Source organism: Leucoraja erinacea, chromosome 6 (assembly GCF_028641065.1).
Source record: "Leucoraja erinacea ecotype New England chromosome 6, Leri_hhj_1, whole genome shotgun sequence".
Lineage (NCBI taxonomy): Eukaryota > Metazoa > Chordata > Chondrichthyes > Rajiformes > Rajidae > Leucoraja > Leucoraja erinaceus.
Genome location: NC_073382.1, coordinates 27,978,567 through 28,050,655, shown reverse-complemented (window position 1 = coordinate 28,050,655; position 72,089 = coordinate 27,978,567). Strand labels below are relative to the sequence as shown.

At 43.0% G+C, this 72,089-nt stretch overlaps 1 long non-coding RNA gene across 1 annotated transcript; it reads left to right on the top strand.

Annotated features, from left to right (window-relative positions):
• Window positions 1-22,023: 22,023 nt before the first annotated feature.
• On the top strand, window positions 22,024-29,405 carry LOC129697796 (uncharacterized). The gene is made up of 3 exons (XR_008723577.1): window positions 22,024-22,138; window positions 24,123-24,323; window positions 28,635-29,405. It is a non-coding gene; the product is annotated as an uncharacterized LOC129697796 (long non-coding RNA).
• The last annotated feature ends 42,684 nt before the right edge of the window (window positions 29,406-72,089 follow it).

Sequence of the window (72,089 nt, the reverse complement as noted above, 5' to 3'; positions counted from 1 at the left end):
AATTAATTGTGAAGCACCAATGCCATGGTATCATCAGTTAACATTTGTTCTTAACAATCACTAGTGAACACAGTAATGCTATATAATACTACCCAGACATACAATAAACCCCCCTCCAAAGGATTGGCATATATTTTGTGGATCTCTTGCCATAAGAAATATTTTCCAACTTTGCACTTTGTTCCACTTTAGGTCCTTTGCCCTCCTCTATGTGCCCTTGAAAGCCGTTTACTTCACTGCGATATTTGCTAATCTCCTACGTCCATTGCCCCTAACCCAAACATAGACATGATACTTTTCGATGGTTAAGACCCGCGCCTCTGCCTCTTTTGCCGGTTTAATTAACCAGCCTGATGTACTATTGTAATCTTGAGCATTTGTACATGAAGCCTACAAAACATTGCAATGCCATCTTATATATGTCCAATAAAGCCACGAGATGTCTTCTGCTTTTCCCTAAATACATTTGTTAATTTCCTCTTTTTGTATGAGAGGACATTCTTAATTATTTTTTTTTAAATTGGCCTGCGCTCAGCGGTCTAAAGATTGATTAATGCATGATGTAATTTACCTCTTTAAATTAGAAAACAGAATCGGCACGATGAGCCTAATAATTTTCATTCGACCTGATGACTGCCCTGTTATTGTATCAGGCAGTACTAAGTAAGAAGCCTCAGTTTCCCATGGGCTGATTATGAGGGGGGGCAGATCTACAGCTGACTGCAGGTTTGCAGATAATGCCCCCCTACCACGGCAGAGAACTCATGCCTATTTGCCAGTAAATCGGAAAAGTCTGACAGATGAACAAACAAGCCTTTTTCTCCTTTAAATTAGAGAAATTGGAATGTCTTGCTGGTTGTAATGGATACAGCCCATAATTTAGATATTTAGCAATACAAGTGCATCAGACATGCCCAGTCAAGCATGACGCCCTTGGCTCATTTGTCTGCCGTATGCCGCTGTCCCCCTGATCTGATTCGATACATGTTAGGTACAAGGGGCCCTAAAAAAGCCAATTCAAAAGGTAATAGCTTCCCCGTAGAATACGGTGCACATCTGTCCATTCGCACCAAAGCACAATATTATTATAAGCTAGCCCAAGAAAAAGATTCGCTGCCCTAAGTTTGTATAAATAGCCCCCCCCCCCCCCAAACCAAACAATCTTTGGGATGCCTTGCCCAAACAAGGTTAGAACACAGAACATATAATAGTGCAGCACAGGAGCAGGCCTTTGAGTCCAATATGTCAGTGCCAAATTTAACTAATCCATTCTGCCTGTACATGATGCACATCCCTCCATTTCCTGCATATCCATGTGCCCACTTAAAATACTATTAATTGTCACTATATTATATGCTCCCACTACCATCCCTGGAAGTGAATTTCAGGAAAGTAACATCTCTGTGTCAAAAATATGCTCTACACATCTCCTTTCAACTTTCCTCATCTTACCTTAAAGATATACCTGCTAGTATTTGTCATTTTTTGCCCTGGGAAAAAGATTCTAGATGTCCATCCTATCTATGCTTCTCTTAATTTTCAAATCTTCATTCAGGTCTACCCACAACCTTTGACTCTCCAAAGGAAACAATACCAATCTCAAAGTCATCTTGTTGAGTCTCTTTGCCTGTACTCGTTTTCACCACACACGGCTAACAATGGCCTGTTTCCTTTATCATCATTCCTTTTTTGCATATCTTTCATCATTTGTTCTATATCTCTCACCATCTAGTTTTCTCATTTCCCTTTCCCCTGACTCACTTTGATGAAAGGTCTCGACCCAAAACATCACCTGTTCATTTTCTCCCCAGATGCTGTCCTGTTGAGTTACTCCAGCTTTTTGTGTCTATGTCCAATTTGTCCAACCTCTCATTATAACTAATGCACTCTAATTCAATTAATATCCTAGTAAACCTCTTCTCCATCCTCTCTAAAACCTCTGCATACAATGCTCCCAATGCAGCCTAACCAAAGTTTTATAAAGCTACAACATGACTTGCTAATTCTAAACTTCCTATACTCAATAACCAATACTCAATACTCACCTGAAGAAGGCAATTATACCAAATGACTACCTTGCTATATCTACGTATGTCGACACTTTCAGGGAGTTGTGGACCTGGATCCCAATATTCCATACATATCAACGCTTGTTTTTTTGTTATGCCCTGTAATTGCAATTATACCTGACTTCGCTTTGCCATTACATTTGATCTCCCAAATTCGCAGCCAACACACTTCCCCTGATTAAATTCCATCTGGCATTTTTCCGTTTATTTCTGTAACTGATCCATATCCTGCTGTATCAGCCTTCTTCATTGTCCGCTACTCTATGGCTCGCGGTGGAGGAGGTGAGAAGACAGAAGGAGGCAGAGCGACACACCAAGGCTGTCTCAATGGCCAAGCAGGGCCAATAGACTAACTGGGAAAGCCTGGAAAAGGCAGGAAACTCAGAACCTGGTGGTGTGACATCTGGCAAATGGAAGCAGGTCAGCGGAAACCCCGAGAGACGGGGCTCAGCGAGGGGACACGTATTCCCCACGTGTCCCCCCCCCCCCCACACCCACCCCAAGTTTTTGTCTTCATCTGGATTTTTAAATCTGCACTTTCCGTGCAGGCAGTGGGAGGTCGGGAGGAATGAACTGAGCGATGGGCGCCGATTAGGACGAGAGACGAACGTCGTCAGCCAGGTAATGGGGCAGGAGGACATGAATGATGCATTCACGCGCAATGATTGCAAAGGAAGGAGCAGTGCGTGGACTTGTGGGTGGGAATTGTAGGTGGATCTGAGAGATAGCCGTGATTCGCCGGTCCGATATGGAGGAGGGAGAGCGTGACACAGACCTGCGACCTCATCCGGCAAGCCCATGATCGATCGTCCGGCCCGGACGTCTCCAGCGCATGCTCTGTCCAGCGTCCCACCCCACCGAGTGCTATCTCCCCCCCCACACCCCCCCCCACGGCGCATGGCTTCAGCAGAGGTCAGGACAGTCAAACGCGAGCATGGTGCCCCCAGACCCACAGACCCAGCCAGCGCAGAGAATCAGTGCTAAACCCAACTCACTCGGCCTGTCCCGCCAGGTTAACCTACAGCCCTTCCTGGACTTGTGGGAAATATGGCCAGCGTGGAGAAGAGCGCTGGTGATGTCCCGTCAGTCCAGTCAGGGATGTAGGTTAACCCGGCGAGACAGGCAGAGTTGAGTTGCATTTAGCGCTGGATTGAGCCTCCGAAGCCTCATGCATGTGTGTGTGAGCGTGCGCATGCACGCGTGGCTGCCAAAAGATTGTGTGTCCCCTGTCCCCCCGTCCCCTCCATATTTTGTTAGCGAGTTCCTTGCCTGAATGGAAGGATCTCGGCTAAGTTTTGTCATCAGAACCACTTATGATGTTCTACCATCACCCCCAGAACCTGAAGCAGTGTTTCAGAAAAGACCCCACTTGCTCCCTTTGCCAAGCACCTGCATCACTAAGGCACATTTTAGCAGGATGCACTATGAGCCTCGGCCAAGGGCATCACACTTGGCGGCATAACCAAGTTCTCAGACAGCTGTCAGCAATCCTTGAACAGAGGTGAACGATCACAAATTCTTCCCCACAAACATCGGCAGGAAATGTCCGCTTCACAACATTTATACCAGCAGGCCAACCTCCAGAGCACCAGATAACATCAAAGGATGCAAGCATTCTGCAGCCTGCTCGGGATAGGAAAATGGAAGTGGACTTAGAAAAAAGGCTTGCGCTTCCCCCAGAAATTATGACTACAACACTCCGGCCAGACATGGTCCTGTGGTCCACAACAGCCAAGTTGGCATATGTTGTGGAATTGGCAGTTCCATGGGAAGATGGTGTTGAAGAAGCTTATGAGAGGAAAAAGACCAAGTATTCTGAACTGGCAACTGAAGCTTCCCAGAATGGCTGGAAGACCAATATTTTCCCTGTCGAAGTGGGATGTAGCGGATTTGTTGCTACATCTACGGCCAGGCTATTAAAGAAAATGGGGGTGAGGAGTCGCTCCCTCCAACAAGCAATCAAGTCATTATCAAATTCTGCAGAAAAAAAGCAGCAATTGGATTTGGATCAAAAGGAGAGACAACAATTGGGCTACAAGATGAAAACAGGAGGGTATGGAATTGAGGGGGGTATAACTGGGACGCCAGGTATCACCGTTGAGCCCTCTGGAGATGTTGTGCGCTTCTCAATGAAACGTCAAAGAAGGAGGGTGCCCACCTGAATACCCCGATGACGTACCTACCCCACCTTTCACTACTTCAATCCCACTACAAATGGCAAGAGTACCGACTTATTACAGGGATTGAAACATCAAGTCCTGTTAGCAATGTTAGCATTCATAGCAAAAGGATTTGAGTATAGGAGCAGGGAGGTTCTACTGCAGTTATACAGAGTCTTGGTGAGACCACACCTGGAGTATTGCGTACAGTTTTGGTCTCCTAATCTGAGGAAGGACATTCTTGCCATAGAGGGAGTACAGAGAAGGTTCACCAGACTGATTCCTGGAATGTCAGGACTTTCATATGAAGAAAGACTGGATAGACTCAGCTTGTACTCGCTAGAATTTAGAAGATTGAGGGGGGATCTTATAGAAACTTACAAAATTCTTAAGGGGTTGGACAGGCTAGACGCTGGAAGATTGTTCCCGATGTTGGGGAAGTCCAGAACAAGGGGTCACAGTTTAAGGATAAAGGGGAAATCTTGTAGGACTGAGATGAGAAAAACATTTTTTACACAGTGGTGAATCTCTGGAATTCTCTGCCACAGAATGTAGTTGAGGCCAGTTCATTGGCTATATTTAAGAGGGAGTTAGATGTCGCTAAAGGGATCAGGGGATATGGAGAGAAAGCAGGTACAGGATACTGAGTTGGATGATCAGCCATGATCATATTGAATGGCGGTGCAGGCTCGAAGGGCCGAATGCCCTACTCCTGCACTTATTTTCTATGTTTCTATGTTTCCAGCTCTACCGAATTCTTGTATTATCTGCAAACTTACCAAGAATCCTATTTACATTTTTGTATATACAAAATACACAAAAATATGCATTTATATATATTTTGTATATAAATATAAATGCAACACGCACGGCAAGTGCGATTGGATTTTTTTTTAAATCAGCACTGCTGAGGGTGGCAAGGGGAGTGCTGGAATCGTACTTTTGGGAACAGCTTGAGTTAGAGGACCATGCCTCCCGTGGGGTCTATGGGTAGGGAACGGGTGCATCGGGGAGCAGACCCAGTGTGTGTGTGTGTGTGTGTGTGTGTGTGTGTGTGTGTGTGTGTGTGTGTGTGTGTGTGTGTGTGTGTGTGTGTGTGTGTGTGTGTGTGTGTGTGTGTGTGTGTGTGTGTGTGTGTGTGTGGTGTGTGTGTGCGTGTGTGTATAGATAGATAGATCCTTTATTGTCATTCAGACCTTTCGATCTGAACAAAATTATACTGCCTGCAGTCATACACAGAATCAATAATAACAAAACATGCAATAAACACAAATTAAACATCCACGACAGTGAGTTCACCAAGCACATCCTCACTGTGATGGAGGCAAAGCCTTAGTCTCCGTCTCTTCCCTCCTTGTTCTCCCTCTGCGCTGAGGCGATCGATCCAGGCCGAAGATTCCGCTCTCCAGTCCAGCGGACCTCCGTAGTGATGTCGCCGCCGCCGAAAGCTGGAACGCCGTCTCCGCTCCATATATGTATGTGTGTGTATATATATATATGTGTATGTCTGTATAATAATAAACTTTATTTCGGACTCAAGGTCCAGACAAGGGGCAACATTACATAAAAATGCATTACATATTTAAAAATATCATAAAGTACATATAAAATCTTAGTATATCACTTATAAAAGTATCATAAATTATATATTTAAAAAAACACAATACATGAATTAAAATCCAGAATAAAAGAATGATCAATGTCCTACAACAAAACAACAATACCAGTGTCTCCACAACTGGGATTCGTAGCGTGTGGTGCTAAACCTTAGGGCAATTTTTAGAGTCATTTATCCTGCAAATGAATTTATACATATGATTTCTTAGGATAGCCTCTAAAGTACTGACTCCTGCAGCCACAAACATGTTACTAGCACTACACCATCTAAGTGTAGTGAGACTAATAGTATATATATGTGTGTGTGTATATATATATAATATATATATACACTAGACCAAGTGCAGAGCCATTGGGTCTGTTCCCCCAACGTGGGGGGGGGGCGGCATGCAGCGTCACACACACTAACTATACACCCCCCCCCCCGCACACGCTAATTACCCCCCTTGATATTATATGAATATTATTAATTTGCTCCTTTTATCCCATAACCACCCTATCTACTGACACATAGCCCCCAACTTGCTGTCACATCTAGGGAGGGGGGTAGAGAGTGAGGGCAGAGAGAGAAGGGGCAGGGACACAGAGAGAGGGGCAAGAGGGGAGAGGGGGTGGCGGGGCGGAGAAGAGGGAGGGTGGGTGAGAGGGGAAAAGGTGGGGGTGGAGGGGAGGAGAGAGAGAGGGTGAGAGTGAGGGGTAGAGGGGAGGGGGGAGAGGTGAGGAGCAGGGAGGTGGAGGGAAGGGGGTAGGTAATGGGGGAGGGGAGGGGAGTTTAGGCGAGGGATGGTGGGGAGGGGATGGATGGGGGGAGGAGTGGGAGAGAAAAAGAGGGGAGAAAGAGAGAGGGGGAGAGGAGAGGGGGAGAGGAGAGGGGGGAGAGGAGAGGGGGGAGAGGAGAGGAGAGGAGGGAGAGAGGAGGGGGGAGAGGAGAGGGGGAGAGGAGAGAGGGGGGGAGGAGAGAGGAGGGAGGAGAGAGTGGGGTGAGGGGAGAGGTGGGGAGAAAGGAGGGGGGAGAGAGGAGAGGGGGGGGAGAGAGTGCCTTTTTATTTCAACCTAAACCCCCCAAACAACCATTTGCAGGCAGTGCTTTTTTACTTTAACCATATTTTCATTTTCAAACCACATTAAGGTTACATACTCACAGTTGTGTGACATGTGTTCAGTGTTACTCACAGCTCAGAGAAACGTGACCCTCTGCCTTCCTCCAGTTTGCAGACTAATTGAGGCACACCACTTCCTGGTTTTATAGTCCATCCCCCCTGCCGCCATCAGGGGCAGCAGAGAGAATGGGGAATTTTGTAAGATCATTAATATCTCTGTCATTTTTCATCAACTGGAAAAATCCTCGACACACATATAGCGGAGGGGGGCTCTGAGCGAGGTGGCCAAAAATGACGGCCGTAGGTGGCGGCGGTCTCTCGGAAATCGCAGCACAGAAAGCCAAAACCAGTCAAGAACAAAGTTTTAGTAATATATATATATTACTAAATATATATTATATGTATATGTGTGTGTGTATATATACATATATGTGTGTATAAAGATATATATGTGTATATATATATATATATATATGTGTATATATGTATATATATGTATATGCATGTGTGTATATATATGTATGTGTATATACACATATATATACATAGCGCTATCATGTACCGTTTTTGTGCAAATGTAAAAACAATGCAAACCAGAAGATAACAAGATGAGAATATTAGTTATGTACTAGACCAAGTGCAGACCCATTGGGTCTGCTCCCCTGTACGCACCCGTTCCCTACCCATAGCCCCCACAGGTGACTAAAATTAGAGCACATGATATCTGGTGACTAAAATTAGAGCACATGGTATCTGGTGACTAAAATTAGAGCACATGGTGTTGGGGGCAGGGTGTTGACATTGATAGAAAATTGGTTGGCAGACTGGAAGCAAAGAGTAGGAGTGAACGGGTCTTTTTCAGAATGGCAGGCAGTGGCGAGTGGAGGACCTCAAGGTTCGGCGTTGGGGCCACAACTGTTTACCATATATATTAATGATTTGGAAGAGGGAACTAGGAGCAACACTAGCAAGTTTGCGGATGATACAAAGCTGGTTGGCAGTGTGAACTGTGAAGAGGATGTTAGGAGGTTGCAGGGTGACCTGGACAGATTGAGTGAGTGGGCAGGTGCGTGGCAGATGGAGTATAATATAGATAAATGTGAGGTTATCCACTTTGGCGGCAAAAACAAGGGGGCAGATTATTATCACAATGGGGTTAAGATAGGTAAGGGGGAGGTGCAGTGAGACCTGGGCGTCCTTGTACACCGGTCACTGTAAGTTGGCTTACAGGTACAGCAGGTAGTGAAGAACGCTAATGGAATGTTGGCCTTCATGACAAGAAGATTTCAGTATAGGAGTAAAGAGGTTCTTCTGCAGTTGTATAGGGCTCTGGTGAGACCACATCTGGAGTAGTGTGTACAGTTTTAGTCTTCTAATTTGAGGAAGGACATCCTTGTGATTGAGGCAGTGCAGCGTAGGTTCACGAGATTGATCCCTGGGATGGCGGGACTGTCATATGAGGAACGATTGAAAAGACTAGGCTAATATTCACTGGAGTTTAGAAAGGTGAGGGGGGGATCTTATAGAAACATATAAAATTATAAAAGGTCTGGACAAGGTAGATGCAGGAAAAATGTTCCCAATGTTGGGAGAGTCCAGAACCAGGGGCCACAGTCTTAGAATAAAGGGGAGGTTATTTAAGACTGAGGTGAGAAAAAACGTTTTCACCCAGAGAGTTGTGAATTTATGGAATTCCCTGCCACAGAGGGCAGTGGATGTCAAATCACTGGATGGATATAAGAGAGAGTTAGATAGAGCTCTAGGGGCTAGTGGAGTCAAGGGATATGGGGAGAAGGCAGGCACGGGTTATTGATAGGGGACGATCAGCCATGATTACAATGAATGGCGGTGCTGGCTCAAAGGGCCGAATGGCCTCCTCCTGCACCTATTTTCTATGTTTCTATGAGGCGTGGTCCTCAAACTCAAGCCGTTGTCGAATTTAAGATTCCAGATCTCCCCTTGCCTTCCTCAGTAGTGATCTTTAAAAAAGATTCCAATTGCACTTGCCCTGCGTGTTGCAATAGCAGTTCGCCCTCCCCCTTGCTAGTCTTGCCATTTTGACGTCATCATTTGAAGCTAGTTGGTTTTAAATTAAAGGTATTTTGGGTTTATTAAACTTTAATCAGTAATGTCGAGAAATATATCCTAAAATGTTCAGTGTAAGTGATTCGAGGGGGATAAATGTGAATCAGAAGGTAAAAATCTTGTGAAAGTTGGCATTTTTATAGCTTTAATCGCAAATAACGTGTCAAATATAGGATGAAATCTTCATTCAGGTTGATCTCTGCTGGCTGAGCTATTGCGATGTCATAATTTGAAGCAGGTAGTTTTAATTTTAGTCTTTTGATGATTTTAAACTTTAATCAGTAATAAGTCGAGAAATAAAGCATGAAATGGTCAGATAAGGTGTTCCGGCCTCGACGGGAAAAATGTTAACAGGAATATGGGTAAGCCAGTACTAAATCTAAACTACCACGTCTTTGTGCTTAAATGGATCTTAATCTTCTGAATCATTGCACTAACAAATCCACCATATGACCATCCAATTCGACAGGTTTTTTCAGTTCAGTTCAGTTCAGTTTAGTTCAGAGATACTGCATGCAAACAGTCTTGTTGACCCACCGAGTCCGCACTGACCAGCGATCACCCGTACACTATTTATTTTCTCCCAATCAACTCCACAGATTCTCAACCAACCTTTTAAAATGTCAATCATCAATGGTGCCCCACTCCACAACTTATTGAAGTCTGTTGGCCCCATCAACATTCCACTAAAATCCTGTCATGTCCCATTGTATCCCATTCCATCCCATCCCGTTCCCTGCCACCATCACCGTATCCACTCCTGCTGCTACATCTTATGCTTGATTGGTGTCAAACATTTCACCTGTGAAAACGTGGTCTCCATCCTGACACCCTCTCCACCCTCATTTCCTCCTCTGCCACTTAAAACTTGATTTTCTCATTTTTCCAGTTCTAATGAAAGCTAATTGAATGAACCATTAATTATTTCACTCGCCACAGATGCTACCTGACCTGCTGAGTATTTCCAGCAGTTTCTCGATTTATTCCCGATTTACATCATATGCAGATTATTGACTTTTCAATTAAACTTCTTGCTATATGAGAATATCTATCTCCTATCTATATATATCTATATCTATATCTTCTATCTCTATCTATCTTCTGTATTCCATTCTATATATCTATTCTATATCTATGCTATTACTAAAACTCTCATCTTGACCACATCCGGTCAAGTCAAGTCAAGTCAAGTTTATTTGTCACATACACATACGAGATGTGCAGTGAAATGAAAGTGGCAATGCTCGCGGACTTTTGTGCAAAAGACAAACAACAAAACAACCAAACAAATTATAAACACAATCATAACACACCTATTCTTTTACATAATAAATAATGGAAGGAAAAATAATGGAAGGAAAAAACGTTCTGTAGAGTTAGTCCCTGGTGAGATAGGCGTTTACAGTCCGAATTGCCTCTGGGAAGAAACTCCTTCTCAACCTCTCCGTTCTCACCGCATGGCAACGGAGGCGTTTGCCTGACCGTAGCAGCTGGAACAGTCCGTTGCAGGGGTGGAAGGGGTCTCTCATGATTTGTTTGCTCTGGAGTTGCACCTCTTGGTGTATAGTTCCTGCAGGGGGGTGAGTGAAGTTCCCATAGTGCGTTCGGCCGAACGCACTACTCTCTGCAGAGCCTTCTTGTCCTTGGCAGAGCAATTCCCAAACCAGATGGTAAAGTTCCCGGACAAGATGCTTTCCACCGCCGCTGCGTAGAAGCACTGGAGGATCCTCGGAAACACTCTGAATTTCCTCAATTGCCTGAGGTGGTAAAGGCGCTGCCTTGCCTTACTCACGAATGCTGAGGCGTGTGATGCCCATGTCATATCCTCAGAGATGTGAACTCCCAGATATTTAAAACAGTTCACCCTATCCACAGGATCCCCATTTATCCTCAATGGTTTGCGTTGTATTTAAATTAGCGCAAAAACGCTACCCTATGTAGCTAGCATTACTCGCCAACTTACTCACCGTTCTCCTTTGCTGCAAGCCACCAAGTTTTGTTCCGATCAGTGGAAGATTACAAAAGTTATGAAGGGTTAAAAAATCGTGAGATCAGCAGATTGGTCTTCTTGCCTGTCAGTCACCAGGAAGGTAACGCCCCTTCCGGCACCAGCTGGAGAATAAAATCCCAGTGGCCGGGCTGAGTCTGTGGGCACGTCCAGATGCCAGCTGCCCGTCCAGATGCCAGCCGCCCATCCCGAAGCCAGCTGCCCGTCCAGACGCTGCCGAGAATAAAGCTGAAGCAGAGGAGTGTGCGCTTCCCGACTGCAGGACGTTCCCACCGGCCCCTGCTAGAAGCCGTCACATGCCCAGCTGCAGAAGGCTCACACCCCCCACCGGTCTCCGCCTGAAGCCGTCCCTGTCCCCAGCCGCATGATTCTCCCCACTGGTCCCCGCCTGAAGTCGGTGGGGTGTGGCAGCAGCAGGGGTAGGCAGTGGCAGGGGTAAGCACGAGTGAGTGGTGTTATATTACATTGGGGGACCAGGCCTCCCATGTGAGAATGGGACCCAATGGGTCCCACTTAGTCTAGTAGATTATAGAACTCTGGATGTGAGAATCTGGTGATTGGCAAAAAGTACTAAAAGTTACCTGAAAACGTGCCTCTTAACTCAGCAATGGTAAAAGACTGGAATGGGCTGTCAGGACATAAGTGGAGACTTATCCAAATGTAACATTTACAAAGGATTTGGATAGTAAATGAAGGAAATAAAGATTACGGGAGGGTTGTGGAGAAGGTGAAGAGGCGAGGGGGAATAGCTGTGTTGCTGTTGCACAGGTCCAAAAATGAATTGGGAGACCATCCAAATATTCGAATGGTCTCCTTGTGCAATCATTCAGCGATTATGTGATTTCAAAGCAAATTAAAGAATGATACTGAGACAGGTGTCAGATGTGCTGTTGATGAAACAGAAATCTACACTGTGCATGAATCCAAATAGCATATGCCAGAAGAGATCCCTTCTACTTGAGATGGCTCATGGATGTCTGCCAAGAGACAATGAGCTGTGTGATTGAATTGAGACAGTACACAATAAAGATGTCTTAGCCATTGGATTTCCAAGCAAGCAATCTAGCCGAATAATGGAGAGGGGGAAAGAAAACTTTAACAACGTATCAATGTAAAAAAACCAGAATAACTGAAAATTATGATATTATTCTATCTCATTGATCATAAGGAGAGAGAATTGTACGTTATCACAATAACTCTGATGAGACCGTGGAGAATGCATTATATGGATCTCAAGTATGTTGTGATTCAACTGGAAATGAAACAGTTAATCATTATGTTCTTAATTGGCAAGCACCATGGTAAATCTGTTGAACCATTCTTGAGAGATTTAACATTGTAAGCAGATCAGTGTAGTTTTGCAGATCTGAAAGACCCACTCATCATATATAGGATTGGTTGAGGAATTTGTTGGTCCAACCAGTGGGAATAGCCATTGTGTGAGACAGAGTTAACTCCAGAAAAGTGTCTATGTATTAACAAAGGCTTTACCTTGCACTAAATGTTATTCTCATATCACGTATCTATACATTGTAAATGGCTCAATTGTAATTGCGTATTGTCTTTCAAGAGACAAAATACATAACAGTAACTTGCAAGTTCAAGGGTAGCACGAGTCTTCCCAGCAGATTAGCTGATGGCATAAACATGCAGATTTCTGAAGGACATAGAGAAGTGGTATATACAAATTACAAATAAGTTAACCTCAATCATTATTATCTGCTGATTTGCAGTCCACAGATCAAAGTACTCCCAAAGTCAGCACCAAGCACCAACTTGAAACTTTTTGAACAAATCTATATCTATGTCCAGGAATGAAGAGTTGAGGAATGAATTATTATATAAACCTATGCTAGGCATTGTTTAATGGGAGAGGGGGAAAGTTTACAAGGGATTTGCAAGTCAGGCTTTTTACACAGAGAGTGGTAGGTGCCTGGGATGCACTGCCTGAGGAAGTGGTAAAAAACAGATGTAATAACAATGTTCAAGAGGCATTTAGACAGAAACATAGAAACATAGAAACATAGAAAATAGGTGCAGGAGTAGGCCATTCAGCCCTTCGAGCCTGCACCGCCATTCGATATGATCATGGATGATCATCCAACTCAGTATTCCATCCCTGCCTTCTCTCCATACCCCCTGATCCCTTTAGCCACAAGGGCCACTTCTAACTCCCTCTTAAATATAGCCAATGAACTGACCTCAACTACCTTCTGTGGCAGGGAATTCCACATATTCACTACACTCTGTGTAAAAAATGATTTTCTCATCTCGGTCCTAAAAGACTTCCCTCTTATCCTTAAACTGTGACCCCCTAGTTCTGGACTTCCCCAACATCGGGAATAATCTTCCTGCATCTAGCCTGTCCAACCCCTTAAGAATTTTGAAAGTTTCTATAAGATCCCCCTCAATCTTCTAAATTCTAGCGAGTACAAGCCAAGCCTATCCAGTCTTTCTTCATATGAAAGTCCAGCCATCCCAGGAATCAGTTTGTTGAACCTTCTCTGTACTCCCTCTATGGCAAGAATGTCTTTCCTCAGATTAGGAGACCAAAACTGTACGCAATACTCCAGGTGTGGTCTCACCAAGACCCTGTACAACTGCAGTAGAACCTCCCTGCTCTTATACTCAAATCCTTTTGCTATGAAACATGAACATACTAAGAAAGGATGGATACGAACCACGTGCAGGCAGATGGGATTGATTAGAATTACGTCATTGTTGTCGCAGACATGGTAGGCCGAAGGGCCTATTCCTATCCAGTACTGCTCTATGTTTAAGTGGTTTATGTAATACTGGGTCTGTACCCATTTAAGAATTATTGATCAATTACTCTACATATGTCGCTACAAATATTTCAGTGTAAAACTGGCAGAACTAATTTCCTGTGTGCAAGTAGGCAAAGATGCCGTCCCTCACTGAAACCTTCTGTTGCATTTAATAAAGTACCTTTACTGCTGATCTGAATCACTATTTTCTCTTGTTCCCAGCAACTCCCCAGCATCTCAGCAACTGATTAGTTCAGTTTAGAGCAAGTGAGGTGGGAGAAAACAGTTTCCAGCAAGATTTGTTTTTGATCCAGTGCAAAAGATTGCAGTAATGTGAATTACACTGATGTGATTAAGATGTAGATCTCCACAATCTTGTACTATTGGTATTGTCTATTTGGGATGTTGAGCTTTAAAATTTAAATGCAATTAAGTGTAAACTTTGACTTTTACATGCGTGTACCAGCGAAATAATGGAAGTTAGTTTCCATAAGACCAACTTGTCTTTTATAAATAACTTTTCAGATAATAAAGCTGCAAAGGCTGTTTCAATACGAGGACAGAAAAGGATGCTAAATACATGATGAAAAAGTTGAGATAGAGGACTGTTTTATTTTTGTTAAAACACAGTGCTTGAAGAAGGTTTCACACGTGGGGAAAATAGCCCTGGTATGGAGGTTTTGCAAGAAATCTCCGATATGGCGAAGTAAGGTACTGTCACCAGAAGAACAATGTTGAAAATTATAGGAAAAATAGCAATTTTAAATGTTATATAATTGTACCTCTGTCTTGTGGCTTCAAGCATAATTATGCTATTTTGTACACGTAATTTTCATCGTTGCCACGCACTGGTGCCACACCCACACGTGGACACTGCACACATGAACGCATGTATGCACATGCACATACATGCACGCATACACAAACCCAATTTAAATATAATGCGCATTGTGCATTTTTAAAATCAAGTTATGTTTATTGTCATATGCATGTATGGCAAGATACAAATACAATCAATCTTGCTTGCAGCAGCATCACAGGTACATAAACTCAGATAAATTCACAAAAAAAATTGTACATAAATCATATTTAAAGCATACATAACATTTGTAAAAGATAAAAAGACAAAAAATAAACCCCAAGAAACAAGACATTAAACAAGTAAGACAAGGTGAGCCAGTGAAGAAAGTTTATCGAACATTTATTTGCAACTAAAATGCATGGTCTTAAGTGCTTTCTCAAAATGCAGTCTTTTGATCAGTATAATTAAATATTTAAGAGTTCTGTAGAGTATCAGTAGAATAAGACTCGTTAGCTATTAATTTAGGTTTCATTATGTTTATGGGTAAAGAAAATTAGATATTCGGTAGCTGTGGCGGGGCTTGAATGCAATCACCTCCTACAAGGTGAGATCAGGAGGCAGCTCGAGTGTCGGCGAAACATCACTCCCTGACGAGCTCAATGCATTTGACGCATGCTTTGATAGGGAGAACACTGATGTGCCTTCTCGAGCCCCCATTCGCTGTGATGGTATTTCAGTCACAGTCACAGAGGCCGATGTCAGAAAATCCTTCAGAGGGGCGAACCCTCGAAAAGCGCCTGGACCTGATGGTATACCCTGATGGTATACCTCGTGTTCTAAAAACCTGTGCGGACCAACTAGCTGGAGTTTTTACGGATATTTTCAACCTCTCACTTCTGAGGTCTGAGGTTCTCACCTGCTTTAAATGGGCATCAATTATACCGGTGCCCAAGAAGAGCAAGGTGACGTGCCTCAATGACTATCGACCAGTGGCACTAACGTCTGTGGTCATGAGGTTCTTTGAGAGGTTGATCATGGTGCAAATCAACTCCTACATTGACAAAAACCTGGACCCTCTGTGGTTCGCTTACCGCCACAACAGATCAACGGTGGATGCGATCTCACTGGATCTCCACTCCTCTCTGGACCACTTGGACAACAAAAACTCATATGGCAGGCCGTTATTCATTGATTACAGCTCGGCATTTAACACAATCATCCCATCCAAGCTGGTTTCCAAACTCGCAGAACTGGGTCTCTGCGCATCCCTCTGCAATTGGATCCTCGACTTCCTCATTCACAGGCCACAGTCAATTCGTAGTCACCACAATATCAGCACGGGAGCACCTCAAGGCCACGTGCTTAGCTCCCTGCTGTACTCACTCTATACTCATGACTGCGTAGCCGGTCATAGTGCAAGCCCCATCATCAAGTTCGCTGATGATACCACTCTTGTGGGACGTATCACTGATGGGGACGAGTCAGAGTACAGAAGTGAGATCGACTGACTGACCAAATGGTGCCAGCACAATAACCTGGCCATCAACACCAGCAAAACTAAGGAACTGATTGTGGACTTTGGAAGGGGTAGGATGGAAGGGTTAGGATGGGGACCCACAGTCCCGTTTATATCAACGGGTCGATGGAGGAAAGCTTCAAGGGCTTCAAATTCCTGGGCGTGCATATCTTTGAAGATCTTTCCTCGTCCGAGAACGCTGAAGAAATCATAAAGAAAGCACATCAGCGCCTATACTTCCTGAGAAGACTACGGAGAGTCGGTATGTCAAGGAGGACTCTCTCCAACTTTGACAGGTGCACAGTAGAGAGCATGCTGACTGGTTGCATCGTGGCTTGGTTCAGAAACTTGAGCGCCCTGGAGCAGAAAAGACTACAAAAAGTAGTAAACACTGCCCAGTCCATCATCGGCTCTGACCTCCCTTCCATCAAGGGGATCTATCACAGTCGCTGCATCAAAAAGGCTGGCAGCATCATCAAGGGCCCACACCTTCCGGGCCATACACTCATCTCCCCACTACCTTCAGGTAGAAGGTACAGGAGCTGAAGACTGCAATGACCAGGCTCAGGAACAGCTGCTTCCCCACAACCATCAGGCTATTAAACTCGGCACGGACGAAGCACTGAACATTAATAGCCCATTATCTGTTTATTTGCACTTTATCAGTTTACTTATTCATGTGTGTATATATTTATACAATGGTATATGGACTCACTGATCTGTTCTGTATTCGTGCCTACTATGTTCTGTTGTGTTAAAGCAAAGCAAGAATGTTATTGTCCTATCAGGGACACATGACAATAAACTCTCTTGAACTTGAACTTGAATTTGAACAAACTTGGGCAAAGTTTAGTTAGGTTCAATCCTCACTTTATAATATGAAATGACTGGTGGAAAAAAAAAACCCATTTGAAATGAGAAGGGGACTTCAATAACATTTCAAATTGAGGATTATTTGGTGGGACATAAATATCCCTTAATTTATGTAAACAAAACCATTTGAGATCCCATCTTGTGCTATTCATGGAGGCTCTTCCACACATGGAGTATACATGATTCTCCTGTTGCCACAGTGGAATCCTCCGGACGTTCCATTCTCTTCCACACTGCAAATATATAGAGATTTGTATATAAATTGGGCCATTGCAAACTGCCCCATATGAGATGAGTGATAGAATCTGAGGGGGGGGGGGGAGGGGGAAGGGGGGGAGGGGGGGGGGGGGGGGGGGACGGGGGACGGGGGACGGAATGAGGATATTAATAGGACAGTGGGAGAATAAGAGTGAGTGTCAGAGGCAATGAAGAGATGGCAGGAGAATAGGGTTAGGGGGGAGAGATAGATTAGCCATGATTGAATGGTGGGGGAGAGGGTGGGCTGAATGGCCTAATTCTGCTCCTATCGCTTATGATCTTATGATCTTATGAACATGATAACTCACTCTCTGTATACTGTACGCAAATGTCTGAAATGACTGGAACTGCTAGATTAAACTGGCAACATCTTCAAATATCATTTCTCTTCCTGGAGATATTACCACAATGAGGGAAGGTTGCCCCAAGTGCAAGAGAGCTCCTAGAGGTATAAGGCCAATATTTATTACTCAGCCAACATTAATCAAACTGATTACCTAATAAATATCAAATTTCCTATTGGTGCTAGGGTGTCAACTCTAAAACAGCATTAAACCTTTAAGAAGTAACCAACTGCTGCCAGGGGCTACAAAAACATTATATTTTATTCAATTATTTTAAGAATAGATACTGTGCTATCAATTCATTGATTGATGGCTGTAGTTAGCATTTGGAGGAAAAGTTCCATATTATTATCGTCTACTGGAAAGGCAAATTTTCCCATTCCGAAACGACTAGGGAAATTTTTCATCAAGCATGCAATTTATCAATGTGGACATGCAAACTATGTTGTTTTGTTATTTAAATCCAGGAACAGAAAGTCACAAGCAATACATTCACAACTTTTTCAATAGTCCATGTTATGCAAAATCTAGCAAATGACAGACAATTGTGCATCACATTCTTTCACAATCCACAGCTAATACAAAACAGTATAGTTAGACCACAAACTAGACAGCAGGAATATCACCTCAACATTAATAGAATTGTTCTAATTTTATTAAGCTCTCAAAACAGTGGTTAAACACAAAATATCTGTCCATGCTGCCGCTTTCCAGGTCAAACTCCATTCTAACATGCAACATAATATTTCATGAGGTTTGAGTTTCTGAGCTGAATGATAGATCAGTCTAGTATCTGAACTGTCACTAATTTACTACTTAATTACACTTTCACTGAATAAAACTATTTGAGTTCACGTTGGGATGATTTAACAAACTATTGATAAGAAAATGTTTACGTTGCACCCATGTCTGAATATTGATACTGATTATTTAGGGCAGTTTTCTTTAATTTGCAGATAGTTTTGACTTTAAAAAATGTCATTCAAGCTAATTGCATTTGATCAATGGGATGATCATGCTGAAAAGAATGTGTTGTTTTTGTTTATTTAAATCCATCTGATTATTTTAGGCAGGTTGCTTTAGTCACATTTGGCAGATAGTTTGTGACATACATGCATCAAAACTGTTTTGGAAATACAGTCCATAAGGTGTTAGGTGCGTCCAAAATCTAGCAATGTAATACCCACAAATGATCAGTATTTAACTAAATACGTGCATGTTGCACATATAGTTAGAAGTTATGAGAGAAGCAAACCCCAGTCTAAGTTGTCAACTACTTTCGGGTACAGTAATGATTAACGTAGAGGTTGTGTTCAGAATAAAAGCAGAACCACTGAAACTAAGTTACAGCAGGTAGAATATCTACCTCAACATTATTTATGAAAAGAAGCAATGATTTGCTCATTAAGTGTTTTGGTATTGTGGCTCATAATAAATGATATTTTCGTATTTTGACTGAAAGGGTTATAGATCATCAGGAGACAATGAATAGGAATATCTGTTTCTTGTTGCACACTGAGAAGAACTAAAATGAAAGCAAGCTTTCCAAACAGTGTCAAACTTGTCCATTCAGTTTGAACATGTAAATAAATTACCAAATCTATTTCATACTTGACCTGAAAGGAGTATAATACATACTGCTCCACCTTTGATCTGAGTCAGTCCAATGAATAGATCCCTTTAATTATTGAGCTTCCTTGTCTGATAGTTTAACTCTGCGGTTTGAGATTAATAAATGATGAACATGTGTGCACTATTTGTTTCCTTTACTACTATAATTACACTTTCCTTCACTGACATTTCCATTTTACCTTAAAATCTATGTACATAGGCTATTTGCAGTTGAGAAACCATTGATCTCTCAAATGACCTTTTAAATTAACAAACTATTGATAAGAAAATGTTTACGTTGCAGCCCCATGTCTGATAGCATTTTTGTTACCACCTTTTCATGATTTTCCTCTGATTATAGGCTCTTTGCTATCTATAGTTATTCAAATGCTTTTATTGCATTTCTCTTGAGCAGAGAGAAGAAAAAAAAGGTTGTGACATTTAAAGGGCAATTCCTTATCTTTAAAAAATATATTTTTCTAAAGTCATTTGGAAAATACAGTGATGCAGCACCCAGAGCCGGGTTCAACCGACTATGGGTGCTGTGTTCAGTGTTTGTACATTCTCCCTGTGACCGCGGGGGGTTTTCTCCGAGATCTTTGGTTTCCTCCCACACACCAGAGACGTACAGGTTTGTAGGTTCATTGGTTAGTATGCATGTAAATTGTCCCTGTGTGTGTGTGTGTGTGTGTGTGTGTGTGGTGTGTGTGTGTGTGTGTGTGTGTGTGTGTGTGTGTGTGTGTGGTGTGTGTGTGTGTGTGTGTGTGTGTGTGTGTGTGTGTGTGTGTGTGTGTGTGTGTGGTGTGTGTGTGTGTGTGTGTGATCATGTTAATGTGTGGGGATTGCTGGTCGGTGCGATTCGATGGGCCGAAGGGTCTGTTTCCGCACTGTATCTCTAAACTAAACTAAAAAATATCCCACTTCAGGACACTTCAGGAGCTTAAAATGTTTCAACAAAGTCATCTTTCATTCTTCTAAGCTCTACCAGATACATTTGTAGCCTGTCAACCTTTCCTTGCAACCCAACAACTCCAAGTGTCAGTCCAGTAAATTTCCCTCAATGACTTCCAAAGCATTTACATTCTCTTTTACATAAATAGATCAATACGGTGCTCAGTATGGCAAATGTTTTCTCATCAATCCTATCATGAATGCATAATACCCACATTCTGTTTTCAATTCTCCTTGTATCACAGTGGAACAGCTAGTAGACCCACTGGTTCAGTCATGACCTCTGGTGCCATTTGTGTGATGTTTGCGGGTTCTCTCTGTGACCTTGTTGGTTTTCTCCAGGTGCTTCAGTTTCCTAAGATGAGCAGGTTGGTGGGTTAATTGGCTGGTAGGGTAGGTTAAGGAGGAGGCCCATTCGGCCCTTCGAGCCAGCACCGCCATTATTGTGATCATGATCGTCCCCAATCAATTCTGCCTTTTTCCCTGATTCCAAGGGCTCTATCTAACTCTCTCTTAAATCCATCCAGTGATTTGGATCACTCAGGAGCCATAACTGTAGTGACACGGTTTTTTCTCACCTCAGTCTTAAATGGCCTCCACTTTCTCCCATTTTCCCTGCATCTAGCTTGTCCAGCTATTTCCAAAATGCTGTAGAAAGTTCTTCACAGGCATTGCTATCAAAGGCACACTGGCGAAAGAAGAAGAAAGCATCTAATTCTTTCCAAACAGGTCAATGGTCTTCACACTGCTTTAAATAAATATGTCCTTCACTTGATTCCACTAGGCAGGGCTCCATCAGGAAGAGATACAGTTCTCACCTCACCTCTTTAAATGGCCTCCACTTTATTCTAAGACTGTGGCCTCTGGTTCTGGACTTGCCCAACATTGGGAACATTTTTCCTGCATCTAGCTTGTCCAGCTATTCCAAAATCCGAGAACGAAGGAGGCTGTAGAAAGTAGTAGATATAGCCTGGTCTATCACGGGCATTGACGTCCGTGCTATCAAAGGGAAGCACAGGAATCATTACATCTAAAGAGTAGGTAATGGCATCCACACTGCTTTGGATATGCTCTCATCTCACTACTACCATCAGGAAGAGGATACAGTTGCCTGAGAACTGGGGCCTCTGGGTTCAAGTACAACTTCTTCTCAACAACCATTAGGCTCCTGAAACACTATACAATCTTAACCACAATTATATCTCAGCAACAATCTACTATTGACTTTATTTCACTTCATCATGTACTTCGGTTTTGCACTATAATAATCTGTTTACCATGTAATCTACAGTATTAATGTATTGTAGTATTGATTATTATAGGTTTATTTTTTGTGTGTTTATATGTGGGCCTGTAAAGCTGCACCAAATAGGAATTTCATTGTTCCCTTCCCAGTGCACATGACAATTAAATACTCTTGACACTTGACTCAAACATTTAGGATTGTTTTTGAGCAGTTGGCTATTGCAAATGCTCAGCTATTCTTTGCTATATTTATCAGCTTGTATGAGAATAATTTTCAATTAAATAGTGCATTGTTATTCTCGCCTTTCTTCCCCCCACTTCCACATCCCCAATTCTATCTCCCACCCATACTTTCCTGGATCCTGATTTCCACTGATTGTAATCCATCACATTTGGCAAATGTTGACTCAATTGTCCTATGCCCTCATTTTTGTGTTCAGAGAGAAAGGTTCAAGCATTCTGTTTGAATATTTCTTAATGCATGTCACCGATGAGTTGATATTGAGCTGTTCAGAGACTCTTTTAGTCATTTATTTTCATAATTGTTGCTGAGCGCAGCTGTCATGTTTATCTGAAATGTTTTTATTTGCTCCCTTGTGTGGTCTTTGCCTTTGATCAGCTGCTTGGGTGACCACATTTGATCTTTACAAGTCTTTCAATTCAGGATCAAAGGGCTGATGTCACTATTATGCCTTCCTGTTGGTCCAGTTCTGCTGAATAACTTTTCTCATGGTGAGTGAAAACATTAATTTTTATCTCCTAATGCAGTATATGTTTTGGTAATTTTATCTGTTCTAAATAATTTGCAGGCAAATAGGTCTAGTTTAGATGAGGCATCTTAGCTGACATAGATGATTCGGACCAAAGGGCCTGTTCTTGTGCTGTACAACTCAAAATTAACATGTAAAATAATTTTAAACCTTTGCAAACAATTCTAATCGTGTTCCATAGCTACTGCAAGGTAGAATGTAAAAGCAGCAGATAGATACACAAAAACATTTTCTAAATTGCTTTCCTTAGGGGATATTGTTTGCATTCAGCACTGGGGGAGACTCTGCTATTTACAACCATAAATTTAGGAGGCAGGACATTTTCTCAACAAAACTCTTTCTCCTAGCGAAAAGAAATTGTTGTATTGGCCTCCAAGCTGTTGCATAGAGAAAAAAGAATGAACAAGGGAAACCAAAAATGAAACAACTCTCCTATCGTATCGTTGCTAGGTAAAAGGGACGGTTGCTTTGTCAGATGGGACTACCAAGTAATGTTCCACTAGTTTCATTGACAAAACAAAAGAACCTGAGTAATGGTGGGTCACTTTGAGTTCTTAAGGAATGCGTCAGTTCAACAATGCAAAATGAATATTGGCAGCACCTTCTGGCAAAGGCTAACTTTCCATGTGAACTAGGTTGACTTGAAACTTTGCTTGACGATGAGATGTAGACAAACGTCCAAGTCATCTGCGTCCTATAAATTTACCAAATGATGTTCCTTGGCTTGGATTTATTGCTTGGCAGCTTCTGCAGAATCAGAAAGAGAAAACTTCCATTTGTGGAATTAGGTTAAGGAAAGAAAATTTCATATATGGAATCATGAGTAAACTAAGAAACTGTTACAACATCTGGCATAAAGTTGTGCTGTAGCCCAGTGGGCTGGATTTAAGATTGAATGTAACTTGCAATAACAAAAACAAATGAGTAATGGATGTTTAAAAAGTAGTAAAAATTGTTTCACTAAATGGGAATGGTGCTTAATCTATTCACAAGGTTATTTACATTAAAAGTGACTCACTGAAAATTTGACCTCATCAAAATGGAAAACTATACATCAATAGTCCTGATTTTATCATTAAAAAAATATGCATATTGATATTGTTTCCCATAACCAAAGTTAATTTCTGTGAGGAATTTAACTCTGTACTTCTTCCACCTGTAGATGCAACATCTGATTGGCCTTCTGTTTCTGAAGTGGTCTGTGATCTTGAGGGGAACTTGTTGAAAGTACGGAGGAATTGCAACCCTAGATGTTTTCATTAATCCTCAGCTCCTAGAGTTCTGGCTTGAAGCTTTATTTTGCTGCCAGGAAATGTAGAATTGATATGGTGGTGGTCTTGGTTCACATTTTCATAAATGTCAACCTGGAAATATTCCCTTTTCTAGACTAATCACATCCAGCACGCCACTTTTTAAGAGAGAGCACCAATTTTCTTCAAATTGAGGACAATTTCATAATTCTTTAGAAAATAGATGAATTCCTGAGCATCCCATAATTTTTCCAAGGAAAAAAGTGGAAAATGTTAAGACTCTTGTTAAGCCCACTTTCTTTTCCCATATGTTGAGCAGACATTCAGACGCTGAAGTTTTTTTTTTCTGAGCATGCGCATTGAGTATTTTCCAGCAGGATTAGAGGATAATATGAATCATTATATTGTTGTATAAGTAAAAATTTGGTGAAGGCTAGTTTTGAACGTTCATCTCTGAAAGTCCCCAGGTTAAAGGATGTGGCAGTATTTAAATTATAACAGATGATGGCACCTTCACAACTGCCAAAGTGTATTTGTATCAGCAAGCTTGCTGACTTCAACATATAAGTCAGGTGTATTAGTTGCTTGCAGGCAATCCTCTTTACAAAGGAAGGTATTGAACATATTGTAAATGTGACCTTATATTGACATTTCAAAACACTATCAAATTAAAAACTACTTTCTTATTTACTACAGCGCAGATAGAAGCCATTCGGTCCATCAGGTACACCCTGGCCGCAACCAATGCAAGTGTCAGGAGCTCATAGCTGCCAGCATAGATGGCCAGAAGGTGCTCACAAACTACCCACCTCCTGCTTTAACAAGCATCTTCTGCCCCATCTGTGGCAGAATCTGCAGATTGTGCATGACCACATCAACCACCTCAGATATCATAAGGTAAAAGGATTCAATTGTCATGCATCAGGAATGGAATAATAAAATTCTTATTTGCTGCAGCTTTACATGCACGTTAACATAACACAACAAATAAATATAAATTAACAAAATAACATGATCAATTATCAATTATAATAGGTAACCAAACCATAATAGTGCTAACAAAAGTATGTGTCACAACATTATACAAGGTCCACTGCACTTCGGTGCTGAGATGAGGGTGAGGGTTAGGGTTGTACAGTGTGGTTCAAGAGCCAATTGAATGATAGGAAAACCTGTCATTTAATCTCTCATGTTGGATTGAGGCCTGTACCTTCTTCCTGATAACAGGAGAGAGATGAAAGCATGGCCAGGGCTTTGTGGGTCTTTGATAATATTAGTTACCTTATGGAGGCAGTGCCTCCTGTACATCCCTCTTCTGGTGGGGATGAATTGGACACTGTCCACTACATTCTACAGTCTCCTATGTTCTTGGGCAAACAGAAACCATGGAACTGGAGTGAAAACAAGTAAATTTTGCCTCTGTGGGCCTGCCCAAGAATGAGAGGGGAAGAAGAAGAGGAGATTAATGGAGCAGCCCACCAAGAAGCTGATGGATATGTATAATGAAATACTCCAGGCACTTCCATTCTTATATGCAATGGCACTGCATGTGGCTTTGAATACAGACAGCACAAACCTCACACAGAGCTTGGAGCCCATTCCTCCCTGCAAAGAAATAGTGTACAACTTAATTAACCAATCTTGCTGTTATGTTTTATTAACCTCCCGTAGCTTTCATCTTTCAAAAGCCATCTTTTGTCAGCATGCATGTACATTATGGCAGATAGGATGCAGCCACATTCAGCAATCTACCTTCCAACAGATTACAGGAAATGAGACGTGGTATGTCACGGTCCTCTCCTCCATCGGAGTAATCTACATGAGGTTTTGCCTCAAGAAGGTTGCATTGATCATCAAATATCCCAGCATCTGGGCCTTGCATTTTTCTCGCAGCTTGGGCAGAAGGATCAGACGGCTGAGGCCCCTCATAAACAGTTTTTTTGGAACAGCTACTTTCCAACATCATGTTCTTGAAACATCCTCCCCCATTAAAGTGTTCCGCCCAGCAAGCTTCTTGTTCTGCTTCTGCTGTTAGGAGTCGGCCCTTTTAGTCAACAATTGGTCTCTCAGTGGTTCGACGATTTTTGCCACAGATTATCTTGGTTATCTTGTACACCTTCTCTTGCTCCCCTTTCTCAGCTGCATCTTCTGCTTAATTAACAAGATCTTCCAGGTTCGCCCGTTTGTCAGCTCTGGCTCTGAACTGCTTTGTTTGCTTCTTGGTACTGCATCTTGTATCTTTCTTGCAGCCGTTTGGACTTTGTCTCATTTATTTGCTTCTTTAATGTTCTCCTATTTTCAATTATTTGCCATGTGTCTTCAGTCATCCACTCCTTTTTTGTCTTCTGCTTAAACCCCAGGCAGACTTCATTGGTTTTCACATCAGCTATTTTGGTTTGTTCCTACACAGTATTAATGTTATTTGCATTTGGCTCTGTGTGATCGTCCATATCTGCTAGTGCCTGAAACCTGTTCCTTAATTGTAACACAAAAGATCCTTTCACTTTTGAGTCATGTATTTTCACAGTGTCAAACTGTTGCCTGCCTGTCTTTTTGCTCCCTGTTTTCCTCAGTTTAATTTGAGAACAGCCAGGACTAGGTGGTGTTCACCACCAACATCTGCTCCCTGTTTAACCTTAACATCAAATAATGAGCGTCTCCATATCATCAAGTGGTCTATCTGATTCTTATCTTTTCCATTTGGAGAGTACCATGCCAGTTTGTGGATGTCTCTGTGCGGAAAGACATATTACTATGTTGTAAGTGGTGCAGAGTTCTACTAGTCTCTCTCCATTCTCATTCATAGTACTGCAGCCCTTTTTCCCCCATAGCTCTTTCCTGGTCTGTTGTTGTTTCCAACCTTGGCATTCAGGTCCCCATCACAATCGTCATGTTATGTCTTGGTGTCTTCTGTATTCTCAGCCTGTAGTTGTTCATAGCATTAATCCTTAACACTATCATCACTGTTGTTTATTGGAGCATCATTGGTTTTCACACAGCTGGATGATGGCTCTGTGTATTAATCTTTGCCTGAAACCTGTTCCCCCAAAAGATCCCCCCCCCCCCCCCTTTTTGCCCCTGTTTTCTCATCTTCATGAGTCTACTATTGACAGGTTCCCACTCTATAAAACTATTCTCATAACACTGGGTAATGGTTGTATTAATTTCCTTCCCCCCCTCTCTGATTCTCCTCTATAAAACTATTCTCTACTCTTTAAAATTATGGCTACTCCTTCTCCCTGTTTTCTCCTGATTCTCCTCATCCCTTCCTGAGTACAACACTGTCTCCCCTGTGCTGGTCCTAAGTCCAAGAATATCTAGGTTGTAGCGTCTCATCTCTGATGTCACTTGTGCTAGTTTCCCTGTGTCGTACATTGTTTGTACATTCCAAAAACCTATCCTAGTCTTATGTTTGGCATTTAGAACTTCCACCTTCCTGCCAGTGGCTTCCTTTCGGCTTTCACCATTGACATTTATCCTAGCATTTGTCGATAGCCCTGGAAGTCCATCACGCCCAGTAGTGTTGATTCCTTCAGTTGCTGTTTCCATAACATAAGTGTTTTACGAGACAGGGTTGTTAGCCCTGTGCTCAACTTCCAACCTGGACCAGTTCTTCGTCTCGCTTCTACTCTTCGACCTGTCCAGCATGGGAGACCCTAACAGGAGACGAATCTCCCGCTGGCATAGCTCTAAGGATCACTAAGGCACACAAGCTCCCCGACCACAACAAGGTTGCAATCCAACGGGGAGGTTTCATTGCATTTATTCATTGTTCTTTATCTCTCTACATCATCATCTATATCTCTTGTTTTCCTTATTCCTAACCAGTCTGAAGAAAGGTCTCAACCTGAAACGTCACCCATTCCTTTTCTCCAGAGATGTGGCCTGTCCCTCTGAATTACTCCAGCTTTTGTGTCTATCTTCGGTTTAAACCAGCATCTGCAGTTCCTTCCTACATTAAACATCATTTTGCAACAATTTAAGTGAATAGAATGCTATTCGGCAAGGGAATGAAGATAGCATAGGGATTTTTGTACAGAATGTGATATTGAAATTGTGTTAACTCCACTCTAATCAGAATGGTTGACAACAACCCAAGGAAATGCTCAGGACACAGTGCCAACTACAAGGCAACAAAACAGCTGACATTGTCTGGAATGTCAAAGCAGGAACAGCCAAACACGCTTTTTCAAGATGGTAGAAGCCACTCACACCTTCAGTCTTTCAACTGTGAATACACTCCACTTGAATAGTTAACAACCTTTACTTCATAATAAAAACAATAACAGCTTGCACATATTATCACACCATGGGAGCTGCATTCTGAGGATTTTACTATACTCATTTTGTAGTGTGACACATTACTGCTTTTTTGTTCAATGAGGAAAGGAAGCAGTGAAGATGGTTAACGAAAGGATTGGGACACTGTATGCCCTGGGCACTTCCTCCCGCACCCTGAGCGGCCCTCTTTGAAGTTACACTGCATTGAACTACTGCCTGAGTCACGGACACTTAAACTTGCAAATGACCTCACAAGTAGTTTTAACAAACTAACAAACTTAGCAGAATGGCGGTTGTCGCCAATGGGCCAGCCTTCAATCAATGAGGCTTCAAATGGTTGATGTTTACTTTCAATATATTACGGAGGCTATAAATCATGATGTTGTTAATGTGAAGAGTGTCAGACAACCGTGAGCCACACCCCACTGTTCCACTGTGCAGATGACACCAATGAAAATGTCTGATCAACTTTGCCAGTTTTAAGACAATTTATATTTCCCTGAGTATTGTGTTCACAAGTAGATGTTTTTTCTTTCATCAACCCTGTTCGACAAAAATTGAATTTTGTTGCATCTGATTGTGCAGCAAAGGGAACAAAGTCTAGCCCAAAAATGTCAACAATTAATTTATGTTGAGAAGAAATGAGGCAGCAGTGTGTCCTCCACTAATTATTTTGGAGAAGTAAGGAAAGAATGCTGCAAAGGTGTTTAAGGGGGTTTTAAGGAGTTTAAGAAGAACCTTTTCTTGGGAGCACTAAGATTTGGCAAGGTTTCCCGAGTATTATTTTATTCTAGACCCATATTATGCAAAGGTTATTACTGTTTTTTTATCATCGGCTTCATTCTTTGAAAGCTATGGCCACTTTGTTTGTCCACTTAACTGTTTGCAGTGCACAGATATAATCATCCACATTTCCTTCTTTTTCAGGATGTTCCCTCAGGATCGAGGATACTTACTTCCGCTACAGCTTTATGTGTTCTGCAGTGATGAAGGAGGTTGATGTGAGACCTTTTGGCACTTCCACTAATAGAGCATGAGGTGCCATATAATCTTCTTGCTGGAAGTAGTCCCGAAGCTTAGCTCCTCTCTGTGGGCTGTTGAAGGGTACATGCAGCATTGTGTGAAAAATGTTTGAGACAAATATGAGGGCAAGGAGGTGATGTTCCCTCATGTTGTACTTCACCCTGGACTGGCTCTGCTGTGGTCATTTTTATTGTCATTTTGAATGTGCCTCTTCCCAATTGTTTGATAAAAATTGAGTTGGTTTGACTTCTATCAGGCATTGATGTCAAGTAGGCCAAGGACTGAGCACAGTGATGGAATTCCCATAAGGGTGAACTTAATCTTCAAAGTACAACTCTGGTAGATGATTGGCAGAAACTCCAAAGGAAAGGAGTAAATAACTGATAGTCATTTTCTCTGTGGCTCCCACTTCATCTGCACCTTTGGGATTAGATTTCTGGATTGGTAATCAAAAGGCCTGGATGAATGACTCAATGTCATGAATTTGAATTCCACCATGGCAGCTAATAAGTTAATCAAATATATATAGCACAACATTACAGTCCACTTGTGTATCCTGATTCACAGCAATTTGGATGACTCCGAACTGCCCACTGAAATCACTGAGCAAGACTCTGAGTTTAAGGGTATCCGGACGGGGCGTCGAAGGACGAGAAGCCGAAGTGAAGAAGTGGAAGTCAAGATACCGAACGGATACCACGCAGAAAAGCCAAATAACTGAATGGACGCAACGCCGAAAAGCCAAATACCGAACGGATGCGATGCCAAAAATCAGAGAGAGAGAGAGAGTGGGAGTGGGAGTGGGAGAGGGAAGCACCGTGGTAAATCGTTGCTTACAAAAATAATCCGCTCTAAGATCTTTGGCAGTCCAAAAGCAGTGAAGGAAAATTAAAGGTCCCCCCCACCCTCCCGTCTCCCCCGGCCAGTCGCGTCCATTCAGTTATTTGGCTTTTCACCGTTGTTTCCGTTCAGTATCTTGGCTTCCACTTCTTCGCATCGGCTTCTCGTCCTTCGACTCCCCGACCGCACACGGAGTTTAAGGTCCATTATGCAAGGGTGATGATTAATAACAGGGAAAAAAACTCAAATGTATAAGTCTCCCGACCAGATGTTTCCATGTTATACTGAGTGAACTGACTCTGGACAGATAATCCACTGGGAAAGTTGAGACAGGAACTTCAAGATGATCTAGGTTCTAACTTGACCAAATTGTTTCCTCCTTTAAGTGCTCCTTTTGTAAACACAACCAAGTTGCCAATAGGATGAAAAACATCCACTTCCAATATTTTAATGGGATTCTTCCTGGTTTTTAATATCCCATAATCATTGCCAATCCCCAGAAATACCTCCACCCCTATCTTAAGTGGAGGAAATTAATGTGTTGTGTAAATCGTGAGCAAATGACCATGTTTCCTGAGCAAATGATCCTGAGTCCACATGCTTGCAATGCTGCTACAAGCTTTTCATTGTATTTCATGAAACTGTACTTGTACATGTGACAATAAACTTGACTTGACTCAACCTGACTTGTTAATAAGTCATTAAAAAGGACTTAAGAGCATTTGCACAGTATGTGGGCATTAATCGTTAATTCCAAGGGAAAGGGAAAAGATGAATCATTATGGAGCTGCCACTGACAATAAAAAATAATTATAATGAAAGATAGTTCATGTCAACCAGTTCTAATGCATAGAACAACCCCCCCCCCCCCCCCCCCTCCGGACAATTTCACTGTGCCAAATCATGCTGGATCTGGACTGTTGCCTTGGAAAATTGCCTATGTTGAAATCTCTGGGCAAATATGAAGGGCTATTAACTGTCCATAGAAGGTGCTGAGTAAGGTAAAGTGAGGCCTCAACAGTGAATAGGCCTCTTCCCCTCTGGCAGACTTTGAAAAATGGCAAAGCCGATCCTTATCCCTCTCTAAAACTAGAGTATATTTTTTACCGTCACAAATTCTGAACCTTAATGCCACCAACTTTTCTACACATCATGGTTCAGAGTAGCCTTTTATTGATTAAATAAAATAAGATAAACTTTTTGAAGCTGTAAAATTAGGAATTCCAAAAACTCGGGAAACACAATTTTGAGGTTTATAGCTTTTTCATGTTATTCACCTTATTTCATCTTCATTTCATCTTTTTCATATTATTTCATCTTATTCATCTTTTTTATTTACTTTTACAACCTTTTCAGAAGATTTACTCTCTCCACAGACTTTGACCACATTCCTGTATAAATAGTTGGGGAGAAGAGGAACTCACTTCCAGTTTAACTAGAACAGAACTGTCACATCTTGGCCTCGAAAACGGGATATTATTTATGAAGTATTGCACTGATAACAACTGAATGGTGTAAGTGAACTGTAGAAGTCAAAGTGTCAGATGATGGTGTAGCTATAATTAGCATAACTCTTCCCACAGTGGCTGTGGAATGAGCAGAGTGTGACAGAAAATAATCTGAAATTTCCTCAATGATACGTTTTAAAGTGATAAACGTCCCAGAGACTGGAAACACTTCTGTTATTGTCATGTTTCTCTCCACATTAGAACATCAAACTGTACAGTACAGGAACAGATCCTTCGCCCACAATATCTGCACTGAACATGATGCCAATTTAAAATAATCCCCTCTGCTTGCCCATGATCTAGAAGCAGTGAAAGATAGATTCTTGATTAGTATGGGTGTCAGATGTTTTGTGGAGAAGGCAGGATACTGGGGTTAGGATGGAGAGATAGACAATAGACAATAGACAATAGACAATAGACAATAGGTGCAGGAGTAGGCCATTCGGCCCTTCGAGCCAGCACCGCCATTCAATGTGATCATGGCTGATCATCCCCAATCAGTACCCCATTCTTGCCTTTTTCCCCTATCCCCTGACTCCACTATCTTTAAGAGCCCTATCCAGTTCTCCCTTGAAAGCATCCATAGAACCTCCCTCCACCACCCTCTGAGGCAGAGAATTCCACACACTCACAACTCTCTGTGAGAAAAAGTGTTTCCTTGTCTCCGTTCTAAATGGCTTACCCCTTATTCTTAAACTGTGGCCTCTGGTCTGGACTCCAACATCGGGTACATGTTTCCTGCCTCCAGCGTGTCCAAACCCTTAACAATCTTATATGTTTCAATAAGATCTCTTCTCATCATTCTAAACTCTAGAGTGTACAAGCCCAGCTGCTTCATTCTCTCAGCATATGACAGTCCCGCCATCCCGGGAATTAACCTTGTAAACCTACACTGCACACCCTCAATAGCAAGAATGTTCTTCCTCAAATTAGGGGACCAAAACTGCACACAAGTCAAGTCAAGTCAAGTTTATTTGTCACATACACATACGAGATGTGCAGTGAAATGAAAGTGGCAATGCTCGCGGAACAACAAAACAACCAAACAAATTATAAACACAATCATAACACACATATTATTTTACATAATAAATAATAGAAGGAAAAACGTTCTGTACAGTTAGTCCCTGGTGAGAAAGGCGTTTACAGTCCGAATTGCCTCTGGGAAGAAACTCCTTCTCAACCTCTCCGTTCTCACTGCATGGCAACGGAGGCGTTTGCCTGACCGTAGCGGCTGGAACAGTCCGTTGCAGGGGTGGAAGAGGTCTCTCATGATTTTGTTTGCTCTGGAGTTGCACCTCCTGTTGTATAGTTCCTGCAGGGGGGTGAGTGAAGTTCCCATAGTGCGTTCGGCCGAACGCACTACTCTCTGCAGAGCCTTCTTGTCCTTGGCAGAGCAATTCCCGAACCAGATGGTAATGTTCCCGGACAAGATGCTTTCCACCGCCGCTGCGTAGAAGCACTGGAGGATCCTCGGAGACACTCTGAATTTCCTCAATTGCCTGAGGTGGTAAAGGCGCTGCCTTGCCTTACTCACCAGTGCTGAGGCGTGTGATGACCATGTCATATCCTCAGAGATGTGGACTCCCAGATATTTAAAACAGTTCACCCTATCCACAGGATCCCCATTTATACTCAATGGAGTGTACGTCCTCGGATGATGTGCCCTCCTAAAGTCCATGATCAGCTCCTTCGTTTTTTTGATGTTCAAGAGGAGGCTGTTCTCCTGGCACCAGAGCGCTAGATCAGCCACCTCCTCCCGGTAGGCCCTCTCATCATTGTCTGAGATCAGGCCCACCACCACAGTGTCATCAGCAAACTTAATTATTGAATTGGAGCTGAACCTAGCCACACAGTCATGTGTGTACAGGGAGTACAATAGGGGGCTGAGGACGCAACCCTGGGGCGATCAACCCTGGGGCAATACTCCAGGGTGGTCTCACTAGGGCTCTTTACAACTGCAGAAGGACCTCTTCATCCATGATTGAATGGTGAAGTTGACTTGATGGGCTGAATGGCCAAATTCTACTCCTATCACATGATCTTATGATCTTATGAACCTGGCCACTGCTTCAAAATGATCTCTCAAATGTCTACTTTGTGGATGAAGGATTAGGCAAATACAATATCCATAGGGTGTACTGAGAAGTGAAGGTGATTGTGTGAGTTTAGGGGGTGGTGAAGAAGATACAATGGATGTTTCTCTTAATTAGCTGGGTTATAGAATATAAGAGCATGGAAGGTTTTTGTACAACTTAAGGAAACATTGGTTCAGCCATAATAGGAATATCTTCTGCACTATAGGAAGCCTGTGAGTGCACTTAGAGAATGCAAAGGAGGTCCAGCAGAATGGTGTATGGGATGGAATATGAGGAGAGACTGGGGAGGCTGCATTTTTTCCTTGGAGCAGAGCAGGCTTAGGGAGGTTTACAGAATTAAGACCAGTTTAAGGTGATAAATAAAAGATTTAGAAGGGAACTGGGGAAACATTTTGTTCATCCAGATTGTGGCTGAAATCTAGAACATGCCACTTGAGAAAATGGTGGAAGCATGCATTCTCACAACACTTAAGTGTCCGAGAGGTAAATGCTAGTAAATGGCAATAGTCTAGATATAATATGGTATATTGCGTGATGGGAGTACTGTTGCCTCTCATATTCAGGCGGCTGGCTGGCGGACATGCATGCGGGCGGGCGGCTCAATGGGGTGCTCGGATGTTTGGTGCCCTCAGGGTTTAGGAGCCGTTGCTGTGGACGGAAAGACTGGGACGTGAGTGGCCATTGAGGGTGGGCAAGGTGCCAGTGAGCCCCCCCCCCCCCCCCCCCACATCTGCTCAGTGCGGGCTGAATCTGGAATTTTCTGCCACAGAGGTCAATGGAGGCCAAGAGAGAGTTAGATTTAGCTCTTAGGACTAATGGAATCAAAGGATATGGGGAGAAGGCAGGAACAGGTTACTGATTGTGGATGATCAGCCATGATCATATTGAATGGCGGTGCTGGCTCGAAGGGCTGTATGGCCTACTCCTACACCTACTGTCTATGTTACCTTCTAACAAGGGGACATGACTTGAGAATTAAAGGACAAAAGTTTAGGGGTAACATGAGGGGGGACTTCTTTACTCAGAGAGTGGTGGCTGTGTGGAATGAGCTTCCAGTGAAGGTGGTGGAGGCAGGTTCGTTTTTATCATTTAAAAATAAATTGGATAGTTATATGGACGGGAAAGGAATGGAGGGTTATGGTCTGAGGGCAGGTATATGGGACTAGGGGGGAATACGTGTTCGGCACGGGCTTGAAGGGTCGAGATGGCCAGTTTCCGTGCTGCAATTGTTATATGGTTATTATATGGTTATATACTTGGTGTTCAGCATATAAATGGTGGGCCAAAGGGTCTGTTTCTGTCTTGTATTATTTATTATTATTATTATCTAGACAGGTTATGGTATTTTCAAACCATGCAAAAATATTCAGTTTTCCAAAAGAAATGTCTCCAGACTAATACTGCTTTCATAAGTTTTTAAACATATTTATTGCATCAAGATTGAGAAGTTACTAGTCCCTGGGTAAACATGGAGCTGTAGCTGCATTGTTATGCCACTGATTTGTTTTGGGTTGTCAGAGACCCTGCCTTTATGGAGAGGCTCCAGCATTTAATACTCACTGCAAAAGAAATGCCAAATAAATGTATCATAAATGAAACACACCAGGGTGAAAAAAATGAGAAAATGTAAAGGTATTTTTAAATATGCTCTGCATAACTATATGTTGAACTTTGTGACAACTCTGGGAAATAGCTTAGAGTTTCAATCACTAACAGAAGACATTTGCTGGGTGATCAGCTAGGGAGAGACAGTTAAAAAATCATTTTCAGCAAATGCTTCCTCTTCAGGCAATATTGCTTAGGGGAGTGTTTAGAGCGAGTTTGATCATTACTTATTTTTTGCTATTATCATTCTATGTCTTAATGACCCTGTCGTATTTTGGATTGTGGTACAGTCCAAGCTCAGACCACACGCTTAATCCTAAAAAGCTTGTTAGTGAAAAGAAAATCTGGTATTGATAAATAATTTTGGCCTGATGCAGAAGAGCTGAAATAAACAATTGTTGACTTGGCTCCAGTGGGTAGTATATGAGAAACTACACTTCCTCATCGATCTGTCTGACCCCCACATTATGAGTGAAAATAACCTAGCTTAATTGGCCAAGTAGGCTCCAGAAACAACTATTATGGCTTCAAAATGTACCTCAGACCACAGTTTCAAAGGATTTGAGGACATTTATAGCAGCTTAATTACAGACTTTTGCTTCCTTCCTCATTGCTGGATCCTAAGGGGTCATTGTTGCTTTTATTTCTATGTCTCCCACCCAACTTTCCAACAATCAAGCTGTATGCAATTAATGAGACCTTATTTACGTACCCAGTAATGTGAAGACAGTTTGAACCTAATGACAAAACTCCCATCTGAATTGTAAAGGCTTCCAAAATCATGATTGTTGACAGGAATTATGTACAAATTGAAATGTGCTTTAAAAAGCACAATGCATTACAAACATCAGCTATACTGCACTTTAATTGATATCACTTTGCTGAGACAAGTCATGTACATGTATTCTCTGGCTGCTCTCAACGCTATATTTATGTTTCAGTACGTGATGTTAAAATGTTGGTGTAATACTGGTTACAAGAAAAAGGTGAAAATTCCTGCAAACACTAGCTCACTTTAATGGCACAAACACCATTGAATCATCTGTTCTGATTGTCTGTCACAGAAGATATCAATAACTTTTACCTGCAATATTAGAGATTTCAACTGTGACACACTGAATTTATCAACTTTTAGTCACTCTTAATTTTTGAATAACACAGCCAAATTCATCAATTTTTTTAGTTCTTAATGACTTGGCAGCAGCTTATTAACAGAGGGGTATTTGCTTTTTAATGCACTTCCTCTTAATCAAATATTACTTCTGCTTTACCATCCCATCTCTAAGTCCCAGTGGAGAAATAACAGGCATTGAAGGAAACTATGAATGAGATCAATGCAAGTTCCTGTGTCCAAATGGAGAGGGAGAACTATTGGAAGCACATTAATGATCTATGTACACAGGGTAAAGGTAGTTTAATTGAAAGAGGAAACATCAGCAACTGTAAGGCCCTGAAAGCCCCTGAAAGACTTTGATAATAGCAATCTAAATTTTTGTCACACATTCGAGGTAATAAAATTACTGAGGCTCTTACAGATAAAGGTGCATAAATAAGCTGACACTAAGATATTAAGTGAGAGAATATGAAAGGGGTAAAAAAATTGATTGAAAAGGTGAGTTTTAAAGTTCTGAAGATTAGATAATGGTGAAAATAGAGCATGAGGGAAGGAGCAATAAAGTTCCCTGTTGTAGTTTATTTTGCAATGTTGTGAAATGCTTCACACCAATGATATGTGGCTACTGGTGGGAAGCACTTTGCAAACAACAAGCTTCCTAAAACAAAAGCAATCCAATAAATTACAGATATCTACTTTAAAAAGGATTGATTAAGGGGTAAATATTGTCGAGGATATTGAGAATATCTCCACTTCAAAATAGTGCCAGGTGATCTTTTTCACCTAACAGAGCTAACATAGCCCTGTGGTGTTACATCTAATAAATGGCACATTTCAGAAAATGACACCAAGATGCTGCAGTGAGGCATTCCTTCGCACTGGATTTGTATGCTCAAGCAGCTGGAGAATGTCTTTGAATGCATAACCTCCTCATTGAGAGGTGACCATATAACCCACTGAGCCACAGTCATATCATGAGAGCAGGAGTTATGGGCAGGAGGTAAGTTGATAAGCAAGAAGATGGGGCCTCAGTTTATGGAACTTAAAAGATGACATGCATGATGTTGTGCACCCTCAGTACAGCAGCAATATGCCCATCCGGAATTAAAGGATTAAGATTGTTGGATGGAGGATGAACCCTACGACCTTGGGAAGCAAAAAATGTGCTCACCCCAAGGCAAGTCTCTAATCTGAAATATAATCAATGGAAATAAAAATTCTATAATGTTTGTTCAATTCCCAACTTTGAAGGAAATCTACACGTAGGTATGCAAATGCAAAGACTTACCTCAACTCTAACTGAGAGAGTAGACACAGACTTAAGGGTTAAATCACGGTGGCCCTAATTTTACAATTTCCACTCCACTTGCACATCATTGCGTGATTGTGCAATCAGGGCCAATATTTAGGAATAACTTTTATTAATGGATGGTGAAGACCAAATGGGAACTCATTTTGGGAACTCAGCTGCAAATGCTGTTGTGCCACTCAGGAAATTCTATGGTCCACATTGATCTTTATGGCCAGATTACTAACAATATTTTCATCTCACAGGGTTTGCCCTGAGCATGCACACAAATAAACCCATACCAATATTTCAAACACATATTAACCATTTAATATAATAGCCATTTGGAGTCTGCGAATGAATAGATAGGAAAACCATACTATGACTATCTTGCAGAGCTATTCAAATAAGCAAATGATTGGATTCACTTCTTAATTTTTGTTCAGCTTGTTTATTTACTTTTATCCACAGACCCCCCCCTTAAAAAATGTTTTATATGTAAGTTGATTGAAATTTAGAAGCAGCATGGTTGATTGAAATTCAGACTTGACATGTTCCATTAAGGAGGAGGGATGAGGATGGCACAATGAGCGAACCTCGAATGACCAAAGATGTTGTAAATTTGGTCAGAAAGAATAAAGAAGCACATACAAGGTTTAAATGGATGGAATCAGACAGAGTCTTTCAGGAATTTAAAGAAATGAGGAAAGAACTCAAGCAGGTGATGAGAAGGGTTAAAAGGTGCCACAAAATGCCTTTAATGAGTTGGAGCAAAGAAAATCCCCAAACAGTTTTTACCTGCATTAAAAACAGGATGGTAACCAAGGAGAAAGTAACCAAGAGAAGATAATAAAGGATAAAGAAGGGATTTTTTGTGAGGAGTTTAAGGACATAGGTGATGTACTTTGCATTTGTTTTCACCAAGGAGAAGGACATAGAAGACAATGAGATCAGAGTGGAGAATACCAATATGCAAGGGCAGGTCGAGATTAAGAAGGTGGAGGTGTTGGAGCTCTTGAAGAGAATTAAGGTTGATAAATCCCCTAGGACCTGATGGGATCTATCCCAGGTTATTGAGAGAGACAAGAGAGGAAATTACGTGTCTTAAGCCACAATTTGAATACTAGATTTGACCTATTCTACGTTTTCATTCAAAACAGAAGCTTCTTCTTTTCTGAGTATTATTTTCATTGGATTTAATGTATTTTAGAGGATCAAATGTATTTTGTAACTGTGGTTGGAATTTACTCCAACATGGCCAGACATTCCATTATAGGAAAACACTTCTGCTTTGTTTTTGGTGGAAAAGGTTTTGTGGCATATCATCAGGTCTGTGCCACCTCTTCTTGGCATTATTTAGGTTGGCAGGCATCTCCCCAGTCTATTCCTAAACAACAAAATTAATTGCAAGTTCAGCACAAGGACCTGACTATCTCCCAAAGTGATAAAGTGGTAACTATAATTAGATGATCAATTAAATTAAGGGGAATTTTCAGTGAAGGTGTTTGTTATTTTATTTCTACCTGATTGCACTAATGCAAAAACAACATTTGTGTACCCACATAAGCTCAACATACAGTGGTGCAGCAGTAAAGTTGTTCCTTAAAAAGCCAGATGACCCAATCGTGACCTTGGGTGCTGTCTGTATGGAGTTTGTACATTCGTTCTGTGATCGTAGGGAATTTCTCCATGTGCCAAAGACGTGCAGGTTGGGAGGTTAATTGGCTTCTGTAAATTATTCCTAGTGAATTGGATAGAACAAGTGTACAGGTGATCAGTGGTCATTGCGGATTCAGTGGGCCAAAGGGCCTGTTTCCACGCTGTACCTCTAAACAGTAATAACCAACATAATTCATTTGTGCACCAACTTTTAAGAGGAAAAGTTGCCCTTGTTTGCCCTTCATCTTCTCGAGGCATACAAGATCATGAGGGGAATTAGTCAGGTAAATGCACAGAGTTTTCTGCCCAGAATGGGGAACCGAGAATCAGACGACAGGTTTAAGGTTTAGGGGGGAAAGATTTAATAGGAACTTGAGGGGTAACTTTTTTACACAAAGGCCGGTGGGTATATGGAATGAACGACCAGAGGAAGTAGTTGAGGCCGGTACTGTCATAACATTTAAGAGACATTAGCATTTGTTTATGGTGTTATCTATGTTTACAGGTCTGTTTTGCTGCTGCAAGTAAGAATTTAATTGTTCTGTTTTTGGTACATACGACAATTCTTCTCTGTGGATTGTCACCTTGCCATGGTGGAGAAGCTTGTGTGGTCCTGAGAACCTGAGAGTGATGGCATCTAGAGCTATGCTCCTAGCAGGGCCACCCATGGCCGTAAGGTCGAGGGGGAGGTCTCTGACAAAGAGCAATCCAACCAAGACCTCAATGGTGGAACAGGCAGATGATGGCTGTCTTTAGTGGAGCTTCACAATGACTGGGAAGGCAGATGAAGGCAGTGGCAGAAAAGGGTCCCCAGTCGTCTTGGATTCCATGCCACTGGATTCTCACCCAGATCTGTCATCGACCTTGTGGTGGATGTCTGTGCACCAGTTCCCCCACGTTAAACAAAGTCACGCACAGGCGTCCTCCATGAGAGGACAGTCATACTTGTTTCGAGTGACTGCCGATGATGGTGATGACATATGACAGTTAAGCATTCTTGACTTGACTCTTGACCTCCATACTCCTCCTGATTTGACCTCATAATCATACCAAAGCTTAAACAAAGTACTATTGTTGGCAGTGATTCAGTTACCAAAACCCCAAACATTGGAATTTTCTATGTGGCAAAAAAGATTTATGCTGAAAGTTGCTCTTAGGCCAAAGTTAGTCTAATTTTTCCCACTAATTTTCCAATTACTAAAGATGTGGGATATTAACAGAATTAGAAGCCAATGTTCTGAGCATAGCCAAGTGAAAAAAGAAAATCCCTCAATTTTGTCCTGAAAGATCCTCTGGGTTACCCCCACTGTACAAATTTGATGACCCGTAGGAGATTGTCAATTCGGGCCAAATTGGGATATGCCTACTTGCATTGAAAATAAGATATTTTAACCTTTGTTAAGGATCCTTGGAGCCATCAGACTGACAGTTTGGGCCAAAGCAGAATCCACTGGGCCACCCAGCTTCCCACAGCTGGTACTCTAGGCTAAATCTTCAACTGAGCATCCATGCGCTAACCCACAATCAAAATCTTTAGAAAATATGCCTTTGGCATCAGTTTACTATGAGTTGAGTTGAAGCATCACGGCCAAACTCTCTCACATGCATACACAATTATTCACAGATGTGTGACACAACAGGATGAAACATTAACTCCTGGAGATCAGATGAACAATGTATTAGGAGACTGAGGGCTGATTTAGACATTGTGAGCCATTAATCTTCTGCAGTGGGGGGGTGATGCTGAGGATGTTTTTCGGACAAAATTGAAGGAGTTTGCTTTTCTCTTCATTATATTCTAAGTCTGAGTCTGCTAACATAATTCATCATAAGGGCCAGCCATCACAAAGTCATACAGTACCGAGACAGGTCCTGTTTACACAAATGATCAAATATACATTTATACTAATTTCACACCAATCCCATTCTATTCTCCCAACCTCCCCATGAACATATCTCCAATTCTACACTGGGAGCAATCTACAGTATCCACTTAACCTACCAATCAGCACGTCTTTTGGATATGGACGAAATGAGAGCATCTAGAGGAAACCCATTCAGTCTCAGGGAGAATATGCAAACACCCTATAGACAACACCAAAGGGGAATAAAGTAACGTCATTGGAGCTGTGAGGCAGCCGCTCTACAAGCTATGCCTCTGTGCTGCCCTTCAGATGAGTTTCTACCATAAACCAGATATTTTGTCTCTCATTCCACTAAAATAATAGACTGGCATTGAGAATAAAAAAGTTGGTACTGGAAAAATTAATGAGACTAATAAATCCCCAGGACCTGAAGACCTATACCCAGGAACGTGGATGGGATGTTAATGTAGATAGCAGATAGGCTAGTTTTCATTGGCAAAATTCTCTCGGCTCTCGAATGGTTCCCATTGATTGGAAAGTGGCAAATGTAGCTTTATTTTTAAAGAAAGGACAAAGGAAATAGAGAACTCCAGAACAGTTAGCCTGAGAGAGAAAAACATAAGTGGCACTGGGATAATAATTGGTTTAGAAAAAATCAACATTGGTTTTAGAAAGGGAAATAATGTTTAATAAAATGTTTAGAATTTTTTGAGAGCTTAATTAATAGAATAAATTAAGGTAAAACATTTGGAAGTGGTTTGAACTCATCAGTTCACAGGTTCATAAGACTTAGGAGCAGAATTAGGCAATTCAGCCCATCTAGTCTACTCGGCCATTCAATCATGGCTGATCTATCATTCCCTCTCAACACCATTTTCCTGCCTTCTCACCATAATCTGTGACACCCTTACTAATCAAGAATCTGCCAATCACCACTTTAAAAATACCCAATGACTTGGCCTCAACAGCTGGCTGTGCCAATGAATTCCACCATATCAGGACTATCAGAAGGCTCTCAATAAGATGCTTTATCTATGAATTTATAATCTATGAAGTTATAGTCTATGTTCATCTATTCATCATACAAGCATAAATCTAGTCATGGTAAATGAGGAACAAGAAACATACTTAATTTCATTACATGAACAGAGGCATTTAGTCTAACTGGGCTGCCTTGAACATCTTTCATGGCATGATCAGACGAGGGACCTTGGTCTGTTTGGTTTGTCTGGTCACTGAATGGATCTACTGAACCAGTCATTAACATCGAATGAGGCAAGAAAAGTAATTCAGTCTCTCCACAAAGGATACATCACCAGTTATAGATAAGATAGAATAGAAGAACACTCTATTTTTGAGCATGACATACCATTGTACAAAACACATAAAACTGGACAGCATGGCATTTTGGGATGAACTATTCAAAATTGTATCAGCTAGAGAAATGTGCAATTTCAGTTACATTTCAGTCACATACCAACCCAATCAAAATATCTCCATTCTTTAACAGTTTTCCAGAAAATACAATCAATACCAATTGTTTAATAACAACATCCATCCATATTGGATAGAGGTAGAAACATCAAGTGTACAAAGATGCTTTCAGTAAAACCACACAAAAGGCAGTGGGTCAATTCACTTGATGTTTTCAAGCGAGAGTTAGATATAGCTCTTAGGGCTAACAGAATGTTCTTGTTTATTTTCCAGGTCTACAACTAGGTCTACAACAGAAGTCTTTAATGCTTTACTCAATGCTGGCAGGAAGACTACTCAAAATGGCTGCAACCACACACTGTCTACAGACAGGATAAACTATATACAAAACATCTCCCTTTGTCCTGTGCAGCGCCACCTGCTGCACGGGAGGAGCAATGGGTCCTTCCACCCCACACAGTCCACGAAACATCACATTCACCCTTTCCAGTTTGAACGTCTCCATTTCGCTGAACCTCGCTTCACTCTTTTTTGCCAGCCTTTTTTGCATTTCACAACTCTTGCTAAAGGATCGGGATCAGCAGAGGTTTCGTCAGTGTTCGCTTTTGAAGATATATCAGTATTTGCTTTATCTGTATGCTGTTCTTTCTCCACTTCACTGTAGTTTTTCTCGACGGTCATCAGCATTTTGGATGCGAACGCGATTGGTTCTTCCTTGCAGTTCGGCACCGTTTGTGAGATTACAGCTCCAAGACCATACGGCGATGCATCAGCGGCCAGTGAGATCGGCTTCGATGGGTCATAGTAGCAATGTTACAACATTTTGAGATTTCAAAAATCAAGTCTGTAACTTATCCTATCAGATAAAGCATAAAAATAAGTTTAATTTAACATCTAATTCATTTTCATATCTTCAGTATTAAAACAGTTATGGCCATTTTCATACTCGGAAATTAGCATCTTGTTCCCTATTGCTTTTCCATTGACTTAACTCAAAAGCTGTGATCGAGGACAGTCAAAAGCCCATAACTTTCATAAAAATTAAGAGAACTGAAATAAATTTTCAGTTATTGTAGATTGAAGCATTCTGAATAAAATATGAAACAATCTTACTTAGATGACTTGAAATTAAAGCATATAATTAGTTAGTTACCTAATTGTAGCTAATTACAAAATTCATTTACTAGATCTAAACATCTATCAATTTCTTAAGAATAGATTAACATTTTTAAATAGCTTGTGTCCAAATAACATTCACACAAGAATTCACAATATAACATAATTTTTTAATCTCATTGTCATGGATTTATAGGCCAAATGGAAGGAATTTAATGTTTAATACCTGTAAATTAATGGCCATTTAAATCAGCGAGTAGGTTTTTCTGGAACGTGATCATTTGGAACGTTGCGGTTGCAGTGAATTTAAACCTCATATCGGCAGGAAAAATACTGCCGATTCGTATGGGGAAAAAATCACCGTTTCGCAACGTAAAATGTGAATTAAAGGCAACTTAAGGAGCACTTTTATACATAAAATAAATGGCTTTCCTTTACCTGTCCCATACATGAAATCTGTCCCCGTTGTCGACGTTGATGGCTTTAGGAGCTGGTTTTAAAATTACTTCAGCGCTGAACTTGTCAGGCCATTAAAAAAAAAAATACACAGAACGGCCGTCGGAACAATTCTTCAGCAAAAGCTTGCACTCCAACAATATATAATCCAGGACAAGGTAGGAAAAAAACTGTGTTTTATTCCCGCCCCCCCCCCCTCAAAGGCGCCAAAATCGCGCACACGGCCAGTGGCAGAACTACAGCGCCGCTGAAGGTAAGTATTGTAACATACCTAGTCATAGTGAACCAAACTTGTCTTCTGGGTGAGCATCTCCTTCAACCTGGTGAATGCATGGTCACACTCTTTAGACCCGTGCCATTCAATGTCCTGTTTTCTCAAGTTGCACTTGCTGACCATGTTGCAATCTGTGGTAGATGACAATGCCATAGTTGATCCATTGTAGATCAAGGTGTTCATGTCAAGCTTGAAAGCATGGATCCAGTCGATGGCACACAGGGATGTACCTTCTTTACCAATGCCGATCAGTGGCAACATCTGTGTCATATCATTACAGGAAATGGCAACAGTGCATTTGCCGGCTGTCGTCCGCATCCGAAAAGGCGGATGTTGGCGGGTTTCAGTTTCGGCGATCTGATCCTCTCCCAGATGTCCTGACCCACAAGTGACACAGCCACACCAGTTTCCACCTGGAATGGTAGATCGACGTTCGAGACCTGCAGTAAAATCCTCGGCTTGTCGGTGATAGTAGACACCCCGAGCACTTCAACAGAAATGGTTTCCACGATTTGGTCGACTCTGTTTTGCGCTTGCATGCCCTTTCTCAGCTTTCCTACGGATTGACACACTGCCTGGAGATGACCTTTTCGGTGACAGGCATAACAAATGGACTCGATATACGGGCACTCACGGCGATGATGAGCAGTCGAGCCGCACCGGTAGCAGGGTTTAGATCTTCCCCTCAAAGGGGAACGGCTCTTCTGAAACTGTCTTACCTTCTCCGGATTTGCTCTGGGTCGATCAACTGGTTTCTGGAATTGCGGACGAGTCTGACAACGAACTGTATGCACCTCCTGAGGGAGCTTTGACGTTGTTTCGCCTGCGATTTTGTGCAGTTCGTTACTCAGCAGTTCGGCCATCTTAGCACACTGCAGCACATTCTTCAATGAAGTGTCCAATTCCTTGAGAATCGCATGCTGGATCAATGCGTGCCTGCAGCCCATGACCAGTCTATCCCGCAACGCATTGTCTTGGCACTTTTCGCAGCATTGCATTTTCAAATCATATGCCTTTGCCTTGGTGCAAAGATCGGCAAGAAATTCGGTAATCGAGTGCCCTTCCTGTTGCACTGTCCTGTAGAAATCAAGGCGAGCTGCGAGGAAATTTGAACTTTCTTCGAAATGCAGCTGCAAAGCTGTTGTGATTTCAGCATATGAGGCATCAGTTACTTCTTCTGCAAGTAAATTTTAGAGCTGTGCAAACGTTTCTGGAGACATCGATGAACACAAGAAAGCCTTTTACCTCTGGTCAGTCGTAATTGCCATACTTTCAAAATAAAACTCAGCACGCATTAAATACACAACCACCTTTCTCGCTCAGGATCGAAATGATCAAATTGCCGAGACATGTTAGTTTCAGTTCTGTTTTTTTAATTTTAAAAAATAGCCTCTTATCTGGGTCTTTGGACACAATCCGAAGTATCCCACTCCTGACACCACTTCCGTGTTCTTTTTCTAGGTCTGCACAAAACATAAGAGTCTTCAATTTACAACAGAAGTCTTGACTATTTGTGGATGGTGATCTGGTAGTGGTAGTGCTATGAGGATTATCAAATGTTCAACTGAGGATTGTGCACTAAATTGCTGTCAATTGTACACCTAAGCAACAAGCAATTTCTGCCTGTAATTTCTTGGCCTCCGTGGTAAATTTCAATGCAGGATAGACACAAAAATCTGGAGTAACTCAGGGGTCATACAACATCCCTGGAGAAAAGGAATAGGTGATTTTTCGCGTCTCGACCCTGAAGAAGGGTCCCTGAAGAACGGTCTCGACACGAAATGTCACCCATTCCTTTTCCCCAGAGATGCTGCCTGCTTTTGTGTCCATCTTCGGTTTAAGCCAGCATCTGCAGTTCCTTCCGACACATTCCAATGCAGGATTGAAAATGCAAACATGCCAAAGGTTACAATACATATATTTTACAGTAACCACCAAATCTCAGCCACATCATTCCCTTTGAAGATTCAATACTTTGTAGTTGACTAAATGTATGAGGAAAAATAAAACACTGGGAGATGTGCCTCCACGCAGTCAAACAATGAGAAATGGAAAGCGTACACTCAGAAAACTGGTTTTAGAGTAATACATAGTCTAATATTTATAGACCAGCTATATTTAACATATTGGAATGATATTTCAGTTGTATGCCACAAATGTCTCTAAATTTGCTCATAGCAACATATTATGACCATCTACGGGCAAATTCAGACTACAGCATAGACCACAGTATTAATCTTCCAAGTTTTCTGAAACAAGCTCAGTTTTTTCTTTCAAATTAAATAACATCAGCTGATTTCCAAACATAAAATATATATTTTTAATTGCTTTTGGAGGTTAATTGACATTACTTGGTTTGAACATTAGCTGTTTTCACATTAAATGTAAAATTCCTTCACACTCCCTGTTTCTGTAAATATTACTTTGATGCTATTCTTCTTTTGAAAAGTTTATGCAGTGTACAGAAACAACTCAATTTTACATTTCTACATTGAAGCCAAATGATTACATTAATGGTTGCCAAGTACATTAATAGGATAGATCCTTCCTGTGGATGGAGCAATGAGTTGTTATGCGTCTGTTAACATAAAATCATCTGCAGGAAATACATTATTTTGATAGCACAAATTTTAAAGTACGTGGGAGTAATTATTTGTTTTGAATAACCTTTTTGCCATGAGGTTAAAACAGATGGTGAATGAGCAACATGGTCCAAGCTGCTGTGATTTAATGACAGTATTGAAGAATAATACTGTTCATAGTTAGTTTATTAAGTGCTACATAACAGCACAAAGAGACCTTGAGTAAGTAACAGGAGGAACGGAGCATCTCACAAACTACCCACTCACCAGGCCCATCAAACACTTCTTGCCCTATCTGCTGGACAGTCTGCAATCCCCCTATTGACCTCACCAGCTACCTCAGAACCCACAAATCAGGGTGGATTAAGTCAGCTTCAATTTTGAGGGATCGCCAAAGAAGAAGAATAGCTGTGTGATGAGAAGTAATTATCATTACTGATTTTTATAATCATTAATTTTATATTGGCTGGTTGGTATTTGGTCTGTCTAGGACACGCTCCTCTGAATCCATTTAACCATGTATGAGATGCATATATGAGATGCATAATTATTATTTTATGCAGTTGAGCTGATATACTCTGCACTATATCTCATTCTGTTAATAAATTGGGAAGTCATGAATCATTTATTGATGGCTTGGAGGACAGTTCTCTGGATACTTTAAAGAGAGAGCTAGATAGGGCTCTTAAAGATAGCGGAGTCAGGGGATATGGGGAGAAGGCAGGAACGTGGTAGTGATTGGGGATGATCAGCCACGATCACATTGAATGGCGGTGCTGGCTCGAAGGGCCGAACGGCCTACTCCTGCACCTATTGTCTATTGTCTATCTTTGCAATTTTCTATCTTGGAGGGCTATGAAAATGTATAGCAGACTGGCAGACTTCAATAGATTTTTGGATATTAAGAGAAATAATAGGGATTTAGCGTTAAGGATATTGGGTTTGTGCAGAAAGGTGGAACTGAATGATCAGCGTGATCCAACCGAATTGCAGAGCAGGCACAAGAGCTAAACAGCTTCCTATCCTTTCCCTTTCTGATTTCTTTAATAAATTCCAGCTTCTTCAGTAATTCACTTTTGTAATAGATTAACAAAATAAGGTTTAATAAAATGTGTACTCATGCACATCCTTCTAAATTTAGTTCATTGTAATGAACTGTGTGGCACGGTGGCGCAGTGGCAGTGTTGCTGGTAGAGTTCAATCCTGACTATGGGTGCTTGTCTGTATAGAGTTTGTACGTTCACCCTATGACCTGCATGGGTTTTATCCTGGATCTCCAGTTTCCTCCCACATTCCAAAGATGTACTGATTTGTGGGCTAATTGGCTTGGTATAATTGTAAATTGTCCTTAATGTGTGTAGGATAATGTAAGTGTGCAGGGATCACTGGTCGGCGTGGACTTGGTGGGCCGAGGGCCTGTTACTGCGCTGTACCTCTAAACTAAACTCTAAAATAAACTAAACTGACATTTCTCAATGCCACAATAATGAATGGTTAAAGCTCCAGGTTGCTGAGGCAAATGATTACAGGGAGGGCAAACAAAGTGCACTTCTATTTCCTATCCTGGTTGCTCTCTAGTAACAATTGGAAATGTATTAAGATGGACATGAAAACATAGAAACAAACAAATTAGGTGCAAGTGGAGGCCATTTGGCCCTTCGAGCCTGCACCGCCATTCATTGTGATCATGCTGATCATCCACAATCAGTAACCCGGCCTTCTCCCTGTATCCCTTGATTCCGCTAGCCCCAAGAGCTCTATCTAACTCTCTTTTAAATTAATCCAGTGAATTGGCCACTACTGCCTTCTGTGGCAGAGAATTCCACAAATTCACAACTCTCTGGGTGAAAAAGTTTTTTCTCAAGTCAGTATTAAATGGCCCCCCCTTTATTCTTAGGCGGCCGGGGTTAAAACTCCATGGGGTGTGGACAGAGCGGTCGACGGACATAGAGCTGCCGGAGGTGAGGGTGGGAGGTGTGTCCCGTGCCTCAGGGAGGAAGAGGGGGGAGGGTTGGTGCTGGTAGTTTGATAGCCCTGCTTTAAACCAATCATCTCTAGTGCTTGAATCACATATCCCGGGAAAAAGACTATGCATTCACCTGATATTCCCCTCATGGTTTTTACTCACCTCTAGAACAATTTTTGCTTTATTTTGAACTTTCAGCACCCGCAGATATTTGAGCGTGAGAAATTTTGTGATCAGTGTGAGAGCATGAGAATTTTGTGAAATGCGTGAGTCTCACACTCAATGCGTGAGAGTTTGCAGTCCTGCTAATAATGCAAACATTTTATGCAAGTTCCAATTGTTTGGATAAAAATCACTTATTACTGTTTTATAACAGTTAAGGTACTTTAAGACCATTTCAGAAACGATGGCACTCAACAAACAATCAACTAACAAATTAAAACAAACTAAAAATAAATAACATGTTCCCTTTCCTGACTCGACCTCCTAAGTACTCTAACGCTGTTAACAGGCAAAGGGATATTAATCTCAAGAATCAAAATGGGAAAAGTGTGGGCAATTTTGCTTAAATGATCATTCTAAGCCCATTCAGATCTTCATAGAGTCAGAGTTATACAACATGTACGTGGCTGGCCCAATTTGTCCATAATGATCAAGTTGGCATTCTGCGTGCCCAGGGACTGGTTGCCGTTCCCAGATCAGCTCACGTCCCAGGGACTGGCTGCAGTTCTCAGGTCGGCTCGCCTGCCCCGACCCTGCGAAAACAAATTGAAAAAAAACGTGGTTTTTCGGGTTACGGGCCGGATTCAGCCCGTGTGCCGTAGGTTGCCGAACCCTGTCCTAGATGTTTGGCCTCATTGTGGTCCTCCCCATGTTTTACAACCGATTCACCTGGTTAGTTTTATCTCCGGCTGCTTCATGTTGTCGGCGGCTGCACATCCAACCAAGAAAGAAGAGAAGACAAGAGATGCAACGTCACTCACAGCCGCCAACTGACGCGCTTCCCCAGACCGCACAGATCGTTGTGATATGGCGCAAAAAGACAAACTGTGCAGGGACTGAAGACAGCGTGAGAATTCTGTCATCAGCGTGAGAATTGGCTGAAATGCGTGACTCTCACGCTCAAAGCGTGAGAGTTGGCAGCCCTGTCTAAGGCCAGGATGTGACAACAGATGCACAGGGAGACACATACACAAAGGAAGACACACACACACACAGGTAGACAGACACACACACAGGGAGACAGGCACACACACACACACACGCACACACACACACACACACGCACGCACGCACGCACACACACACACACACACACACACACACACACACACACACACACACACACACACACACACACACACACACACCACACACACAGACATACACACACACACACACACACACACACAGGAAAACACACACAGACACACACACACACACACACACACACACACACACACACACACACACACAGGGAGACACACAGAGACATGCAGGGACACACAGGGAGGCACGCACAGGGAGACACACACTGGGAAACAGACACACACACACCTTTCCTTCCCCCCCCTCTTTCCTCCTCCTCCCTCCCTCTTTCCTCCCCTTCCTCCCGCCTCCCTCTTTCCTCCCCTCCATCTTTTTCCTCACGCTTCCTCTTTCTCCCCTTTCCTCCTTACCTTTCCTTTATCCCCTTACTACATTCCCTCCCCCTGTCTCTCTTTGCCTCCATCCCTCCCTTTTTTTCTTTCTCTCTCTCTCTTTCTCCCCTCCCTCTCTTTCCCCGACCGCCGGTGCAGCGTGGGAGTCGGCGGGCACGGTGCAGCGTGGATTGGTGGCGCTGGCGCTGCCGTGTGAGTTGAAGGGCAGGAGGGAGGGAGGGAGAGAGGTTGCCACGGCTGCCGGAAGCGCAGCGCTCGCAGACGGCGCACAAAAGCGCTGACACCCACTGCCCGGGACCGACGCGCTTCCCCAATCCGTGCAGATCACTGTCATGTGGCGCAAAGAGACAAACTGTGCAGCAAAGATCTTATAGCTCCACTATAGGATCTTTGCTGCGCAGGGACTGAAGACAGCGTGAGAATTCTGTCTTCAGCGTGAGGGCGTGAGAATAGGCTGTAATGCGTGAGTGTCACGCTCAAAGCGTGAGAGTTGGCAGCCCTACATATATGACAGTCCCGCCATCCCGGGGATTAACCTCGTGAACCTACGCTGCACTGCCTCAATAGCAAGGATGTCCTTCCTTAAATTAGGAGACCGAACCAGCACACAATACTCCAGATGTGGTCTCACCAGGACCCTGTAGAACTGCAGGACCTATACTCAAATCCTCTCATGATGAAGGCCAACACGCCATTAGTTTTCTTCACTGCCTGCTGCCCGTCCCACTTAAGAAACCTGAACGGAAACCTCTGGAGACCTTGCGCCCCACCCAAGGTTTCCATGAGGTTCCCGGAGGTTTTTGTCACTCTCCCTAATGGTCGAAAGTGGTTTCCGCGTAGTTGAGCTTCTGCTATATTCCGGCGAGTATTTCAAAAAATTCTAAACCGGCCTCGACTAAAAATAGGTTGCCGTTTAAAAAATCGGTAATTTTTTAGTCGAAGCCGCTTGCGATGCTAGTTGAAGGTGGTTACTGGAGGTTGCAGGTAGTGGAAGGTAAGACCACCCTGGTGGAATAAAACTGGTTTGAAAAAAAGGTTAATATTAACATAAGCATGTGACCTATGTCACTCCGGGGCATGCTCAATCATAATTGCAGAGCTTTTAGCAGAGAAAAGTTTTGTTTTCTCACAATAAAAGCCTCCCAGGTTTATTTTTAAATCATTCTGAACCATGAGAGCAGGGAAGGAACTAGTTAGGTGGATGTTACTAAAAGTACATCTACTGCTGTCAGCAGCAGCCCTTTTGCTTCATCAGCCTTTCAAGAAAGGCAGAAGGGAAAGCACAAGGGTGAAGAGGAAGCAGAAGAAGTGGTGTCAGTGGGTGAAGCCCTTCTTGCAAGGTAGATTGATGATTGGACAGTATGATAACCCGATGAATGTGCTGCAAGAGGCGGATTTGTCTGCATGTAAACATTTTCTACGAATCACACCTGAGCTGTTTAATGAGCTGAAGGAAACTGTGTGTCCCCTGCTGGAAAAAAAAGGAGACCTATATGAGGTCTATATTGTATATTGTATTATATATAACCTATGTTGTAAGAAAAAAAAAACACTGACACCTCCGATCTACTCTTCTCCCTCTCCAATTGTAGATTAAACCTGACCATGTTATGGTCACTGCCTCCTAATCGCTCATTGACCTCGAGGTCCTTTATCTAATCCGTTTCATTACATAACACTAAATCCAGAATTGCCTTCTCCCTGGTAGGCTCCAATACAAGCTGTTCAAAGAATCCATCACAAAGGCATTCTACAAAGCCCCTTTCTTGGGGTCCAGTACCAACCTGTTTTTCCCAATCTACCTGCATGTTCAAATCTCCCATAACAACCACAGCATTACTTTTACTACATGCCAATTTTAACCCCCGATTCAATTTGAGCCCTATGTCCAGGCTACTGTTTGGGGGCCTGTAGATTAGTCCCATAAGGAGCTTTTTACCCTTACAATTCCTTAGTTCTATCCATACTGACTCCACATCGCCTGTTTCAATGTCCCCCCTTGCAAGGGACTGAATTTAATTCCTCACCATCAGGGCAACCCCACCCCCTCTGCCCACCTGTCTGTCTATTCGATAGGAGGTATACCCTTGAATATTCAGTTCCCAACCCTGGACCTCTTGCAGCCATTTTTCAGTAATTCCCACAACATCATACTTGCCAGTTTCTAACTGAGCCTCAAACTCGTCCACTTTATTCCTTACACTTCGCGCATTCATATACATCACTTTGCCACAGCGAGCAGCACCGGAAATTGGAGGAACAGCACCTCATATTCCGTTTGGGGAGTCTGCATCCCGGGGGCATGAACATCGAATTCTCCCAATTTTGTTAGTCCTTGCTGTCTCCTCCCCTTCCTCAGCCCCCCTGCTGTCTCCTCCCATCCCCCAGCCTTCGGGCTACTCCTCCTTTTCCCTTTCTTGTCCCCACCCACCCCCGCCTCCGATCAGTCTGAAGAAGAGTTTCGGCCCGAAAACGTTGCCTATTTCCTTCGCTCCATAGATGCTGCTGCACCCGCTGAGTTTCTCCAGCTTTTTTGTGTAACCTTCGATTCTCCAGCATCTGCATGTCCCTCTTAAACACTTTGACCTCCATATTCATTTGCGCCCTCGCAATTGCCCTGACCTTACTCTGTTGTCCATTCTCAAGCTTTCCTCACCATTAATTTGAGAATCTTTTGTAATTTTTCCTGCAGTCACATCCCCTTCAACTCCATCTTTATACTCCCAATTTGTCAATTCCTCCCCCCCACTATTTAGTTTAAACCCACACGTGTAGCCCTAGCAAACCCGCCTGCCAGAATGTCGGTCCCCCTCCAGTTAAGGTGTAACCCATCCCTTTTGTACAGGTCACCTCTACCCCAGAAGAGATCCCAGTGATCTATAAATGTAAATCCTTGCTCCCTGCACTAGCCCCTCAGCCACACATTCAGACCCCCTATCTCCCTGTTCCTGTCCTCACTAGCACGTGGTACTGGAAGCAATACAGCGATAACCACCCTAGAAGTCCGGCATTTTAGTCATCTTCCCAACTCTCTGAAGTCATGTTGGAGAACCTCCTTCCTCTTCTTCCAGATATCGTTTGTGCCTACGTGCACAACTACTGCCTGCTGTTCACCTTCTCTCTCTCTCTCTCTCTCTCGAATGTTTAGAATTTGGCTCATGACATCCTGAACCCTGGCACCATGGAGGCAACAGACAAATCCTCGCATCTCGTCTGCCGCCACATAATCTCCTGTCCACTCCTCGGACAATGGAATCACCCACCACTAAGGCTCTGCCCGATGTCGATCTCGCCGGTCGAGTCCCATCTCCAGGATTGGAGCCACCGATGTGTCCGCCGCTCGGACTGGAAACATCGTCTCCCCGGACAGTTCCCAAAAGGGCATACCTGTTTTCATTAGGCACAGCCACCTGAGTCTTCTGCACTCCACGATTTCCACCCTTTCTCTCCCACACACCTTGGTTCTTCCTGTAACCTTGGCGTGACTACCTCACTGTAGGTCCTGTCCAGGAAACTCTCGTTTTCCTGGATGGCCCTGAGGTCATCCAGTAGCTTCTCAAGTGCCCCAGCATGGTCCTTTAGGAGCTGAAGCTGGACGCACTTGCCACGGTTGTTGCAGCCAGAGGCTCCATCTGTGTCCCTGGGCTTCCACATTTTGCCAGCCTCACACTCTCTCATCTGCCCCGACATGTGTTCACCGCTTTCCGTCCTCTCGAGCTTTATGCGTAGCCTCCTCTCCTCAGCCTCCTCGCTGAAGACTCTCGAGTCAAAGACTCACACTTTACTCGCAAGGTCTCTCGAGCCAAAGACTCACATTTTTCTCACAAGGCCGCTCCCTCACTGCCGCTCCCTAAGAGCCGTATTGCTTATATTGACTGACAAATTGCCTAATTTACCAATTTACAAACCACATTCCTCAGTTTGCAACTGTTTTCCCCCTCTCTCACCTATCTATCCTTCCACGCAGGCTAGAGCCAATCAGTGCTTTTTCCTGCTTCTCTATGTTGCTGTTTCTTCAAAATCCACGGGAGCTCTGAGTTAAGTCTGCCTGCTTTGCCTCTCCTTTTCAACTGTTTTCCCCCTCTGACTCACTTATGTCTCCTCCCACTCGGGCCAGAGCCAATCAGTGCTTTTTCCTGCTCGTTGTTGCCGTTTCTTCAAAATCCACAGGAGCTCTGAGTTACATTTGTTGTATGTTTTACACTTAGAAAGATTGGGAAATTGGAAAATTGGAATCTGTATTTGTGCTGAAGTAAGAACATTGCCTTGGAATACACTATTAAATTTTAATACCCCAACATTGAAGGGAAACATTAAATTGTTATCAAAGGACCAGGACCAAATATAAGAGTTATATAATTATTATAGTATAGAAGGTGGTCATTCGGCCTATTAAGTCAATGCAGTCTCTTTGTGCAGCAAACCCATCATTCTATTTTCCTATTCTTTCTCCATAGCATTTTCTCTCAATCATATCCAAGTTCTATTTGAAGGCACTGATTTTCCCATCAATCTACTGACCAGTTAAATGAGTTAACAAGCATTTCCTCACATCTCTTTTCTCTTTTGCCCAAAATGTTTAAATTGTTGCCCTGGTTCTTGAATCATTTACTGATCTTTCCATTTAATCTACCTTAATCAATCATGATTATCTGCTTCAACACTACTGTGTAAGGTAAGGTCATCTTTCTCATCATCTATTGCATTCAGTGCTCCCACTGAGATTACTTTGGCAAGACCAACTGTTGACGAGGCAACTAGTTCAACAAACACGTCTTCTATCCACCCAGGTCTGCTGAGGCTCTCGGTTGTCAACCAATTTAACTCCTTTCCCATTCTAACTCTGATCTTTCCATCCTTGGTCTCCCTCATTGCCAGAGTGAAGCCGCATGCAAAATGGAAGAACAGCATTTCATATTCCGCTTAGATAGCTTACAACCCAATGAGTTTGAACGGTGTCTGAAGAAGGGTTTTGGCCCAAAACGTTGCCTATTTCCTTCGCTCCATAGATGCTGCTGCACCCGCTGAGTTTCTCCAGCACCTTTGTCTACCTTACAACCCAATGATATGAGCATTGAATTCTCCAATTTCAAGTAATGACTCCCAGAGCACACATTCCTGTCACAATCTTCCATCACCCAGTCACCTTCCTCATTTCCCTTCCTCCTTGTATTCTGCTATCATCCCTACATGCCATGTTTCCCTTTATCCCCCTTATTTCCCCTTCATCCTGCCCCCTTTCCCCCATATCCCTCCCTTTAGTATTAAATTTCACTCCTTTTCCTTCCATATCCTTTTGTCCACTCTTCACTTCCAACATTTGTCACTTGCTCCACCCATTTGCCATTCACCCTCTCTCACCTGTATCCAGCTATCTAGCCAGGCTTTGCCTCAGCCCCACCTCTCTTTTCCCCACCTCTCCCCCCCAAATCCCCCCACCCCTGACCCCACACCATCTGAAAAGGGTCTTCTCTTCTCTCTCTCTCTCTCTCTCTCTCTCTCTCTCTCTCTCTCTCTCTTCTCTCCCTCTCTCTCTCTTTCTCTCACCTCTCTCCCCTCTTCTCTCTCTCCCCCCCTCTCTCTCTCCACCTTCTCTCCACTCTGAAAAGGGTCCTCTCTCTCTCTCTCTCTCTCTCTCTCTCTCTCTCTCTCTCTCTCTCTCTCTCTCTCTCTCTCTCTCTCTCTCTCTCTCTCTCTCTCTCTCTCTCTCTCTCTCTCTCTCTCTCTCTCTCTCTCTCCTCTCTCTCTCTTCACTCTCTCACAAAGACTTATCTCATACATTATTATTTTGTTAATGCTGGGGCTTGCTCTAATTTCCACACAGTCTGATCTGTGTCCACACTTTGATAATGAGATATTTCAAACATACATACACGTTTAAATAAAACATGCAATCTTAAAGTTATTCTTTAATTACCCATTACATTTTGAATGGTTTCATTATGCCATGAAGCAATTATGCTTGAAGCAATAACTTGGCACTCTGCTATACTTTGCCTGTTACTTGTGCTGTATCTTATTAATACCGGAGAAATGTTAGCCTGCATATTTTCCACCTACTACATGTTTTTAATAATTATCCATATAAATTCTTGAATTGTATTTCAATTAAAAACAGATTTTTGAGCTACAACAGCAGACATTTTAATTTGTATTTAGAATCATATGTGGGATCTTCATTCTTTTATTTGCAGTATTATTTTTCATCTTTATTTGTTTACCATGTATTGCCTCAATGCGTATGCCAATGATTGAATATAACAGTTCTGATAAATCCCACTGCCATAGCTTTCCGTGCAAACGCCACATAACTGAAACTTACAAACTCATGGCCACCTTCATGGAGCAAACTAATTTCAATTTTGTGGAATAGTTAGCACAAATAAAATAATGTTGTCTGTTTGTGATTATTAACAACTAAATGCAGTCTTCATTTTGCTGGAGTATTTGACACTGGTTCAAACACAACTCCACAGCAAGCAGTATTTGTCAGGTCTGTGACAAGATCTGAATATTGGAGTACATTCAGACCATAAATCTTGGTTCATGTAAATATGCACTGTATGATTCTGGTATTTCAGTATGTGGTGTCATTTTGATACAAGTTTAGATCCAAAGATTTAATAAGGATCCGGCAGAGACTGCCTTGTTAGCTGAGCGGAAGAGGTCAACAATCTTGTTCCATCTTACCGCAAGTACAGTTGCCAAATGAGTTATATTAACTTCTGGTCACGGTGACCATAGCTGGCTTTAGTTCTGTGCCTAATAAACCAGAAGCCAATCTCATTGCTCCTGCTCGTACAATCATTCCACTGACTCAACACACTAGAACTTGTATAGTGTGTGAAAATGCTTGCTGACATTTTGCTGCTCATTTCTCCTGCTGCAGTTTCTGACAAGGATGTGATGGAACACATGCACATGCATGGTAATACGTCCTGCCTATAAATGTTGCATTTCCCTGGATTTCAACTGCAGCATGCAATAATTACATACATTTCAGGAGTCACATGAGAAAATAACTTACAACCATGATCTTCAAACTTAAAGCAAATTTTCATCAAGGTTGTCATTTGAAGTAACAGTACAGGTGACAATTTAGTGACACGTTTGTACTTATGCTTCCCTGGTAGATGACCTTCATCACTGAAGTGGAGGTAGATAGCCTAAGAGACGTCATAAACCTCAGCTGCACCCCCTCCCATCAACATGCACAATGTATGATAAATTCCACAACCAGCTTCAATGGTGGACTTCCTGAAAGCCATAAGAATGGCCTTCAGAATTATACTTCTATGGGTCTCTATTCAGTGGCTTACGCCTGCTTTTTGAATCATGAACCAACGTCAAGTATTGGCTTTCTTATTGTAATGTAGTAATGTCAAAGGGGATCATCATCACTTCTGTGCACCAAGCAGCTTCCATGATTATGTGCGTCACAGACACAGACACCCACACTTCAATTTCACATTACATACAATGTACACACACAGTGTAGGAAGGAATTGCAGGTGCTGGTTTACACAAGATAGACACAAAATGCTGGAGTATCTCAGCGGGACAGGCAGTATCTCTGGATGGAAGGAATGGGTGTCTGAAGAAGGGTTTCGACCCGAAACATTGCCTATTCCTTATGTACACATACAGAACTGTCATTTTCATTCTATGATCAATATGGTAATTTGGTTGCATTGAGCAAATGGCAAGCACCTAATTTACAAATTAGTGGAATGTATTGGGTCTTGGCAATAATAATATCACAACAGCTAACAGTATGTCTGAGAGCAAGTGGATAAAATAGAAACATGGATGTATGCAACCAAATTTTGTTTGTGTCTAGGACAAGCAGCATGATTGGAGTGAAGAGTCACATCTCTACTTGGTCTGTGTTTGAAAATTACATTAAACCGCTTGCATGCATATTTACTCACATAACAAGGACAATGACTGTTTCCTTGATCACAACATAAGGCAATTTTGGAAACACGCAGGGTATGAAAGTCGATATATGAATACAACTATTTTTTTAGTAATGGAATCATTGCCACATTTTAGCTAAATCCAGTTGGTGTGAGTGGAAAAGTTGTATTATCTTTATTCGTGGTCAGATGAACATTAAAATGCAGTTGGAAGGAACTGCAGATGCTGGGTTAAACCAAAGATAGACACAAAATGCTGGAGTAACTCAGTGGGACAGGCAGCATCTCTGGAGAGAAGGAATAGGTTTTGGTTCGAGACCCTTCTTCAGACTGTTCCAGGCTCAGCACCAGGCCCACAGCCTCCACGCTGCAGACTCCAACACCACGTGGTTCGACCCTGTCTGGTCTTAATGTAGTTGAGAGACAACAATGTGCACAAACTTTGTCTAATATGAAAGCGATTAAAAAAGGAGCATGACTGCCCTTGATGCATTGTAAACAGAAAATCTTTGATTGATGGCGCAATTAACATATTGATTTTAATACAACATGAACATAAATTAAGGCATGCAAATAAAAAAATATTTTGCTTACAAATACTGTGCCATGATCAAAGTGCAAGATTTGGAAACACTAATTGGATAAGTAAAACTTCAGAAATAAGCAGTGATAAATAATTTATTTTTTTGCAGGTAAGCGAGTGTGCATTGGTCAACAATAAACCAAAGCCAACACAAGGCTTAATTCTGGATGCACTGATTTGTCATTTCTCAAGACCGGACATTTGGGATCAAAATGAACCTAAACATACCTTTCCATACAAACATAACTCTTGTGCCTCACTACAGCATTTCACATCTGTCTCCTGTGATATATTGCAAACTGAAGCACATCTTAATCCCAAATCCAAATTAAAACACAAAATATTTTGTTTAAAGTGGGGTTTGGGGATCAAATGTTACGTCACAAAGGTAACATGCTAGACTTTAGCATGCTAGACTTTAGCATGCTCCATCTCCGATGCCAAAGTAAATCCGACTGTTTTACTTCTTAAAATAAGAGTAGAAATGGGAAGATAACCAGCTGTTGCTTTTATGGTTTAGGAAACAAGCATAAATTATGGCTCCAAGGATATTTTTGGCTGGAATGGTTGTAGCAGACGGGGGACAGGAGAAGTCACTGAGGCCTGTCCACATGAAGGGTAAAAGCTGTTTCCTGAACAGCACTTCTTCACTTGTCAGCTCTGACAGCTTTTATTGACAACATGTGACTGAGACCTCAGAGTGTTTTAAAACAGCGGGGTTGCAGCCAGAACAATAAACTTGTCAATTGCCTCTTCACCCCCACCCCACCCCCACCCTCCCCCTGCCCATACTCCTCCTTCCCCCAGTTTGAAGAGGGAGCCAAGGACAATGGCCTTCCCAGCTGGGGCCTACACTGTTCCGAAGTATGCGACCCGCTCTCTTGCACAGCACAGCACAGCATTCAAAACCAAATAAATGCTGCATTACTTTTCCTTCCCTGAGTCGCCTTACTAAAGGTATACGTTGCTGTGAATGGGAAAAAAAAACGTTCATAAGTGCTGCTCTGGCAGAACTGACTTTGGCTCCTTTCCTGCCTTCTTTTAAGGGGGTACTCGAGAAACTGTGGACATAGCTGAACTGGCTCTACCTATATTGTGCTCGTAAAACAAAACATCCTGTGCATTGATGGCTTGCTGAGAGCGCTGTCCATCATGTGGGAACCTTTGTCTTGCAGCCAGTCCCATTCGAATTTGACTGACGGAGGAAGCCTGCATTATTTGTAAAGAACAACAGCCTTTTCATTCATAATTTCAGTGGGGGACTGGGTGCTAATGACTGGGCATGAATACTGGGAAATCTGGTATTCAAGGCAGGAAGAACTCCAACAGGCTGCCAAATGGGGGAAGTAGGTGAAAGTGAGGGTGTAAGCAAACACAATGACAAAGGGCCCATGCATGTATACAAATATCAATCAGCTTCTCCAAAGGTGCAAGACTATTTGATTATACGTGGGAAAAGCACAATGGAGTAATGCTGCAGGAAACTGTCTCAAACTTTGGCTGAATTCATTTGCAGCTATGTTTAACTTTACTCCTTGATTTAGAGACATACTAATTACTTTCTGGTGTTGGCGGAAATTACCTAATTGTCTGTTATTTCTATTTTATTCTTCTTATGCTTTAAAAAAATGTGCAAGCCGGAGTGATCTACAGAATTTTCAAGGCATGATTAGCATGTCTGTGAATTCTCTAAAGTTTAGCCTGAAATGCAAAGAAGAAGCGCATTTTATTTTCAAATTAGGTCGAATCGTGGCCGTAGAGTAGCAGGATTAATAAAGGGATGACCAGAAATTCAGTGCAGTAACAAACTGTAAAAATGGTCCCAATGTCCACTCTGAGTTTAGGTAATTAATGTTTTGCCACCGAGCTTAATTTCAGTGACATTCAGGGTTGTGCTCCCAGGCTCCTGACCTCTGCCCTTTATTCCTGGGAGCCTGCCTATCAAAGAAGCAGAACGCAGTGATGAAGAGTGGAGGTCAGTGGCATGAGAACGCAAATGGTACGATAGTGATCTTCTCAACTCACTGCAAAACCCGCAACAGTGTACAGTCTTCCGGGGAAAAAAGCAAAAAGCCTTTGCCTACATTATGTTTGGGGAAAAAGCTGCTGCTGAAGTGGGTCGGAACAGCCTCTAATTCTTAGTATAAGTATAAGTATAAGCATAAGCATAAGCATAAGTATAAGCATAAGTATAAGCATAAGCATAAGTATCTTTATTGTCATTTAGACCTTTCAGTCTGAACGAAATGTTGTGCCTTGCAGTCATAACATAGAATAAAATAACAAAACACACAATAAACACAAATTTAACATCCACCACAGTGAGTCCACCAGGCACTTCCTCACTGTGATGGAAGGCAAAAGTCTTAAAGTCCGTGTCTCTTCCCTCCTTGTTCTCCCTCTGCATTGAGGCGATCCAGGCTTCCGTTGTGGTGACCCTACCGGGTGGTGGTAAGTAAGTCAGTCCCGCGGCTGAATCTGAGCTCCGCGAACGGGCCGGTTCAAACTGAGCGGCCCGGGGCGGTCGAAGCTGCCGAAGCTGCCGCCCTCCAGTCCAGCGGACGAAGCTGTTATTGCAGGAGTTCGGGAAAAACAGGTCACCAACCTGTGATCTGCGAGCTCCCAATGATGTCGTCCACTGGGCCCGCGGCCGAACCTCCGAGGCTCCGAAGTTGGGTCGCCGCCGCCGGAACGCCGCCACAGCCCCGAAGTTGGGTTGTCGCCGCTGCCACAACCCCACCACAGCCCCGGAGTCAGCCAGCTGGTAAGTCCTGGCTGGCTCTGCCTCCGGACCTCGAAGTCGGTCCCAGTTGGAGGCCGCCAGCTCTACCATTAGGCCTCAGTGCAGATGGAGACGGAGATGGGGGATACGACAAGAAAAGGCCGCATCCCCCCGAAGGAAGAGACCAAAAACAAGTTTCTCCCCCCCCCCGCCCCCCCACACATACACAACTTAATAAACTAAATTTAACTAAAACAGGACAAAAGAAAACAACAACAAAAAGAAAAAACAGACGGACTGCAGGTGAGCCACAGCTGCTAGCGCAGCGCCGCCACTATCTGAGTTTAGGCTAAATTTTCAGCATGCAGCTTTTCTCACTGCCTGAAAAACCATTACAAGCTGCTTTAACTGTTCGTTCAACAAGATTGCTGTTTACTGTCAAATAACCAGACGGTTGCAATCTATGGAATATAAAAGCATTGAAGCAAAGACACATACATTCGCACATCACAGAAGAAGACCAATCAGCTTATTGTGTAAATGTTAGCCTTTTGAAAGAGCTTTCCATTTACGTCCACCCTGTTCTTTAACGATGCCCTTGCAACTAAATTGTATTACAATTTCCTTCTACCTCGCCAGCAGCTGTTAGTCCTTTCATCCTTTTTGTTATTTTTAGTGTGTCTAAATGTATGTTTTAAATATTTCTTAGACTGTCTTACATGGGGGTGGAGGGGGATGAATAGGGGGAAATCGTTTCTCAGTCACTTACCTGGACGGTGATGCATCTTTTTTCCGAGTCGCATCTTTGCCCCCCCCTCGCGGCCTACCAACTGGATTGGCATGGCCCTTCCTACCAGAGACTGGCCAGAGCTTTAGCAGCGGGCACAGCACTGACATCATCACGGAGCAGCGCGCGATCGTCAGTGTTGGAGCACCGGAGTGTTGGGCCTGCTAACTTTATCACCGCGGAGCTGTGGTTTGCAGTTTCTAACAATGGGCGGCGGTGAGTTCAACATCGCGGAGTGAGGCAATCCCATGCCTGTGATAGCCAGTGTTGGAGCTCCCTCCAGATCAGCCTGTGGACTTCGGAAGCCACGGTATCCGGTAGGAAGCGGCTGATTCGGAAACTCCAAGCCACAGAGTGTGTTCCTTTGTTCCGACATCGGCGTTCCGATCATCCCAGCGAGAGGGCCTGTACATTGAACCGTCCATAGCATCGACTGCAGAGGGTTCAAAGGCCCCGACCACGGGTGAACAAAGAGAAAGATGACAGAACTTCATTGCCTTCCATCACAGTGGGAAACGTTGATTCCGCTGTGATGGATGTTTATGTTAAACTCTATTTTGCATTGTGTTCTTTTTTTTATTTAGCTGTAACTCAAATTTCACTGTACCAATTGGTGCATGTGACCATAAATGGGAACTTGAATATGATCCACCATCTGCAAATAATGCATTCTGTATCATGGCAACCCATTACACTATATTTTCTTTAACATAGAATCTAGAACATAAAACAGTACAGTGCAGGAACAGGCTCTTAAGCCCACAATGTCTGTACCAAACATGGCACCAAGTTAAACTAATCTCCCCTGCCTGCATGTGGTCCATATCCCTCCATTCTTTGTATGTCCATGTGCCTCTGTAAAGGTCTCTTCAATGCCACTATTGTGTCCTCTTCCACCTGCATCCCTGGTAGTGTGTTCCAGGCATTCATCACTGCGTAAAAAACATGCTCTGCACATCTCCTTTTGATTTTGCTCCTCTCACCTTAAAGCCATGTCTTTACTCCACTATTGTTTGGTTATTTCATCTATTATTTTGGACCCCTGCTCCCTGCTCTATTCACTCTATACTCATGATTGTAGCCAAACATAGTTCGAACTCCATCTTCAAATTCGCTGATGACACCACTGTTGTTAGATGAATTAAAGATGGTAACGAGCCAGAATATAGGAGGGAGATTGATCAACTGACCAAATGGTGCCAGAACAACAGCATTGGCCTCAGCATCAGCAAAACTAAGGAACTGATTGTTGGCCTTGAGAGAGGAAAGCAAAGAATCCACAAACTTTTTTTCATCGATGTGACGGAGTCAAAAACTTCAAATTCCAGGTCTTGTATATTTCTGCAGATCTGTCCTGGACCCAGCACATTGATGCAATTATAAAGAAAGCCCTTCAATGCTTTTACTTCCTTAGATGACTGCGATTTGCATGTCGATTAATACTCTCTTGAACCTCTACAGTTGCACAGTAGATAGCATATTGATTGGTTGCATCATGGTTTGGTTTGGCAACTAGAATGTCCAGGAACAAAGAATATTGCAAAAGATCATGAACACTGCCCAGTCCATCATGGGTTCTGACCTCTCCACCATCGACGGGATCTACAGGAGTCTCTGCCTGAAAAAGACAGCCAGCATCATCAGAGACCCACACCACTCCTACCATCGGGAAGAAGGTATATCAGCCTGTAAACTGTAGCATCAAGGTTCAGGAGCAGCTTTTTCCCCAACAACCATACCAACCATAAGGCTATTAAACACTAGAACCTCCAGAACTTCTTATTTGTTGTTCATTATGGTGTTTACCGTGTATTATGTTTACATATATGTTGTGCTGCTGCAAGGAAAAATTAAATTGCTCCATTTCAAGGCATATTGCAATAAAAAATTATTGACTCAACTTGACTCTTGGTTATCAACCTGCCTTATCATGTTACCATATCTATCAAAACCTCTTTAATACTCAATGTATGGACCATAAAATGAGTAGAGTTTCAAATATTACCAGTGTAAAGTGTGAATCCTAATCTGTTATGAAAAATAAGGCAAAAGGAATACGAGTACATATTGGAAAGAAAAATAATGCAAAGGTATTAAAACCCCAAGCTGAATTCCCTGGTCAAAATCACAGCCTTAACTGGATCAGACACAATGGGATAACATTGGCACATCCTACTAAGCAAATGCCATATGAATCAGAATGAAAGAAGAATTTCTGTATATCACATTTTTTTCCCTTCTAACCTTATGTTATTAATTAAGGGTGCCTAGTCCAAGTGAGCTCACACGATGTCCATGGTTTTACTTATTATGATTTACAAGTACTTTCAGTGAGTAAAAACATTTAAATCCATATTTAATATGAATGTTGGACATTTGGCAGTTTTGACAGGGCTTGTGTGTCATTAGTTCCTACAAGATGAAACCAAATAGTAGCTCAAGTGACAGCAAGGCATCACTCCTGGGCAAGCCAATGCTTTCTTTGTTTAGTTCAAAAGGGAGAACACACGGATGTACCTTCTCGGGCCTCCATAGCCCCTGGTGACACTGTATTCTCAGCCTTCAAGACCGATGTCAGTAGATTGTTCATTATGTTGAACCCACAGAAAGCATCCGACCCCAATGGTGTACTTGACCATGTTCTTAAAATTTGTGCAGACCAACTAGCAATTAGCAGTAGCACATCCTCCTCAATAACCATTAACGCAGGAGCACCTCAAGACTAGCAGTTGTAAGTCCACTACTCTATGCTCTCTATACCCTTGGCTGTGTAGTCAGACACAGCTCCAATACCATCGTTAACTTTGCCGATGTTAGCACCATTGGTGGAAGAATAATGGGTAACTACGAGTCAGAATACAGACGCATATTGAAAATTTGACTGAATGGTGCCAGACCAACAATCTTGCACACTAGCAAGATCAAGAAGCTGATTGTTGAATTCAGGATCTACAAGCTTGTCTTCATTGACAAGACAGCAGTAGAGAGAATCAACAGCTTCAAGTTCCTGGATGTGACTACCTCTGAAGCTCTGGGCCTTCACATTGATGTAATCACAATGAAGGCTCATCAATTCCCCTGCTTACTTTGAAGATTGAAGAGATTTGGTATGTTACTGAATACTCAAACTTCCACAGGTGTACAGTACAGAGCATGCTGTATCGGGGCCTAGTTCCATCACTCAAATGCCTAGGAACAAAGAAGACTACAAGGAGTGGGAGAAACGGTCCCGGTTCATCACAGGTATTGATTTCTTCACCATCAAATGGATATATTGGAGGCACTACCTCAAAAAGGTGGCCAATATCATCAAAGACCCACACAACCCTGGCCTTTCTTTCATTTCCATATTATCATCAGGAATAATGAACAAGAGCCTCAAAATCATGACCTCCAGGTTCAAGAACAGATTCTTCTTCAAAATCATCAGGCTCTTGAACACTGCACAATGCTAACCTCAGAAACTGTGATCTACTATGGACTGTGTTTTTGATTGCACTTTGGACCATCCTGGTTACCTTGTATCACAGCTATTAATTTATTGTATTTTTGATTATTATGTATTCATCAGTATGTTATTCATACACTTCACTCTTGACTTATTTCAAAGAATTGACATTAACTGATGGTTATGGCTTAATTTACAGTAATCTCAGTGTATCACTTGAAATTAGTTGACAGGATTTGGGATGAAGGAGACATGAGGTTTACAGGACTGTTGTCAGGAAGCTCTTCCTCAACATATGGAGCTGGATTTTGATTGCGCAATTTTGTTAAGTGGCTGACATCAAATCTGTATGCTGATTACATCCTTCCTGTGTTATTTTCATTCTGCTGGTGATTTACTAATGCAGGTTTACATTCATTCAAGTTAAAACCAAAGCTACGAAAGAGGTCACAAAAATTAGCATAAATTCACAAATCTTTCAAGAAACAAATGAAAAGGAATGAATCAAGATTGCATACATAATATAGTACTGTAAAAATAGAGTGAACTGTCAAAAAGATAGAAAGCTAAAATAAATATTGGTGCAATCCTGAAAGTGGTTGAATTCTTGATGGTCCCTGTGAAGGTTATGAGATTTTTAGGATGCCATGCTCAGTCTCCTAATCCGCTCCCTCTATACCCATGACACATATCCATCGCTATCTTTAACCCTTGCCAACAATGCCACTGCTTTGGATGAATAACAGGTAATGTGACTAAGAATACAGAAGGGAGATCCATAATGTAGTTGAGTAACACCAGAACAACGATATTGCTCTCAACATTTCTAAGGCAGGAGGGTGGATTGTTTGTGCTAGCAGGGAGGAGACAAGCCCTAGACATCTGGCGCTCTATGGACTTTTGAGCATTAGCAAGTCACGACAATGCAGCGTTACCCTTTCAACATTCAACGGGCAAATAGCAGTCAGCAGGCTCAGTGGAAAGGCAAGACCCAACCAAAGCGGTTCACCAGTTCATTGGGGGATATGTCAGCAGGACTCAGAAATGACAAGAAAGGACCCACACGGGCAGGTCGCAGACACGAAGAAGTAAATGAATGAAGGAAAGAAAACCCACAAAATCACAAACACGAATGGAACCGAAAAAAAGAAAAAGACTGGAAAAGAACCGCAAACAGATACAGAAGATCTAGAGATACTATCAACCGACAATGCAGAACTAATAGTCAGCCACCCAAATTGGTGATGATCTCAGGTATGTATACCAAATGATAGATTATAGGAGCAGATTAAATGCAACAGTAACTCCTAATAGCTCTGGGGACGAGTGTGGAAAGAGTCTCAAGTGTCTGGAGGCATGGCAAGAGTGACAGGAGCCCCCCACATACGATGGATGCCTCCTGGCGACTTCTTTTGCTGTCCAGATACTGCTGATGAAAGTCATGGATCAGGGAGGGATCCAGGATGTCATGGGCAGGAATCCAGCTCCTCTCGTCTGGACCATAGACCTCCCAGTCAATCAGGTACTGGATCCCAGGTTACACAAAAAAGCTGGAGAAACTCAACGGGTGCAGCAGCATCTATGGAGCGAAGGAAATAGGCAACGTTTCGGGCCGAAACCCTTCCGCCACGCAGCCAGGACTTCAGTAGTTGCTTCACCGTGTACTCCAGACCACCGTCAATAATGCGGGGTGGTGGAGGTAGCAGAGGAGCGGGAAACAGGGAGCTGGAGGACACAGGCTTAACCCGGGATACAGTGGGAGGTGGGGTGAATCCGCATAGACAGGAGCTGTCTAAGGCGGACAGCAGAGCAGTTAATGTTCTTGAGAATCAAGAATGGGCCAATAATCCGGGGTGCCAATTTACGGGAGGAGCGGGCGATCTTGGGTGGACAGCCATACCCGGTGATGATCCGCCTGTCATCTGTACCTGGAAGCAATGCAGATCAGTTCAGAACGGACCCGCTCCCAGGTCCGATGATCGCGGCGCACAAACTCCAGGGCAGAGGGAACGGAGACCTCCTCCTCTTGGTCAGGTAACAGTTGGCTGATAACCAAGGGAGCAGTGGAATAGGGACAGACCGGTGGCAGATTTGGGCAAAGAATTGTGGGCAGATTTGGTCCATACCAATTTGCTAGACCAGATGGTAGGATTTGCGGACACCAGGCAATGTAGAGTGGTCTCCAGGGCCTAGTTGACTCTCTCCGACTGACCATTAGATTGTGCATGGAACCCAAATGAGAGGTTGGCAGAGGTGCCAACCAGAGAGCAGAAAGACGTCCAAAATTAAGAGGTGAACTGCAGACCCCTGTCAGAAACGATGTCTCGAGGGAAACCATGGAGTCTGATGACCTGGTTTACGATGTGGTGAGCGAGTTCTACAACTTAAGGAGAGGAAGGAAATGGGCAGCCTTGGAGAAACGGACCACAATGGTAAGAATAACCATATTACCCTTGGAAAGGCAAGCCGGTGATGAAGTCCAAGGCGATATGGGACCAGGGACAGCTGGGAACAGGCAGGGGATGAAGAAGACCAGAGGGAGGCTGACAGGATGTCTTATTTTGTGCACAGACAGAGCAGTTGAAACTAAAGACCGGGGAGTCAGGCTTAACATTCTTGGACCCAGGACGGTATGACAAGGTGAAGTTAAACCAGGTGAAAAACAGGGCCCACTGGGCTTGACGGGGATGGAGCCGCTTTGCCGAACGCAGGTATTCCAGGTTCTTGTGGTCCATTCAGGCTTGGAATGGGTGCTCAGTGCTTTCCAACCAGTGCCTCCACTCCCATGGGTGGAAATCGCTTTTAAAACATGGGGGGGGGGGGGTGACACAATGAGGCCTAACATCTAGGACAGGGATTGGCAACGTAAGGCTCATGGGCCAGATCCGGCCCAAAATCATTCAGCCCACAGGCGTATTTTTATTCAATTAGTTTTTCGCGACCTGGGAACTGCAGCCATTCCCGGGGCACGCAGGGGAACTGGGTTCTACAGCCAGACCTGGGCAAGCGAGCTGACTTAGGCACTACAGCCAGTCACGGGGCAAGCAAGCCCACCAGGGCGCTACAGCCAGACCTGGGACAAGCTAGCCGACCTGGGAACTGCAGCCAGACCTGCCAGCTGACCTGGGCGCCACAGCCAGTCCCGGGCAGGCGAACCGACCACGGCACGCAGGCAACCTGGGAAACTACAGGTCCTTTGGCCCACCGTGTGCACGTCGACCAGTAATCACCCCGTACACTAGCACCATCCGACACACTAGGGACAATTTTCAATTTACCGAAACATTTAAGCTTTAATCTGCACATCTTTGGAGTACGGGGCAGGCAAGTCGACCTGGGCGCTACAGCCATTCCCGGGGCAAGCGAGCTGACCTGGGCACTACAGCCAGTCCCATGTCACACAGCTGACCTGGGCACTACAGCCAGACTTGGGGCAAGCCAGCCGACCAGGGACAGGCTGTAGCGCCTAAGTCACAAAAACATGGGTGGGGAGATTGTCCCCCCCCTCACAAAACATAGGGAGGACAGGACCCCCGCACCCAGGATTTCAGCCCATGTTTCACTGCCAGCAGCTCTCTGTTGCCGATGTCATAATTCCTCTCAGCCAGGCATAGGTGGCGAGAGAAGAAAGCACAGGGGTGCATCTTCTGGTCCATGGAGGAGCATTGGGAAAGCACCGCCCCAACTTAAACCAGAGGTGTCAATCTCCACCACAAACTGACGAGTCAAGTCAGGATGCTCCAGGATGGGGGCAGCAGTGGAGCATTGCTCAAGGTCCTGGAATGCCCCCTCAGCAGCATGGGACCAGGCAAACTTGAAGGAGGTAGATGTAAGAGCAGTGAGAAGAGCAGCCAGTTGTGGATAAAGTGGCGGTAAAAAATTGGCGGTCGAGGAAGCGTTACTCCTTCTAATTGGTAGGTTCAGACCAATCTACCACCGCCGTCACCTTTTCTGGATCCATCCCGACATGGCCAGCAGAGAGGATGTATCCCAGGAAGGACACCGTGGGCTCGTGGAATTCACACTTCTCTGCCTTGACAAACAGCTGGTTCTCCCATAGTCACTGCAGGATGAGATGGACATGGCAGGAACGTTCCGATGCAGAGCCAGAGGATATCATCCAGGTAAACGGAAACAAACAGGTTCAGCATGTCCCGGAGCAAACCATTGCCAGAGCCTGGAAGAGAGCCGGGGCTTTGGTCAGGCCAAAGGGAGTTACGAGGTACTCATAATGCACGCTGGGTGTTCCAGTCATCTCCTTCCTTGATGTGAACCAAATGGTAGGCATTGCGTAGACCCAGCTTGGTAAATATGGTGGCATGTTGCAGGCAGTTGAAGGCAGAGGAGATGAGTGGCAAGGGGTAACGATTTTTGACAGTGGTATCATTCAGGCCTCGATAGTCAATGCAAGAGCGAAGGTCGCCATCCTTCAGGTTCTCATTGGGGCCATGGATGAAGATAGCAGGGTGGTATCACACCAACCGCTCTCTAATGCAGTGGTTCGAAAATCAATAGTGCAATAAGCAACAGAACGTACCCCCTGGCAGAGATGCAGCAGTCTCTGGGCTGCCTCTCTTCCAACCAAAGGCTGGTTGAAAATCTTTCTCAGCTGCACCCCAGGCTGAAGCACGGCCTGGCAGCAGGGAGGTGGCATGGGCTAATTTGGAGTGTTCTGCATTGAAGCGGGATGGTCGTAGCCCAAAAAACAAGGAGCACTCGGATAGGAATGACCTGCAGATAAAAGGATCACCATTGTACCTCTCCAAGGTGGGAAGAACTGGTTCCAGAATGGGCTGAATACTGGAACCAGCTGGAAGCAGATGGAGGCGGAGAGGCATCAGCAGGTACGGAAGGAATTGGCAAGGTGTGACAGGACCTGGCCGACAGTGTTTACCAACTGCTGGATGGTCGCTACAAGTTGGTCTATTCGAGCCTCATGGGTGCCAAGAGTGGAGCCTTGAAGTTAAACAGCCCTGCACAACCGAGCCAGTAAATTCTCAGGTTCGGAACTGGGAGCGCCAAGACTATGGTCGGGCTGATCAGAATTGCCTGCCGAGACCATACTGGCTGACTAATCTGTCAGCGGGCTCAGAAATGGAGAGGACTCGAATGCAGGCTCACCGAGAAGTACTGAAGAAAAACCCAAACAGGAACGGAACCAAAAGCTATAGACCTGGAACCAGCAGCACTCAGAACTTCTATCGAACCGACAGAATACAGAGCTGATTAATCGGCACCCAATTGTTGATGATCTCAGGTATTTATACTAAGTGATAGGTTAGGGTAGCAGGTGTAACTTCTAATAGCTCAGAGGACGATTGTGGAAAGAGTCTGACACATACCCAATTTTGATTATCTGGCCTGGGATAAGCATATTGATGCGACCACCAACATTTCCATTCCTCTGAAGTTTGAGGAAATTCAGAATGTCACCAACTACTCTATTATAAATTATTTTAATGCATGGTGGAGCCCATACAGACTGGTTGCTCCATGGCCTGTTTCGGAAATTTAAATACTCAGGTACGAATGAGGCTACAGAAAGTGCTGGACATTATTGAATTGAATTGAATTTGAATTGAATTCCCTTTATTGTCATTCAAACAAGTTTGAACGAAATTTTGTACCATGCAGTCATAACAGTAAAAAGCGACAAAACACACAATTAACAGAATTTAATACAAACATCCATCACAGTGAATCTCCAGCTGTGATGGAAGGCAAAAAGTCTTATCTCTTCCTTGCTTCTTCTCCCGCGATCAGGCGGTCAAACTGCTGCATCGAGGCTCTCGATGTTGAAGCTCCTGCCGGGCGATGGTAGATCCCACGGTCGATTTTGAGCACCGCGAACGGGCCAATTCAAACTCCGCGATTCGGGGAGGGCATACCTGCTGTGGTGGGAGCTCCTGAAAATCGGTCACCAACCAGCCACCGGTGAGCTGGTCCATCATGGGTACTGACCTTCACACCATTGAAGAAATCGACTTGAAATACTACCTCAAGAAGGCAGCATATCATCAAAGACCCACACCACCCTCACTATGCTCCCTTCCTCCTGCGACCGTTGGGAAGAAAGTGCACGAGCCTGAGAAACATTATCTCCAGGTTCAAGAGCAGATTCTTCTCAACCATCAGGGTCTTGAGCCACCAACCACAATCCTATCACAACATCAACCAATATGGTTATTATGCTACAATGGTTGTTCTATGTAATTTTGTTTTTACACTATCATGCTTTAAATTATTTTAGAATCATTGCTAATTTATCGTATATTCATTGTTGCTATAGCGTCTAACATTCCTGGAAAGTTGCAGCATAAGAAATTAATTATTCAAATTCATCTCCGGTTCGTGTAATAAACAAACCCTCTTGAGCTTGGATGAGCCAAGCCATTTCATTGTGATCATTTTCCTGTCAGGTACCTTGTTCTTA